The 72089-nt window shown below is 37.0% G+C and overlaps 2 protein-coding genes and 2 long non-coding RNA genes across 14 annotated transcripts; 2 read left to right on the top strand and 2 right to left on the bottom strand.

The window, feature by feature from the left end:
• Positions 1-7057: 7057 nt before the first annotated feature.
• On the bottom strand, positions 7058-12925 carry LOC111906991 (uncharacterized). Of its 3 annotated transcripts, none has more exons than XM_023902772.3 (2): positions 12104-12925; positions 7058-8289 (listed from the first exon to the last, which is right to left on the bottom strand). In XM_023902772.3, the coding sequence occupies exon 2, from the start codon at positions 8266-8268 to the stop codon at positions 7207-7209; it is 1062 nt and encodes a 353-aa protein (XP_023758540.1). In that variant the 5' UTR covers positions 8269-8289; positions 12104-12925; the 3' UTR covers positions 7058-7206. The 3 variants fall into 3 exon arrangements, 1 of the variants encoding a protein (XP_023758540.1); XR_006190407.2 differs by lacking the exon at positions 7058-8289 and adding an exon at positions 11424-11897; XR_006190406.2 differs by lacking the exon at positions 7058-8289 and adding an exon at positions 11424-11893.
• Positions 12926-32176: 19251 nt separating this feature from the next.
• On the bottom strand, positions 32177-36841 carry LOC111906988 (uncharacterized). 4 transcript variants are annotated; one of them, XR_006190405.2, is made up of 10 exons: positions 35794-36841; positions 35220-35317; positions 34757-34810; positions 34250-34296; positions 34106-34170; positions 33795-33897; positions 33620-33677; positions 32815-33108; positions 32559-32636; positions 32177-32421 (listed from the first exon to the last, which is right to left on the bottom strand). It is a non-coding gene; the product is annotated as an uncharacterized LOC111906988 (long non-coding RNA). The 4 variants fall into 4 exon arrangements; XR_006190403.2 differs by having other exon boundaries at positions 32815-33677; XR_008231566.1 differs by having other exon boundaries at positions 32815-33897; positions 35794-35881; positions 36160-36841.
• A 4-nt stretch (positions 36842-36845) lies between these two features.
• On the top strand, positions 36846-45480 carry LOC128133205 (uncharacterized). Of its 2 annotated transcripts, XR_008231568.1 has the most exons (4): positions 37079-37218; positions 37715-37843; positions 37937-38002; positions 44887-45480. It is a non-coding gene; the product is annotated as an uncharacterized LOC128133205 (long non-coding RNA). The 2 variants fall into 2 exon arrangements; XR_008231567.1 differs by lacking the exon at positions 44887-45480 and having other exon boundaries at positions 36846-37218; positions 37937-38689.
• LOC128125905 (uncharacterized) lies at positions 39503-43735 on the top strand. 5 transcript variants are annotated; one of them, XM_052770308.1, is made up of 11 exons: positions 39503-39769; positions 40193-40281; positions 40384-40531; positions 40800-40944; positions 41079-41319; positions 41463-41654; positions 41719-41958; positions 42032-42626; positions 42731-42993; positions 43380-43524; positions 43623-43734. In XM_052770308.1, the coding sequence occupies exons 4-8, from the start codon at positions 40835-40837 to the stop codon at positions 42380-42382; spliced, it is 1134 nt and encodes a 377-aa protein (XP_052626268.1). In that variant the 5' UTR covers positions 39503-39769; positions 40193-40281; positions 40384-40531; positions 40800-40834; the 3' UTR covers positions 42383-42626; positions 42731-42993; positions 43380-43524; positions 43623-43734. The 5 variants fall into 5 exon arrangements, with proteins under 5 accessions (XP_052626268.1, XP_052626267.1, XP_052626266.1 ...); XM_052770307.1 differs by having other exon boundaries at positions 40379-40531; XM_052770305.1 differs by lacking the exons at positions 39503-39769; positions 40193-40281; positions 40384-40531 and having other exon boundaries at positions 40581-40944; positions 42032-42658; positions 43623-43735.
• Positions 45481-72089: the final 26609 nt, after the last annotated feature.

Raw genomic sequence — 72089 nt, 5'->3', positions numbered from 1 at the left:
ATTCAAACAAGGTTCGGTTGACCCCACCTTCTTTCGCAAAAAGGAAGGTAACCACCTTATGATAGTTCAAATTTATGTCGATGACATCATCTTTGGCTCTACGAATCCCAGCTTAACAGCTGAATTCAGAAAGTTGATGGAGACTAAGTTTGAAATGAGCTCAATGGGTCCTATTAATTTTTTCCTTGGTTTAAATATAAGACAGGGACCCGAAGGCATCTTTATCAATCAGGAAGCTTACACGAAGACTCTCCTAGCAAAGTTTGGCATGATGGGAGACTCAAAAGTCAAAGTCCCTATGGCATTCGGCACCAAACTTACCCCTTCACTAGATAAACCGGCCGTCGACATCACGCTCTATCGTCAAATGATAGGCTCACTGATGTATCTAACTGCTAGCAGGCCTGATATCATGTTTTCTGTATGTTATTGTGCTCGATTTCAGGCTAACCCACGCGAACCTCACCTGCTGGCAGTGAAGAACATCCTACGCTATCTCAAGCGAACCGCCTCCTTGGGTCTATGGTATCCATCCAACTCTGGCTTCTTCGTTCAAGCCTATTCTGATGCAGACCTTGGAGGATGTGGACTCGACCGCAAAAGCACAACTGGTGGCTGTCAATTTCTTGATGGGAAGTTGGTCAGCTGGCAATCCAAGAAACAAACATGTGTGTCGCTGTCTACTGCTGAAGCGGAATACATTGCCGCTGCATCCTGCACATCACAAGTGATTTGGATCCAGAGTCAACTTCGAGACTATGGACTCAATATGAAGAAGATCCCTCTATATTGTGACTCTGAAAGTGCAATTAGGATCTGTCATAACCCGGTGCAACACTCTAAAACCAAACACATAGCACTGAGGTATCACTTCATCAAAGATCATGTGGAAGATGGAAATGTCGAAGTTCACTTCGTAAGAACCACTGATCAACTGGCTGACGTCTTCACCAAAGCTCTTCCAGAAGCCTCATTCAATAAAATTTTGCAAGGACTAGGTATGATGGAATCAGAATCAGTACCTCACACTACCTCTCAATCTCAAACGTAAGAAGCGAAACCAACCGAACGTTCGGGTTCGGTTCAACCATTTCACTCGCTCATTACTTCAAAGGTAGTTTTTCTCTGTTGTATCTTTCTTGTGCAAATTTGATTTTCTTTATGTAAAAAGTTTTTTTTTATTGCATATCTAAACTCCTTGGTCTCTTAAAATTTTCAAGAACCGACACCTCCAGAAGGTTCGGGTTCGGTTTTTCAAAATTTTCAAGAACCGAAACCAACCGAAGGTTCGGGTTCGGTTTTTCAAAATTTCCCTGAACCGAAATCAACCGAAGGTTCGGGTTCGGTTTTTCAACTTTTTCCAACCGAAACCAACCGAACGCTCGGGTTCGGTTTTTCAATCTTTTTCCAAGTTTTTTTTAATTGTGTTTTTTTTTACTCTTCTATAATTTTTTTTTTATTATTTTTAATTTTTTATATATATAAATTTCAAAAAAAAAAAAAAACTACAAACATATTTTCTTTTATTTTTCTTTGTGTGCTCATTTGTTTATGGGAATATATTCCATGCCTTACTTAAGTGTCCCTAGAAGCATGCTGTTGTATGTGTCCCAAGCCTCATAAGATTTTGAATAATAGCCTTCATGACCTGGTAAACACAAACCTTGTCTTCCCAATAAGGCTAACTTATTTATTCTAATCGTGAGCTACCTCACTCTATTCTCACACGAGTTCAGAGTCTCCTGCTTGGTCCTTATGTTCGCAGCAGAGGTACTATGTCTTCTTCCACCATCTCCATTACCATTCTCCATAACATTCGTTTCATCACTGTAACCCTTGAGACTCTCAGCAACTTCCACTGGGGTTTATGGTTACACAACCTCTGTGTTTATGATCTTAGTTTCGTGCCACTACGAACTGAGTGAAACCCAAAATTCAACACCAACGAATTGACGGTGACCAATTAACTTGATCAAGTTTTCACCAATGAATTGACGAATGTACCTTCATGAAATCTCAATTTCTTTTCTTCTTGCGTGGTTCCAATGAAATTGTTACACACCATAACATTTCTTCCCATGGGATCCAGTTTTAAATTTTTATCTGAGATTTCATATTCATCCAAGCCACTACAGAATCAACTCAACCCTACTTGTTCAACAGACTACACTGGTCTCACAAGTACTTTGTTCACATTCGTTCTTATATCAAGAATTGAATTGATGAATCAAAGCGAAACCACCCTTAATTTGCCTTATTAAAAGAAGCCTTTCAACATTTATTAATGAATGTTTGATCGTAATTTAACGGGATTCCACACTAACACTTTGCGGTCTCTCTTGACCATGAAGGAAGAGATTCGTGCCCGGGATCATCAGTTTTGTGTCATCATTGACATCACAGATTATCCTAAAAAGAGTTGTTTTATTTCTTTATTCATTTTACACTCTTTGCACGAAAATCCCAGATTTTCAAAAATTTCGTTACTAATTATTTTACAGGCTGGAAAATTAATGGATGGTTCATAATGAAGCTGTGGTTACCAATAATCCACGTGGGCGTTTTATTCAAAAGACAGCAGATTAAAAAGGGGAAGAGACAAAAGATGCTGACGCGGCGGAAGTTCAAAGGATAGAAATTCAAACGACGGTAAAAGGCGGGCGCGTGAATTTGAAGAGGCCGCGCTTTTTCTGACACTATTGGACGCGTGTGCATTATTGAAGCGTCATCCATCTGGCATTAATGGCGCGTGTGGAAATGGAAACGGTTCCTCTCTCTGAACCGGCGCTTATTGGGCGGCGTGATCCTAGGAATCTGACACTCTCTCTCCTACGTGATCATCGCACGTCTCAACTGTCACCAATCAGTCACCCAAAAACCCTTCCGTATTTCCATAAGAGATTTGAAACGATTTTTCTCTCTCCTATCACCTACTATAAAAACCCATCAACACCACCTTTTACCTCTTTACTGCCCCCATAATTCCTAAAGCGAAATTACTCCCAAAATTCTCTCCCGGACATCTTCTTCTCCACACCTGCAACAATGGCTGAATCTTCATCCGTTCATGCCACTTCTCAAATTCTTCCCATCAGACCTCAACAATGCCTTGTCATTGATCTGAACCCACTAGCCTATGATCCCTACATGTCGCCGGTTATTGAATGCCTCAAGTACTCCCAACTTGCTCCGGCATTGTCCAGAATTGAAACGGTGCCAATGGTGGCTCTATCTCAGGTCTATGCGACGGCCTACTACGACAAGGGCGTCGACAGGATCTTTTTTGAAGTGGCGGAACACAAAACGTCGATTTCTCGTCCCCGCTTCTGCAACATGCTTGGGTTTGCTGCAGACCCATCGCGCATTAACCCGGAGACGATTCCGGTTGGAATGTTATACAGCATGTTCTACAACATGGGCTACACGGAAGTTCTTACCTCCGTCGCCAGGTTCAAGAAGTCATGCCTACCGCCCCTGTGGAATGGGTTATTTACAGTTCTCTTCAAGGGACTGTCTGAACGGAGCTCAGGCTCGGACGGGGCTAGTCGTCTTTTCCTGTCAATCATGTATGGGGTGTACAACGGGATCAACCTCGACTACGGGTCTGTCCTTTGGCAACAACTGATTCAGAGCCTTTCTTCCACTTCTCGACACTCTGAAGTGTCGCTGGCCCGGTTCTGGATCTTGATTACAAGATGGGCCATGGACAGGTTTGACGTCCCAACTGCTGACGGTGCACCGATGTCTTCTGTTGGTACGTTCCATACCAAGAAGATCATCGTATCCGATGCATCAAAATTCTCCTTCATTGGCTCTATCCCGGAGTCGATGTATGGCAGTGTGCCATCAGACAGAAGTATGATCAAGGCGATCAAGGAGTTAGGGCCATCTGGTCCGAGGGAACTGACACCGGACATGCTGCGATCAATTCATGATGCCGACAAACCGGTGGCAAGGGGTAAGAGGGCAGACAAGGGGAAGAAACCATCAAAAGCCCCAAAACCTACTCCCAAGAAACGCAAACAACCAAAGCCTGCTTCCTCCCCAAAACCGAAAAGGAGGAAGACCCAACCGAAACGGACGCTCGTCCTTTCATCAACCTCCAGTGAATCCGAAGGTGGGAGTTCGGACTCTGAGGAGTCACAAGGAGACGAATCTCCACAAAGAGGCAACACACCACCTCGGTCCCCAACCCCGGAGATGGAACTTCACCAATCCCCAGTTCCTTCCCCACCACCCACAATTCCTATTTCCATTCCCACCATAAACCCTACTATACCACCAACCTCATTCCCTATACCACCACCCATATTCACCACATCAACCGAAACCCCACCTGTAACCGAACCTCCACAAACCGAAACCCATACACAATCACCACCCGAAACTACCCCCCCCCCCCCCCCACCCACTCAACCTGCACCAACCAAACCCATAACACCCCCAACTTCCCCACCACCTCCATCTCCAGAAGACGCCTCCGATGGCGATGATCAATACCTCGGTGGTGACCATCTGAACTTTGATTCGGTCTACTATAGTCCGTTTCAAGTTCAAAGTGATGAGGAGGATGATGCTCCTGTGACAAAGAAGCATCTCCGCGCACTGAACGAGAAGGTTGATCAACTTCTCGCCTCCTCTTCCAATCAGCAGTCATCCTTATCTGAAGCTGCCCTTCAGAGAATAGTTGATGCCTTCTCTAGGGCTCAACATGACTCAGTAGCCTCTGCTACTGCTGCAATAGACGCCTCCACCCGAGCTTGTGAGGCAGCGACCGAAAAAGTCGATAAACTATTCCATGACGCTACAATCCTAATGCAGTCTATGCAGGAAAGCGCCGAAGCCACCAAAACAACACTGGAACCACTTGTTAATCAATTGGCCCAGTTTGTAAAGACGGAGTTATCCTCGTTCGCTACCCTCAGACAAAACCTTAGCGACGACAACTCGGCACTCCGTGCCTCCATTGAAGCCCGCTTGGCAAAGCTACAAGAGGATCTTGCGGCTGAAAATAAACTGATGGACGTCCTGGCGAGTAAGACTACTGCCCTCAAGGTCAAGAGCACCCAACTTTCCAACTCTGAACAACAATTGGAGGCTCTTCGATCCGAAAGGGAAATCATCAAGACGTGTGTTTCGGATGTCCACGCCGCTCTATCCAACATCCTGGAAGCACACGACCCCATCCTCAACCACTCGGTGAGGCGTACCCTCGCTGAGAAACTCTCTCCGGCCATGGCTCTCTTGAGTAAAATTGAAGGCCTACCCAGTTTCGTGTCCATTCCGAAACAAGGGGGAGATGAGAAGAAAGGATCGAAACCACCTCCTTCCTCAAAAGCAACTCACACAACCGAACCACCCCCAACTAGTCATGCCTCGGGTTCGGGTGTGAAGGACAAGGGCAAAAACATTGCAGAGGGAGGAGATGAAGATGAAGATGAAGATGAAGACAAGGAGACTATTGCGGACATGTTAAAGAGAAAGAACAGTCGCAATACTGATGACGATGTCAGTCGTGTGGCACGTGAAGCTGAAGAAGCCGAACGTAAACAAAAAGAAGCCAACGATCTCCTTGAGAGCCGAAAGCTGCTCTTCCCTGCCTGGACCAGGGATCGACTGATAAAAGAGGTCATAGAGACTCCAAGTATACTATGGCTCGAGCCGGTGATATCATTCGACTGCATCAACTCGGTCGATTCGCAATTTGATATGCCGCTGACTCGAAAGGCGTTCATCTTCCACGCCTTCTCCAACATTTTCGAAGTCCCGCATCCGAACGATGAGCTTGACAGGGAGCTCATTGACTTTTATCTGGAGGCCGCTCGCCCTCAATTCCTTACATGGAGCGCCCAGAAGATTGTCAATGTTCGGGTGATGAAGCCATTTGCTGTGGGGAGATTCACAAACGTCAAGTTCAAGCTTATCCGAGGATCTGCAAGAACTGCTCACATGATCTCTCTGGCGGATCTGCCCAATCTGAACCCTCATGATTGGATAGTCTTGTACAACATCTTGCTGACAAACGAAGCCGAATATGGTCCCATCTTAGACCATGTCAAAAGGATGCTGGCATGCTATATCATGGAGGTGGCCCTAATGGATCAGGAGGTTGCCACAGTGTTTAAGAAGAAACCGAAAGTCAAGCCTGTGGGATCGGCCAGTGATCTAAACACGATGAAAATGGGCAAGATAGATTCGAGGCGAAACTCTGTGATGTTCACCAGAGCCGAAGGACAGAAATGTCTGTTCGCGTTAGCTGACAAGCACCTCTACACCACTACCTGCTTGGAACACGTCCTATCTATCGTCAAGCGGTGTAAGGACAATTCGGCTGATGACATCAAATATTTTGAAGATATGATCAATTGGTACATCCGGTTTAGACAGACCATCCTTTCCATAACCAAGTGTCTGTTTAGTACCGTGAAGAAGAAGGTACCAGCTTCAGCCGCCGGCCCAAGTAAGAAGTGATGGTCTCGCTCCAAATTGACGCAAAGGGGGAGATTGTTGGGCTGAAGTTCTGTTTTGTATTGCGTCTTTTGGGCTCGTAGATTAGCCTTGTATTCTCCGGTTTGGACCTGTCCTACCGAGAGCCTTTTATGTATTGTATATAAGTTATCGCTTGCATGCATATTAGGTTAAGATTCAAGATTTCTGTTTTAGCGTTCCAGAGTTTACGATATTGCTCTCTTGTAATCTTCCAATCCTTTACAGTTGATGTTCTTAATCGAGCTCTTCTAAGGATTTTATTTAATCATTCGACACGTTTGATTCAAGCTGTTTGTTCTTATTATTGCGTTCTGCCTTGTTATTTATATTGTGTTCTTGCAGTTTCATATTCATATACTTGTTCACGATCTAATCGATCTTTATAGATTAAAAGTTATTATTTTAATCTCATCAATACCAAAAGACCAACAAAAGGTCCTTCATCCACAAAACAATATGTCAATGTGTTACACATGATGCATTAGCTAGCTAGGCACATGAAAAGTACATCAAATAGAATAATCTAGAATTAGATATAACTGATTTCTACCAGCATGAAGCAAAAAAGTTGAGCAAGAACCAAACTGTTTAAAAAATAAACTGCAGGGTGCAAATCCATCAATGGTGGTTGCCAACGTTTTGAAATTGTTCTAATATATGACAATTTTGATCAACTACCATAGTCTACAAAAACAAGATAAGAGTGCTAAGAGGTCATCATTCATATATGTGATTAACAGTCAAACAATCATGGGGGAAGTACCATGTCGCTGCAATAAAGAACCTGGGTTTTTGACGTTTATCAGAAGTGTCAACGAAGTCGGCATGTCTTTTGTATTTTGACCATTGTGACCCAAGCTCTGGTTTAATAAGAGCACTATGTTTCAAGAAGCTAAGAAAGATCGCATAGTCTCCCATCGCCGCCTTTTCTTGTAACACCCATTTCATTTCGCCAAAATCTAGTTCCTGAAGCTTGTATAAACATTTTGACAAGCGATTCGTCACATAAAGGTTTTCACCTGATGTTAGAAATTCCAGATGCAAACCATATGTCTTCAAAATATCCTTGGTTTTGAGTAATGTCCATTTGGGCTCTGGAATGAGTCTCAATTGAAATGAACAACAATTGGTGTGTAAGGTGTATATCTTCCCCTTGAAAGCATGCAAATCAATGATGGGGATAGTGGAGGAGACATGATTCCATGCTCGTGTACCCACTACAGAAAACCATATTGTATCGGCAAATCTATGTGACACTACCAACACCCACCCAGATATTGTAGGTGAAAAGACGAGGATAGCCCTGATAACTGTTAGATCTCTAATACTTCCTAGAAAATGGACAGCAGGGAAGTAAAATTGATACCTTGTGATAGGATTCACAAGCCAGAAGTCGTGGGTTTCCTTCCCAAATAAGATCAGGTAACCACAGGTTAATCCAACACAGAATCTGCCAAAATAATGGGGAAGGATGGTTTTAAATTCCCTGAATTTAAAGTCCACTAGGCAGCAGTAATATTCTTCCCTGTTACCAGAGGGAGATATATGTAAAAACATGGGTGGTTTAGACGCCATAAATTTGTTTCTGTTGGTGCGTGCAAATGACCTCCATGTTTTGCAAACTCCACTAAATGCAAGAAAGTCGATAAGTCCCAGTTGCATCATTACTAAAAAAAGCACATCATCGTTAAGATTTGACCAACGTGCTTCACCACTGTTGTCAAAAGTCTTTAACTTCGTCCTGCTAGATTCACCACGATTCTTGTTTATAGTGATCATATTCCTTGTCTTGGCAAATTCCTACAGATTAATTAGAAAAACAAGTATTCAGGCACTTAATTGGTAAATTCAAATTCCTTAGAAGATACAAAGAGTTGTAAACAGGGAGTAAGCATGCACATAAATAGAAACTACAATTGGACTACAGTAATAAAGAACAATTCCGGGTGATGAGCCATGGAAGAATTCACCACGGTATATAGATAATCTGAGGGATCTTAGGCTAAAAGTGAAAAGGAAATTAGTGGATACCAAAAGGAATGAATGACTATAATACCACATAAAATGATTACTTGATATCACTTATACTAGATCCTGTTTCAAATAGATGGATGATAGAATATGTGAGCCTCAATCAGATTATGAAAAAACAAGAGGCATGCATAGATATGATATTTTGTTGTATATCTAAACAAGAAGCAAACCAAGAGAAAATAAACCTGTTTTTTGTTGAGAATATAATATATGGGTGTAATTGGAAAATGATTGCTAGTTGATTCAGAAAATGGTCTAAATCACCCCATATGAATGGATTAAAATTAGAAGTTCTAGAAGAGATGCATTCTCTCAACAATAATAGTACTTTGAAACTGTAGATCAGGCTCATGGCAATATGTTGTTGTAAATGGGTATTTACAAATTTTAAGTGCAATGATGATGGTAGCACTGGGAGATATAATGCAACACTTGTAGCACTTGATTGATATAAATATACGGGGATTGATTAGTTTGAGACATTTTCCCTGGTGGAAAAAGTAAATCTGCATTCAAATCTTGCCATCTATAGCTGTGAACTTTGATAGGAGATTACATAGTTACATTCATGAAGTGTTTTTGTAAATGGAAAGTTGGAGACAGAGGTCTATGAATCTACCACTTGCTTTTGAAGAGAAACCCCTAGACCAATGTTTGAGTGTTTTTGGAAAACAAACCAGGCCATATTTTACAAACATTTCCCTAACCAAAGAAATCCATTTTAATTGTTTATGTGCACGAAATGATTTGAGCATGTTTATGAGAAATCAGAGATCAATTTAATTTCTTAAAATGTACACTTGCCAAGGTCTTAGAAATATGCTATTGGAAGAATTGAACATCTCAATCTCTTGGTGAATGACATTGTATTGTGACAAAAAGGCAGTAATTTCAATAAGCATGTTTAAGCAAGATTGAAATGAAATGGAGATACAAGTTATACATCCCTGATCATTATCAATACACACACTAAATGATAACCAAAGAATCCCTTTGATAAATTGATTGACAAGCAGGCAGTTGAAGTTATCTACAAACCCACACATAGAAGGTCAAACCCAACTGAATGGGAACAAAAATATCAACAAAAGATTTTAGATCCATGCATCCTTTTTAGCTAAAAAAAAAGATGTAAATTGTAATATTCGGGGACATGATATATAGAATTTTTAATCCATTTAGTTATCAAAAAACAAGCAATAAGTAACAAGAACCATGAGTACTAACTTTTAACCACCCCTAAAAGGTAAGAACGTAAATTAAAAGCCCTTTTCAATGGTTGTTAGCAGCACTTAATTACCCTACACGAAAACTCAATTTTTTATGTGAAAATCCAAGTATTAAAAGCTTCAACTCATCATATAGAGATCCAACAGCTTGTTTTGCAAACTGAATTGCAACTATATTAACTATAAAATGCTAATAGTGCTAATTATCCAAAGTAAACTAACTAGACATTGAATCACTGAAGGGAAAAAACACAAATGAGGTCATAACTGGTCAAAACAAAATCAAGACAAAATAAACAGGCGAGGGCAAAATGATCGGCTTTGTCGACTGAAATCCTAAATGAATTATATCAGATTTGTTAACAGTTAAATCAGATTTCATACCATAAACTTCAAATCAGATTAGGGAAAAATGTTTTATTGATGAGATCTAAGGAAGAGCTAATGAGTAGAGAGTAAAAAAATATGAAGATCGAACACAAAAAACAACTCGAGAGGAGGAAAATATACCTGTGTAATGGTAGATTCACGGCGTTGAAGGTAGAGTTTTAGGGGTTCGGTCAACACAATTGTCATGTGAGGAGGCAAAGCATATATATATTAGAGACGAGATGGGAACTGAAGGCCAACATTAGGGTTCGATCTGAAAGTGAAATTACAATAATACCCCTTAACAAAATATTGTGAATGCATCTGCTTTACATGTGATCATTTTTCCTCGCCACTGCCGTACGCATAAATTTATTGTCCGCATGTGTATAAGAAACTCCATTTGAATCAAACGGACATACATAAAATGTACTTACCATGTATCCTAATGTGAATATACACATAAAGAAAACAATGTGTCATATAAATAAGGTTCTCGATCCTGATTAAAACCGATGTGCATATAAGACCATATCAATTATATCAGACAACATGATTGCAACTGGAAAATCAGAAATGAGATACTTAGTCAACTACACATGATAACGCAACATACCAGGTACCTAATGCAATTCACTGCAGGAAACAAATAGACGAAAACATTAAAAGAAAAATATCCAAACACACACACACACACAAAATCATATAAAAGCCAGACAAATCAGAAATGGAAAACATAAAACAAATGAATTGTTTCATGGATTCTTATGGGGAAATAAGCTAAAATGGGCACCACAGATTACGAAATTATCGTAACTTGCAGAAATAGAAAGTACGACCAAATCACAATCTTTATAATACAGGTTCTTTCACAAGCAATAAATTTGAACAAATGTTTTGAGAGCAAATATTGTTTGCTTAGAAATTTTAAGCAATGACCATTAATATCTTCCTTTTCTATGACAATTGGCATAACTACAAATTATAATTGCATGTTGAATCTTTTAGCCGACTAAATCTAGGTTCCCAATCCATGTTTTATATATGGTACAGATGATATTAATAACCAATCACTTCAAAAGAGTATAGAAACAAATATGGAACAAAACATTCCAGAACTAAGGGTCAATGTAGGAGACGATATAGGGTGAATGACAAACATTAAATATTTTTTTACTGCTATTCCAACACACAAATCAAAATGAAACAGATTATTCCAAATTCTAAAGGTGTCAAAAGCAATCTCATCCAATGAAAACCCCACCCTTATGGTCTATTAAAGTTTCAAACAAGAGATCGCAATGGATAAAAAATTATAAATATAATTTAAACGAGGCATAAAACAGAACATACAGAAAAGGTAATCATGATCCAGGATGACAAAAATACAACCTCCACAATCATTATCAGGTTGACACTTCACACCACTATTCTCTCAATAACATTTTCAACTGACACTAAAAGAACAATAAAAGGACCTCCATCAGCAATACAACAACATGCCAATGTGCTACAGATAATGCATTAGCAGCATATATGAATGCAAAAGACACCAAATCACATAAAAGGGAGATAAATATTGATACTTGAGCCACCTTCAGCATCAGTAGAACTCATGGTTTACAGAGTGCGAGTGACATCCATTATTACTTGCAAACTCCATTGAATCCAAAAAAAAAAAATCATGGACATCATGGTTAAGATCTGACCAATCTATTCCGATGGTCCTGATTAGGTAGGATTTGCCTCAATGTTAGCTTCTCATCGATGTCCTGACTCCATTTCGAACCATAGAAACAGAAAATTTTCACAATTCAGGATAGATATTTATCCGTTTCATGGAACTATTAATCATCAAATCTCAAACATATGAACGAGTTGAAAATGAAATCAAATGCGAAAACTAGATGTGCTGAACTTGCAATTTTTCACAATTGAACAATACAGACACGAAAACCAGAAGACCAAAGAGTCAAGCGTACCTCCGTTTTCCTCAGGCGATATTGACATCGGAACGCCTAGGGCTTCTGGCAGCAGGAAGCGACGAAAGCAGTAACAGAAAACGTTCTGGATCACGTAGCCGGTTATTTACTCGACATACCTCCCAGAAGCCGTTCTTAGAGCGCCTCTAAAACAAGAATCCTTTTTCGAGGATGAAGGCGGCAGGAGGGGTTTTCATGGTGGTTGTGACTTGTGAGAGAAGAGCGGATTAATTTTTTAAAGAAAATCTCCACGTCAGCTTATTTTTCGGTTGACACTTGAGAGAATGTCCACATGTTGGTCCATGTCAAACTTCTTTTTGCGACCTAAGCAAACATGAGAATATCATTATAAAAAAAAATTAAAATGGCTTTTTTTTTGGTCCCTTTCTAACTTCCATTCCCTACAAGTTTTCAAACGATATTTTTTTGGTCCCTTTCTAATGCCGCCGGTAATTACAGAAAACAACCAAAAATTTTACAATCTAACAAGTAGCAAAACATGACAACAAGTGTAATATGCAAATAAAACTCATCTCTACATACCATCATCTTTATTTCCATCGTTTCATCGATTATTTTGGGATTGAAAAAACGAGTAAAGCTCATCCCTACATGTCGGGTCGTTGAGCATTGCACGAAGATTTTCCAACTGCATAATTAATAACAACATATATAAACTTATAAGTTAAATTATCAAACATAAACAAAAACTATCAAAGTATATTGTTATTTTTAAATTAAGACAAAAGGCCAAAGTACATTGTTATTTCTTGCACTTGGGACAAAAACCCAATTATCAAAGTTTTTAGCAAATAATCACCACAAACCAAAATTACCAAATTAACATGCATTTTATGATGCTAAAGTAGATTGCTATTTTTAAACTAAGACAAAAAAAAACCAAAGTATGTTGTTATTTTTTTCACTTGGGACAAAAACCTAATTACCAAAGTTTTTAACAAATAATCACCACAAAACAAAAATTATCAAATCAACATGCATTTTATGATGTCAAAGTAGACTGTTATTTTTAAACTAAGACAAAAGGCCAAAGTACATTGCTATTTCTTGCACTTTGGACAAAAACCCAATTATCAAACTTTTTAGCAAATAATCACCACAAACCAAAATTACCAAATCAACATGAATTTTATGATGTTAAAGTAGACTGCTATTTTTAAACTAAGACAAAAAAAAAAAAAAAAAAAAAAAAAAAACCAAAGTACGTTGTTATTTTTTGCACTTGGGACAAAAACCAAATTACCAAAGTTTTTAGCAAATAATCACCACAAAACCAAAATTACCAAATCAACATGCATTTTATGATGCCAAAGTAGACTGCTATTTTTAAACTAAGACAAAAACCTAAAGTACATTGCTATTTCTTGCACTTGGGGCAAAAACCCAATTATCAAACTTTTTAACAAATAATCACCACAAAACCAAAATTACGAAATCAACATGCATTTTATGATCCAAAAGTAGATTGCTATTTTTAAACTAAGACAAAAAAAAAACAAACTACATTGCTATTTCTTGCACTTGGGACAAAATCCTAATTACCAAAGCTTTTTGCAAATAATCACCACAAAAAATCAAAGTAGATTGTTTTACTTGTGATGGTTGTGATGGCTGTGGAATCGGCGGGAGACCAGAAGGTTTACGACCGATGCCTCTGATATGGCCACGTCGCTCTCCTGATACTTTCTTAAAAGCAGCTCTTTCTTGAGCGGGTGTTAACTCACTTTCACCTTGGGTTTGTTCTAAAAGCTCTTCGACTAACTGTTTTTGTAACTCCCAAAAGTGAGTAACAATTAAGTATAAATAAACATTTAATTATATGATAAAATTATAATTAAATACTTACATATTGTTGTTCCGCCTCAACAGTAACAAATACAACATCCCTATCGGTATGAGCTTTGCAAAACGTTTCCACCATCTTAAGATTCTGTTTAACTTTAAAAATAAGATTATATTTTAAATAAATAATTACATGTATCGTATGTTACCTTCTTATAGCAAGTACTGTTATACGAGCTCGACCCCCCACGATTCATATTTGTTTGCTTTTCATGGACTTTTTTTGTTCCTTTCTGAAGCAATTATATGTTCGTCCGTTTGGAAATACTCAATTGCTTTCTTCCAGTTATCAACTTCCATACCCTCTGGAGGGTTGACTAATGCTCCTGGGATATCTTCATACCCTCCGACTAACATAAAATATTCTTTTGCGTCAGCTTTATGTTCTCGATAACCTTTTAACAAAGTTACTTGAAAACTCTCTATCAACATATTAGCTTGTACATCCTGGTACATCTGATCCAAATCAAACTATGTCTACAAAAAAAAGTTAACCAAGTAAAAAACCAGTTATAGTTAACCATATAAAATATTATTAAATAAATAATTACCCCTAAATGTTGTATTACTATATCCTGTATTGCAGGGGAAACTTTTTTCCAAGTTCATTTATCAAAAGGGACCATTTGCCACATTGTTTTTCCAACTTCTCGTGAAAGCATGTCTTTCGGATCTCCTAGGGGATCAGATGCTATATCCTTATCATATTTCATGCTAATCGGTTTGCCCTGATTCCATAAGATCTCTCTTTCAAGCTTTATATTTTTGGCTTTGCCTCGAACTTTCCTACGTGCATGTTGCTCAACTACAAATGTAATTAAAAATTATTAGAAACTTTATTTAATTTATAATAACTGAATAAATAATAGTAAATAAAAAATCTTAATAAGACTTACAGTCCTGCTCATGATGACCAACACCTCTACCACCTGAGAGAGGTGGGTCCTCAGCTCCATCACCCCCGTGTCCACTACCCATAACAGCAGCCATGGTATGCACAAGCGAATGCCATATTGACATCATTTCCTAAAAAATTATAAGCTATAAAAATACATTTTTTATTACAAATACACATTACATAGAAATAAACATTTACATATGAATGAACATTTCTATTTAACTAGAAATCCAAATAAAGTTCATATTACAAACACGTATTACATAAGAACTATTCTAATCAGAATCTTCCTCATATCCTTCAGTGTCTTCTTCAGTATCATAATCAGAATCGGTCTCATCGTAATTAGTCTCGCAATTAGAAACATCATTGACTCTACCAGTTGGCGGAGGAACTTCAGTTGCACTTTCTACATCAACAATGACTCTAGGAATTTTTTGAAACTACATGCTGAAATCGATAAAAATTGGAGCATCAGATGAAGATATATTTTGAAGTACATCGACATTGTCTACATTTTCGTGTGAGCCATTGTCAACATTTTGGACACGATCATCGTTCGATGGTAGATCCCAAATACTTCGATGATTAACATGCTCGACAACACACCGATGGTTATTGTTTAGCTCTCTGATGTAGAACACTTGTTTGGCTTCTGAAGCATATATGAGTTGATCATCTTTGTATGTTTCGCGTCGTGTGTCGATACTGGTGAAATTATCACTAGAAATAACTCGTGTTCAAGTATCAAACCAATTACAATGAAATAGTACATTTGAATAATCATGTGTATACCTCAACTCTATAATCTCTTCAATATTTCTCGCCTTTCTCACCCACCGCTAAAACCCAAAGTTTTGTGTTGTGCGTTGTGCGTCACGACTAAGTACCATAAACCTAACACCATTGACTATGCATGCGGTATAAGAATAAGCATTCATTTGCGGACCCATTGTAAGAGTCGACAACTCTTTGTGGAATTCTGGTGAGTTTTCTATTTTCATTTGATGAACCTAGCAATTATAAAGTAATATGTATTATGTATTCATTAGATCAATGAAACAAATTTGTTTATTAATTTATATTACCTTTTCACGAAACCAATTACGAAATTCTTGCTTTTCATCACTTTGGGGATGTTCAGATTTTAATTTCCTATGTTGATGACGAAAAGATATAGATTTAAAAAGATAAAAAAAATTAAGGATGAAAGTTAGAGATAAGATTAGTTACTTGATATATTGTGTGACTTCTTCACAGCTATTCAATACAAACCATTCCATATGCATTTCCGTTAAATTAAGAGTTTTGATTTGAGTTGTGCTGGTCGGTCAACATTTAGACTCAAACATCCAAAACTTTGTTTTTTCAGTGACAACATCTTCATTTCTTTCTGGACAATTGAATTGATTCTTTACATCTCAAAGGTACATCGAACAAAATGATAAAGCTTCTTCTGTAACATAACCCTTAGCTATAGAACCTTCCGGCATCGCTTGTTTCTGACATAGTTTTTTAGTTTTTTCATATATCTTTCGAACAGATACATCCATCTCATACATACCGGGCCTCCGACAATCGTTTCATCAGGTAAATGCAAAAGTAAATGAACCATAATGTCAAAAAACGTTGGAGGATAAATCAATTCTAACTTGCACAAGATTGCAATGATGTCTACTTTTGCTTTCCTCATATCCTCCATCTTCAATGTTATGGAACAAAGTTGCTTGAAAAACGTACAAAGGTCTATAATAGGTGTATAAGTGTCTTTGTCTAACAACCCTCTTACTCCAATCTGTATCAAACGTTGCATAAGAATGTGGTGGTCATGCGCTTTCAACCCAATAATGTTAGTATTGGTATCGTTCACTTTCTTACTAATGTTAGAACCAAACCCATCCAGCAGTTTAACATCTTTTATAAATTGACAAAAGAGTTGTCGACTAGATTTCGTGAAAGAGCATCTTGCATGGGGTCTATGAAACTTGTCACCATTTTTTTGCAACCATTCATTTCTCCGAATGTTTAGAATTCTCAAGTCCTCTCGTGCATTTGATGTGTCTTTACTTTTATCGTTCATTAGAAGAGTACCTAAAAAACTCTCATCCACATTTTTCTGGACATGCATGAGATCTATGTTCTGCTTCAACTGTAGAGAAAACCAATACTCGAGTTCGAAGAAAATGCTTCGTTTTGACCAATTCAACTCGTAATATTGCCGCTTTGGCTCTCTACCTCTATGCTCAGGATGTTTACCCGGTTTATGAGTTAGTAGACGACCTAGTTGCTCTTATATGTCGTCATTACTAAAGTGTCTCGGAGCGGGTCTTGTCTCTTTCATCCCTTTAAAGTCCAACCTCTTTCTTAACGGATCATTAGCATCTAGGAAATGATGACGACCGATATATACGACTTTATTTGTTGCACGGTACGAAGGAGTATCTTCATTGCAAGTAGCACATGCTCTATACCCTTGCCCACTCCAACTGAAAGACTACTATGAGCTGGTCAGTCGCTTATTGTCCACAACAACAAAGCTCTCATCGTGAAGAATGTGTTTGTCGCCGCATCTTTAATATGTACGCCTGAGTTCCACAAATATTTAAGCTCTTCCACCAATGGCCTAAGGAAAACATCCATATCTTTACCAGGAGATTTCGGGCTGGGAATCAACAAAGTCAACATGAATGTTGACTCTTTCATACAAAGCCAGGGTGGCAGATTGTATGTAGTGAGTATGACCGGCCATGTGCTATGTGGATTACACATGTTTTCAAATGGATTGAAATTGTAAGCTGAAAGACGTAGGCGTATGTTACAGGGTTCACTCGAGAAGTCGAGGTATTTTTTATCAAAATCTTGTCAGTGTTCCCCATCAACAGGATGAAGCATCACACCATCTTCTGAACGTCCGGTACTATGCCAAATCATATTTTTGGCAGTGCGCCTCGAAAAATATAAGCGTCGTAGTCTAGGGGTCACAGGAAAGTACATAACACTTTATGAGGTACTTTCTTACCCTTGGTGTTTTTATCGATCCATCGGTTCTCTTTATAAATGGGACAAAGTTGCAATGAATCGTGTTATTTCCAAAAGAGACAACAATTGTTTTTGCACACATGTATCAACTCATACCCCAAGCCAATAGACTTTAGTTTCTTTTTGTCTAGATAATGTGATAGGGGAACCTTGTTACCTTTGGGAAATGCTAATTTCAACAACTCAAGGAGTTGATCAAATGAACTATCAGTCGATTTGTTGTTCACCTTGATATACATTAACTTTGGTAGAAACTCAAGGGAAGAAAAGATGCAACCAATATACAATTTAGTTTCCACTTCTTCCAACAACTGTGCAAAATCATCATCCACACCGCTACCCCTTGTATTCGAGGTTCCTTCATCAAGGTTGGTATAATTTTCTCTCTACTCCCACATCACATCGTCGATTAAATCGGCCATTTCGTTAGTTGGCAAGACGACTGGAGGAATATAAGATTCACCATGATAGATCCAAATTTTGTACGAATTACTAACACCATTTATAAATATATGGCATTCCACTGCAGTCAGGTACTTGAATTAACGGTTATCACATTTTTCACACGCACATCTGATTTTACCATTACTATCAAGGTGTGACTTGGACTTCTCAATAAAAGGTTTGAGTCCTGCTTGGAACTCGGGATGGTTTCGATATAGATTACTAGTCTAGCTTTTATCAATAAACATGATGTTGCTGAAACATAATTTTGGTTTAGAGTTTAGTATATAGAATTATAATTATATTTTTTTTTACAATCCACATTTTTTTACAATTAGAAAAATAAAAAAATAAAAAAATTAAAATTTAAAAATTTAGCAATTAGTATATCCATAAAAAAACATTTCTTACTATTGTATCTTTTTATATTTTTTTATTTATAACATTATACTTTAAACAATTATATTATGTTGTTGTGTTGTTCTTTTTTACCGTCGAGATTATATATATATATATATATATATATATATATATATATATATATATATATATATATATATATATTACATTGTATAAATATGTTGGAAGATTATAAGTTAATTTGAAGATTATAAATTAACTATAAAACTTATTGGGTATTTTGGGGTTAGCTTATGAACAAATTAAAAACTTTCTAGTATTCGTATATAAGTTTTTAAAAAATTTTATAACATATTTTGTGTTTTTTTTTCAAATATAACAATGATTTATTTTTATATGTTTAGCAATTAGTTTTTAATGAATAAAATATTAAATAAAGAAAAATTAATAATTTGGTATATCCATAAAAGAATATTTCTTACTATTGTATCTGTTTATATATATATATATATATATATATATATATATATATATATATATATATATATATATATATATATATTTATAACATTTTTTTTCAATTATAGCGTTGTACTTTAAACAATTATATTATATTGTTGTGTTGTTGTTTTTTACCGTCGAGATTAAAAAATATATATTTTTAACTTTAAAAAATTGTATAAATATGTTGCAAAATTATAAGTTAAGTTGAAGATTATAAGTTAACTATATAAATTATTGGTTAATTTGGGGTTAGTTTGGGAACAAACTATAAACTTTGTAGTATTCGTATATAAGTTTTTAAACAATTTTATAACATTTTTTTGTGTTTTTTTTCATTTATAACAATAATTTATTTATATTTTTTTCAATTATAGCATCATACTTATACCAAAACCACATACTTTTTCACATAATACATAAGAGCATGAAATTCACATACATATACCACATATACACCAAATACAAGTACATTCACATACACACATAATAACATCCTACTTAAACCAAATACACATACTTTCACATAAATAAAACCATAACATCCTACTTATACAAAATAAATAAATTTTACATTCATGTACCCCATATACAACAAACATACATACATTCACATACACACATAATAACATCCTACTTATAACAAATACATATAATTTCACATATATAGATACATATGGCAATTTTCACATAATTTTCACACCAAATTTACATAGATACACACACCAAATACATATAATTTCACATATATAGATACATATGGCAATTTTCGCAAAATTGATACAACTACACATAACTTGCAATTAAACTCAAATTTTACAAGGGATTGAAGTAAATAGAACCTGTAGTGGCGGAAATCAACGAATATGTCACCGGAAAAATTGTTCTTCAGCTGGAAATACCCTCACCAACCCAAATACAAAACTACCAAAAACAATGAAATTGAAATATAATTTCCAATCAATCATTAGATGGAGCTAGAAATAGAAGTTAAAAGTGAAAGACAATGAGATATAACAACTTAGAGTTACCTTTTTTCCTGACATTGAGGTAGAAATCATGAGGTAACCCGTTTAATTGAACCCCTAAACACCTTTGATCCCTAATCTCACAATGTGGTGAGATTTGATGTTGAAATCGACGGAAACAACGCAGAGAATGGGGGAAGAAGAAGCAACAATGTTTGATGGAAGAGAGGAAGCAGAAGAATAGACGGCGTCCGTTTTTCTACATTAAATCTGCAATAGCCTTTAGCAGCGACTATTTGGCTTTCAGCGGCGACAAAGGTTAACAGCGGCGACTATCTGGAGGGAAGGGTACCGCGTCATTTTTTAGACCACTATTAGCGGCGACAAAATGTCGTCGGTATTAGGTATATGCGGATAAGACGCCCCAACCGTTGGATGAGATACTCGATCGAACGGCTGAGGTGTGTCAGAAGGGGAAAACGTGGATTCGGATGGAATACCTTTAGCGGCGACACAACTACCGGTAACAGTGGGTTTTAGCGGCGACAAACGGTAGTGTCACCACTAAAACCTTATGTCACTGGTAATAGTGTCGCCGCTAAAGGCATGATTTCTTGTAGTGATTTGACCCGTAAAAATGTTTAATCCACAATTGTAAACATAAAGCTTATTGAGTTTCCCAATATATCATATATTCCATCATCCATACAAAAGTTTGACTCTCTAGCATCAAACAGTCAATTCTCCTATCCACATAAACATATGTAACAATCATACATGAAATAACGGGTCTGCTTCAACCCCCAAGTGAATGCTATGGGTCGAACCATAGTCTTACATCCTGGTATGGGTTACCCTTATAGTCTTTCCCTATAATGTCATGGGCTGCCCCCATGGTTTTTCCCTACAATGTCATGGGCGACCCTCATGGTCTTTCCCTGAAATTTCACGTGCTACCCCCATGGTCTTTCCTACAATGATATTGGCTACCCCCATGATCTTTCCCTACAATGTCATGGGCTACCCCCATGGTATTTTCCTACAATGTCATTGGATGCCCCTATGGTCTTTCTCTGCAACTTCATGGGCTACCCCCATGGTCTTACAAACAAGTGTCATAGGCTACCCACATGGTCTTATAAGCAAGTGACATAGGCCACCTCTATGGCATTTCCCTGCAACGAACAAAATTATATGTAGTTAGAGATTAGATAGACATTCGAATAGATGATCTGCCAAAGAGCGAATAATCATACGAGAACATCACAATCTGAAATTAGACCAGGAGTTCTCAGGCTATCTAATTTAGACTACGTAGAACCCAATTTATCACTACCACATAACCATATAGCATAAACTCATATCATAACTAACATAGTACATTACCTTGGCAACTAGCCTTCCGTAGTTACACTACCCTTGACCACTTCTCAATTAAATCATTCGCGGGTCAGTCATACATAAACCTGATAACTGGCCTACCCTAGTTACCCTAACCAAACATAACTCCTAACAGTATTATACGATCAACATGAAAGACCCTACCAATCAAGCATACCAAGACACCAAGTGTCCTAACTACACATGCATACAAACGAGTTACCCTAGCCACTAACATACATGTATTTTAACAATACTTCTACCCTAACATGCAAAGGATATACAATTGGATACATGGCATTGCGAGAAACTCACCTAAATCGAAGAACCAGAGAAACACAACAACACTCTAATTCCTTGCACTAATCAATTTCTCAAACCAACTAACACCAAGATAGATAAATCCTCAGTTAACACCCAAATCCTCCTAGTTTGACCCAAAGTCAAATTGTTCAAAAGTCAATGGTCAAAGGTCCACAAATTCAACGGTTAACCCAGTTAAAGTTAACTACACGTTGTGACCATTCATTGGTCACGTCGTAGAGAAACAAAGACAAATGGTCATGATGTTGGGTTTTTGTCACGTCGGGACCATTCCTTGGTTACGTCGTGAGGACTGCCAGAAGCTTCATTTTGCATTAAGGACTTAATCTGCTAAGTTCTTTACTCCAACTTTCCAGAAAGCTTCCTTTCCTTCTAAGGAGCCGTAAAAATACTTAATTTATGGATATGCATTTCCAATGCATGTCCTTCCCCAAAACTAGGCCAAAAAGGGTGAAAAATGGAGTCAAAACTCCATGCATTGCACCAAACAACAAGAGAATCTAGACTTGGAGAATATGATAATCAAGGGACTTAAAGGAGTAATAATGTTTCCAAATTTATCCAAACCAACCAATCATAATCACAAACCATGAAGGAAAATACTAAAAACCTAGATCTATAAGAGATGAACCAAAAAGATCGGAACTTAAAGACTTACCCAAGTCTAGAAGGTGCACCAATAGATGTAGATAAACTTTCTATATGATCCTTTGTGTAACATCCTGTTTCCTGCCATTTTCTGGGCAATGGGTCAAAATATATTGTGTAAGGCTTGAGCCTTAAGGAGGAAAAGTTTCGTCCTTATGGAAGAAGGTAATGATAGTTAAGAGATTTAACCCTTGAATTGTGTTGGGCCGAAGGGTAAAAAGGGAAAAGTCATAGGTCGGGTTCTTGCATGGAATATGGATTTTTGTTCAAGAAGTTTTTAGTCCAATATATTTATATAATGTCGTGGGGCTCTTCAACACCTTTCTGTGGATATAAAGAACGTCAAAAATGGAGTTGGAACAAAGAAATTACAACCGTTTGAAGTTAGGATGACTTTGGGTTAAGTTACGTACGTTGGGTGTATGAGAGTACGCTACGCGGATCGAGGGGGATCAACCTAGTACGTTGGGCGTACGTGGTCACACCCCAAACCCTAATTTGAGGGTTTTGAGCCCTATTAAATCTCCTTAACTTCTCCAAACCCTTTCCATTCTCAGCCTCCACCCTTCAACATCCTCCCTTGAAACCCTAACCCTAGTTTGAGCCTTGTAAGCAAAAAAAGAAGGTATTTTTAAGTACTTTGGAGTTTTATTTGTGCATATTGGAGAAGAAGGAGCTCATTGGAGAAGTTTTGGTTGCATTGGAGCTTGTAGATCCATACCTTGTTCACCTTGATCTTTCTTCTAGAGGTATAAAGTTTGAATCCTAACGAGGCATTTGTTAGATTTAGCTAGTATTGGGTGTTATGAGCTTTTGGTCACTTTAAGTGCATAAAGTTTAGATCTTGAAAGTTTGTGACCGTGTCATGGATAAAGTTGGAAATGTTATCCATCAAAACATCATTTTGATTTAGACTTGAAGGTTGGAGACTTCAACTTAATGGATTAAGTTGAAAGAGATGCATTTTTGGTCACTTGGAGACTTAATGTAACATTCCAAAAATCAATGCAAAAATTTTCATTTTTAAATCAATAAAAATCATTGTTTTTAGATACCATCCAAATCAAAACCATTCGTTTACAAAACATTGCTCTCAAGTAGAAATCATATATCAGAGTGTCCCCAAATAAGTATCATCAAAACCAAGATGATGTGCTCGCTCACGCCTTCACCTTCCCGCGGTCATCTAAAGTAACTGAAAAAATAACTAACACTATAAGCACGGAGTTTCGTGAGTTCCCCCAAAGTACCAACACACAAAACATAAAACAACATATATTGGGTCCACAACTAAAAGACTGGATTATCCCTGAGCCCACAATATGAGTGTGACATGCCTATCGGGCTCTCAGCTCATATATGGATTGATCTTGAGCCCACAGTATGAGTCTGACATGCCTATCGGGCCCTCACACTACTAGAAACAGACCTTTAATGATACGCAAACAACGACACACACGGATCTACGATACAAATTTTTTGCGTGTCCTAAAAATAATGTCAGTTTTCTGAAAATTTTAAGGGTAGAGGACACATATTTGTGTGTGCCCTAAAATTAGTGTCAGAAAATAAAAATAAAAACACGGAGGGCGCCTATTATAGAATGTGTGTCGTGTAGACATGTCTTTTAATATTTCTTTTAACAAAACGTCTTCTATATATTCCTGAGCACAAAATCGCAATCCTAGGGTTTTTTCACACATATGGTTCGAGATCAATTTATCCATTACCCTTCTCTCTCTCTCTCTCTCTCAAAACATCAAAAAATTTCTCAATTTCTCATAGGTTTCCGTCTTTCATGTTGATTTCATCAGTGACTCCTTAATCGCCTCCTTCTCTCCTCAGCATTTCATCTGCCGCCATCTCTTGCTGTCTCCTTCCATATCAGGTCTTGTCTTCACAAAACCAACGAAATAACTAGAGCTTTGAACTACACCTTACAAAATTGTTCAGTGAGTCTTCACAAAACCGACGAAATAACTAGGGTTTTGTCATCACAAAACCGACAAAATAACTATGGCTTTGAACTAAATGGCATCCCAAGGCCAAATATGGCCCAACTTCCTAATTGGGACCAAGATATCTCATAATGTATCCATGGCCCAAAGTCAGAAGTCCACTGGCCAAACAAGGCCCAAACACTAAAAGCCCAAAATACAGCCTAAACTCGTCAAAGCCAACCGATGGTCAAACTGTTGAGTACGAAGGGCGTACTTAGACTTACGCTTAGTGTACCCTTCCGGGGCTAGTACGCGCAACATATGAGCTAGGTACGCTCCGCGTACTCCTCAGACGAACAAACCAACTTATTAAGCACTTAATCGGTTAAGCCATGATGCCCAACTCTCATATCTAATCCTAAATAGTGACTTAACATGTAAAGTTTACAACTTTACTATCTTGAATGTCTTAATAAGACCCAAAACTCAAAGAGGACCATAACAAGGAACCTAACACATGCATGGACCAAAATAACTCATAAAGGTTGCATTTTTATGGACAAGGGACCTCAAATGTGTTAAGATCTAGCAACCATGGCTTTTTGAGCAGCCCATAATCTCAAACATCGCTTAAAAGACCCAAAAATTCACAAATAACATCCTAAGTTAGATCAAGCATAAAGAACCATCAAAATGAGAGATTTTTACCTTAAATGGCTTGCTAAGATGAAGATGACTCTGCGTCTACAAGCTCAATCCACTCCCAAGCAACCTCCGAGTGTTCTTCTTCTACTACTTCACCAAAAACACCACCAAAACTCACTTTCAAGCTCAAATCTCACAAATGACACTTAGGGTTGCGATATTAGGGTAAGGAGAGATGGAGGTTGTTCAATAGAAGGTCTAAGGGTGTCTTAAGTTATTTATATAGGGCACAAACCCTAAAAATTAGGGTTTTCCCTTTCATTACGTAAGGCCATGCGTACTCCCACGTATGTCTCACATACTTGGGTGAACCCGCGATCCATCGATGAGCTAGTACGCTAAGCGTACGCCCCACGTACTAGCTAGGGACTTAAATGATATTAATTTTTGCATTAAGTGTTAAAAAGGAAACATACCAAAACTCAAATGTTACAAAAACCTTAAATACACAATTAACCTTCTGACAAATCATCACCAACCCACTATTCCCACGAGCATAACGATGGTTCATCCAACAATTTCATGTTGCATTCAAAACCCTTATCAGTCCAGGTCTACCTCCACATGACAGATCACTCGAGACATATGCAATAGACTTCGTGACTCGAGATTTCAGAACCAATAGCTAACACTGGCAACCGAGCTTCTAATAAACAACCTACAAGGAAACGAGATCCACCAATGCAAACATTCATTGAGAGACTTCCGATGCACAACCAATACATTAACCAAACAACTTTTACTGACCACATGATCCAAACTAATTGCTCCCCAAGTCTATCGAATCATAACAATGCACTAACATCCAAAGAATTTCATGTGGAATTTAAACAAACATGATCACTAGGCCCACAATCTATGTATGGAATACCCCTAAAAAGTCCTCAACATAAGTTTGGATTCCCTCCGAGCCCACATCATGAGTCTGGAATGCCCTTCTTGGCCCTTAACCCATGACTGGAATACTCCCGGTATCTTGGCCATCCAAATGACTACCGATCCCAAACAGGCCAATATGACCAATGATCTTGAGACCTATGAGTCTCATCTAATTGACTATCAGGTTCTACCCACATGGAACATATAGCCACTAGTTCACGATACATCATGACAACTTCTAACCACTAAAATGTTAAGCTTATGGTGCCACATAGATCATTCCGTCATTCTATTACTTGCCTAAAAAACTCACGACCAGCACTACGGGCCTAAATATACTCAACCTGAATCCACCATACTTTAGGAACCCAATCAATATCTCTATTAACATTAACCGATCATAACACTGCCATACTCTTTTACCACGCTGAATTCCTTTCATAGTACAAGCTTCCTCAAATGCAAATCTGACAAAAACATAGTCGCACATGACTCGAGAATAGGATAGATCGTCGCACTCTTCCTCCGATTCAAAGGCTATAACCCAAATAAGAACCATGCATATAATTCGAACCAATTACTCCATTACTATCATGTCCAGGCCACACACACCCCTAACGACAATATCCAACAAACTTACCAAAATACACACCATTAAGGGAACCCACAACTTTACCCAAAGTTGAAGTACCAAAAGATTGAACGAGATGACGAACCTCAATCATTAGCATAAAACATTATCATGAACGATCAAAACAAGATTCCATACCTAGATTGAGACTGAACAAACCCCATCAATATGTAAATATCTCGATAATACTTTTAAAGTTATCCATAAATGATGCTAAAACTCTGGTCGGATCCATCCAAACACCAACCCTGCCAGCATGACATGCCAAAAATTAGATTTTATGAATATCTAATGTCCCGTCTGCAAAAATATGAACAACATTGTCCCAAATTCTAGGCTCCCAATAACCAAGGACATCTTCCCAAAATCGAGCCGAACTTGGCGATAGGTTGACGCATCCATTGCACTTCAACTAATATATCCCAAAACTTCCAAAGAATATATGCTATTGTTGACGAACGAAATGAACAATGATCGAGGATGCATTAACCATTAATCCAATGAACCAAAAACCACATGGAGCTGAACATACCCATCTCTGAAACTGATTTACCAATCGAAAACTAGCCAAACTATACTATATATAGCAATCTATACAACAAGCTGACAAATCCCTCAACAACCGATACTCAACCTGAGTGATCCTAGCGCTTCCTCATCTGTTTATTGGCATCACAAAGGAACCAATGGCTACAATGAGCTCCTTGACCAACTAGTTCCTGCTGCGAGGTGACTTGTGTATTTCCTAAACACATACATCTGATAACTACTTGCTCCACACCCCTGACTTAACCAAATCTTTGATCGAAATCCCGCATACCCGTTCCGTAGATCCCTATGAACCATTCTTCCAACACCACAAACTTGAACAGATCGATGGTATTCTGGGAAGGCAACCTAGTTCTCCCCTACTTAGGGTTCGAACTACTACTCACTGGTCTTGCAATCAAACCATATTTCAAACCGAATTAACCAAATATAAACCATCCCTGACCTTTGGAATGTATGACACACAAGATGATCTTCCAGATGAGGAACAAACAAACGTAAAGAGATTTTGAATCTTAGATGAAGAACTCAGGAGTTCCCAATCATAACCACCTTTAACATTAAGGATTTCATATAAAAGCATAAGCAAAACACCAACTTACTATCCAAAAACATACACTCCTCGCCTGCAATCCTAACAGTTCATCTAATACCTAACCTAACTATATTCAAAGAAGTAGACCCCTGGCCTCATTGCATGGCATACAAACTACAATAGTCCTCCTGTGCATTCCCATACTGTTGTATTTCTACTAAAAACCGTAGCTAACTAGTCTCCTGCTGGTTTACTTCCCAACTCTGAAAGTCACATGCCTGCTCACTCCTTCCTCTGAACTGAGAAACCTGGATGGACATAACCCTTGCCATGGATAGTAACATCCCAATCCATCTGCTAATCGCTCATCCTTTGTCCGAAACCCTAGATCCGATCATGTAATGCCTTGTTTTGAAATTATTTTTATTTTTTTTCGAATTAGAGGTTTAAGAAATAAATTAAATAACTACATAAATAGAATTATATTTCTAAATTGGGATAAACGAATTAAATGAATAAAATTCAATATATTGATTTTAAAATATGAGTTAATAATAAAAATAAAATGGCACGATTAGTTATCGTGATTAGTCGAATGGCTTAAAAAAGATAATAAAATATTTTAAAAGGAATTAAAACTAAATTAAATAAAAAGGACTAAAACATAATAATAATAATAATAATAATAATAATAATAATAATAATAATAATAATAATAATGATGATGATGATGATGATGACGACAACATTAATAAGAGGAAATATAGGTCCAACGGGTATTTTGTTATTCATGGAAATCTTTTTTTTGTAGAAAGAGATTAAGTTAGGGAAGATTTCGTCAAAAGACCAAACTTCGGGGGTTGTTTCTGCCAAATTCAGAGACTTTGTCTCCTGGTTTCCTACATCGCAATATCAGAGATGCATAGGGGGGGGGACCTCCTTCGTTTTTATTTTGTTGAAATCATATTCCCTTCAATTGAAAAGGGCTTCTAGCCCAACGGTATCGGTATCCGGTGTTATCCTCCCTCATTGTGGTTGAGGGTTCAAGTCCCACCGTAAACATAGGTGGATTTAAAGTGTAGTTTAGGAGTAGGTTAGATTTGTCGTTTAAAAAAATAGCAAACCCTAAGCATCTTTTAGGAGTGTTTTCTAGGGCTAGACAGAGAAAGAAGGAGCGTGAGATCGAGAGAGGGCTGCTGCCACCGGAAAACGAAAGGGAGAAGGAGCTTTGACTGCCATTGCCAGAGTTTTCCTAGTTCCGCCAGTTAACGCCAGAGAGAGAAGGAAGGAAAGAGTGGTGTATTTGTTTCCTTTCTATAGCTTTACAGTGGTAAAATAGTTTCCTTCTTGCTTGCTTTCTTTCTTTTTTCTCTTCAAACACCACATAACCACCAACCACTAGCACCGACTATGGTGGTGGCAGTCGCCAGGAAACACTCCACCACCACCATGATATCAATTGGTTGGTAGTGAGGTCACCTATGTGATGATTTCGTTGGCTAAAATGGTATGTATTACAAGTATTTTATTCAAGTTTCTAGTTCTTTTACTTGTTGAAGATTGATTAGTGTAAAGATGTGTGTACACCTAATGACCACCATATCACCACCAACCAATGGGGGCTGATGTAAACCTCTATTTCCAGTCATGTTTTGTGCCATTAAGTGCTTAATGATGTTGTTGATGTTGTCATATCATTGGCTAGAGTTCATTGCAAATATGCTTTCTTTTTTCTTTGGGTTTGCTCTTGGTGTGAGGGTTTTGACCACCCAAGGACCACCATTACTCCACCATGTCACCACCACTTAATGGTGATTGAATGGTATTGTTTCATTTCAACTAATTATATATGTTATGTACTTAATGGGTGTGGTTTGAAAACCAAACTCATAAATCTCTTCTTGTTATACTTTTAAGGGTAAATATCATTGTAGCCCAACCAACTATCAGGTTTTATTTTAAAAGGTCCCTCATCTTTTTTTTCTTGCATTATAGGTGTATAAACTTCGCTTTTTAATTTTAAAAGGTCACTATTTTTGAAATCCTTGACTTACTATCGGCTAACAGTCTAGTCAGCACAAGTTAGAAGCATAGTCAGCACAAATTAAAAAGCCATGTCATTAAATCACAAATCCACCTCATGAAGTAAGATGCCACATCCCCATCATCAGTTAAGATGTCACTCTTTTCCTCCGGTTAAATTGTCGCTCTAGAAGTGCAGTTCCAGAAGTGCAAGAGCCAAATCCTCCTTCGTTGCCCCTTACTCGCTCGCTAGTACGTTGACCATCATCGATGATCACCTAGTCAACACCGATGAAAAGCACAAATTCACAACTATTTTCCGCCAATGACCACCATGGAAGGCCTTACCATCAATCTCCAATGTCATCACACACACACACACACATACACACACACACACACTCTCTCTCTCTCTCTTGATTTCTCATCATCTCTACCACCTCTCTTGTTCGTGAATGTGAAATGAACACGACGATTTGGCAGGGACAATCCCAAAATAAATCGACGTTTTCACAACCACCTGTGTATCCTTTGTGTAGGCCCCAAAAGAAATTGAAAATCGAAATAGATAGGTTTAGGTGGTCTTTTCCTCTTCGAGTCAAGAACAAGGCTATTTCTTGTTGGTGTGTGTGTCTCTCACCCCCCTTTCTTCAATTGATGGTAAGGAATTAAGAACGGAGACATCTGGAGCAAAAAAAAATTCTAGGTTTGGTCTAAACGATTCCATATGGTTTCCAAGCAAGATTGTCAACGAACAAAAACAAAAACAAGTGAAATATGCACTTGTATTCATCTTCGATGCAGGTTAACTATTTTGCCCCTTCCACGAACATGTGCCAAGTCGATGCAGGTTTTAATTTTCGGTTTTAGTTGGTGACTCTACAATTTTGTTCATCTTCCTCCCAACTCCCACAACAATCACATGTAGCTCAAACTCATGCCTTCCAACTTGTAGAACCGTGAAACTCAAAATGAAGAAGAGATTCAAACCAAGGAAATCGAATGAAGAAGAAACCGAATAAACATCCTTGTTGGGCTATTGTGCTGCTTCACAGACTTGTATATCCATGGAAATCGAAATGAAGAAGAGATTCTAACCAAAGATACTGAGCAGAGAGTGAAACCTGATTGGAATAAGGTGAAATCTTGGAGAGACGAGAAATTTATGTGAAGGTCTATGATTGAGAATAGGGAAGGTGGGTGTTCTTGAAGATGAACATAATTTTGTGGTGGGTAAGGACGCGAGTAACATAATGAGGTGTATTTTAATTTGATTTTTCTTTTTAGTGAAAAAAGTCAAAACATGAAGGAAACCGATAATTACAAGTCAAGGTCCCTTTTTGCTAGGTAAAAATTAATTTTATGCCTCTAAACTACAAAAATAATATTAGAGATCTTTTAAAACAAAACTCGATAGTTAGTTGGGTTTAGTTTCAAATTGTGATCGAGAGAAAACATTTTTTTACAGATATCAACTACTTAATTTCACTCTCGAACATAGACAATAATTTTTGACACTACTAGAAAATTGGTAATAGAATACACCGTAATCTAATACGGTTGTCATAAAATACGTATTATAAATGTAAGAGATGTAAATAAGCACTTTAGGGCATGTTTGGCTTAGCTTTTAAAAGCTCAAAAGTTCTTTTCCAAAAAGTTACAAAAAGTCAGAAAATCCTGACTTTTCCAAAAAGATGTTTTTCCTTGTATTAAAACTCCAAAAGTTACTAGTTTGCCAAACATGCTTTTGTTTTTTTTCTTTTACAAAAAGGACTTTTGGCTGTGAAAAGCTAAGCCAAACACCCCCCTTAATATCCTTGTCCATTTTTTTTTTTTGATGTGATCAAAGAGGGCAAAAGGAACATAGCCCTCTCTTTTCATCTCACCTTCGTTACTCTCTCCAAGCATCCAGTCCTTCTCTCCTCCTCCACACCACCATCTCTCCTCCTCCCGACGTTCACTACACTACTAGAAACATGGTTTTTAGCGACAGACTAATCCGTCGCTATTCTGTCACTAAAGAACATTTGTGACAGATCAAAGACAGACTTACTCCATAGCCAATTTAAACGTGGCTAATGACTAAGCGAGGGATTTAGCGATGGACTAAATTTTTCTTGCGACGGCCTCAGCGACGGAATATCCATCGCAAATTGATCACTTAATATATAATTATTTATGATAATGGCGACAAAATTTAATGACAATATACCGTCGCTAATCCCTAGCAAGCCACTATATCTGTTTTCTAACCCGGTAGCTAATCCCTCGCAAAAAATTAAGATGTGACTGTTTTCCTTTCCATCGCTAATCCCACACAAATAAATGATATCAGTTTTTTTTTTAATGAATCTAAAACAAAAAAGACCATAAACATCAAATAATTATACAAACATAAACCAAACATTAACATTTAAATACCAAAAGCATCCAATAATTTTACAATCTAAAACCAAACATTAACATTAAAATACCAAAAAATCAACTATCAAAAGTTTACCAAAAACACTTAATATCAAAGTTTAACATTGCTTGATAACTTGCATCCGATTAAGGATCGGAATGGAATTGGATTCCAATTCACGTTTAATCCCATGGAATTAGGCGAACCAAGTTCCACTTACTTTTCCTGCAATGGAAGGAAAGAAAATATTGTGATTGAATTGGTCTTCAGAAATTAATAGTCACACCAAAATTAACAGCTCATTTAGCATTTATAAAAAAAGATGCAATATTTTTAATTAAAAAGGAAATTAAAGAACTAACCTTGGTCTCTAGGTCTTTCATTGTGCCCTTCTCTGATTGCCTATAACTACCTTTATCAAGACATGTACCACAAGAACTCTGAAAGTGACATCAATTAAAATTATGCACATGTTATTTAAAGGTTTTATCCATGAAATATTATTTAATAAAACTAAAAATATGCTTGAAATCAATCATTTCGAGGAACTTGTTTTGGTATTTGCTGTCTAAAACCTACATGTAAATAGTCATAGAAGAAAGAACAGAGAACTTGTACCTTGTTTGGTGTGAATTGGATTGATGTCAATCTGACAAAATTTGCAATTTTTGTCCCATCTGGAAAAGTGAAAAAGACAGAAATGTCCTTATACTCATCATCAAAAGTTCCACCTGAACAAAAAGGTCCTAAAGATGAAGCATCATCTAATCAATGTCAACCATGCAATTTGAAAGAACAGCAATGAGAACATTCCCCTAATAAAAATACAAAAGTGGGAAATCAGAAAACTTATCATTCCAGCTTGTTGTTAAGGGAATCATCTAATCGAAAGTTCCACCTGAACAAAAATACCTAAAGATGAAGGGAAAACTTATCACTAAACCTCATAATAACAAAAAAAAAAAAAAAAAAAAAAAAAAAAAAAAAAACAACTCCACATGATTTAATGATTCTTGACCAAAAATCCATTGGACATAGCTTAAAAGATCAAGGATGGCTCATAAGCTGACAATTGTCAATATATATTTTTTGGGAAAGAAATTTCGATATATTTGAAAAGAATACCTTAATTACATCTTCAATTGATACAAAACTAGTATTAGCCCGAACTTGAAATTGTGGATTGCCTCAAAGTTCTTTGTATATTGGGTATCTTCATTCAGTTCAGTTTGTATGTAAAAGAGGAATACATAATTCATATAAATGCAATAAAATGACCGTTTTACCCTTCTTAGTTATGTCTGGAGTAAGTGCTGATAGACAAAGATTGTTTCTTTTCTGGTCCCAAACATTCCTTGTCAACTCAACCATTTTTTACAAAAATGCAATTATTTTTTAGGTAAAAAAATTGGAAATAACTTACATGAATCTTGGTAGTAGTCTTTAGATCAAGGAAGGATTTGACTGTGTTCCACCTAAGCCTAAACCCGGAACATAAATGATTCAGCATACGAGAAAATGGAAGTGAAATAAAAAAAAAAGTTGTGTAAAGAAGCAGACTACAAGTCTCCCAAGCATGTGAATTGTGATGCACTGACCTGAAGTTTTTTGCAGACATCCAAAATTTCCAATTAATGGAAACCACTGACCTGAATTGTGATTGATTATATTGATTCACTGAAGAGATCGCATACCTTCCACCTATAAAAGAAATACAAGATTGTTGGCCAAATTACAATAATACCCTTCAAATTTATAACTAGTTTACTACCACCAATGTTTCTGTAAAGTACAAATTGATAAAGAGTAATTGCAACCAAGAAAAGGACCCTTATGTTATCTCCAAGTGAAAAGAACTTGAAAAAATATATTATTAAAAAAACAAGACATTCAATGGAGAACTTCTAACCAGATGTCCCATTTCCGTCCTTCCTCTAGTAGTGATGTAAGAGAAAATCTATTTGTTTCATATCCCTATAAAGTATGTAGATTATATAAGAATGGTGTTATATATCTACTCATAAACATTATTATGAGAAATTTGATTTCATACCATCACTATTTTTAATCACACTGTCCTTCTGAAAACAGAAGTCCTATCTGCAAGAATAAGAGAATTGACACTTTAAAGTGCTTAAGGAAATTCCAAATCATAAAAAAAGTAAACTTTATCCTTAATGTGATCTTGAAGAACCAAGGACACAAGTATATGAAAAATTACAAGTATGTCTACCTCTCTAGATTATAGAAAAACACCCATAACATGGAAGGGAAATATCATAAAATGAACATGATATAAAATTACCAATATTATGATTATCTTCTTGACATCTTGCTTGTTTAAATAGCCTAATCCTTGAAGCAAGAAACATAATTTAAGCATGTAATTTGGCTTAATGATTACTATTGTGACAACCAAAGATTGTCTAGTATGATGGTTTGTATATGTCATGGATTCTAGGATCCATGATTGAGTCTAAGGAGAGGGTATCAGCAATTAATTACAATGTATGATTCAGAGAAACTAAATTTACTTTCATTAGGAGAAATGAATATGTACCTTCATATGGGAATCGTAGTTTGAAGTATCAGAAAGCATGAAAACAAAGAAGACCTGAATTAGGCATAATAATGCAGTTTGTAAGAAGTAACAAACTAATGACAAGACATCTTTTAGCAATCTAGTTGGGGTAGGTTAAGATGAAATTGATAATAAATTACCAAAGAGGCATATACTATGAGTGTTTGGAACATCAATATATAGCTTTATTTAACAATGATTTCCTAAAATACATAAGTATTTGATACTAAAGTTTATTGGTAAAAGATTGGAAGTGGCTTCTTTTTCTTGATCGGGTGTAAGGATGACCACGGTTTTTGCTTCCAGAGAACTTATATATAATTACATATTACCATCATATTATGAAATGAAAAACCTTGTATATAAGGAATTATCAACTTCACAAGTGAGTGAAATTCACAGGGATAGTTTTTCATTCTTTTGGTGCAGGAAAAAAACTTACAACACGTAGTTTTTTCAAGCTCTTGATAGCCATTTTAAGATTTTCCAATGTCTCTTGATGAAATTCAATGTCACCTTATTGAAAATCAAACCGTGCAACTACACATACAAAAAGAGAGAAATAAGAAAGTATCAGTTAATTAAGTGTCTTATAAGACACTTAAGATAGTACATGAAGCAATACATCAGCAAGTTCATTATAGAAAACTTGTCAAATTAATGAATGCAATTTTGGTTCATCTATACAAGTTCAATCAGTTTCCCTAACATAAACATGATAAACAAAAAGCAAAACCTTCCAAAACCAAAGATGTATTTCCACTTGTGTTGTCAAATGACGAGCAACTGAGTGAGATGCTTAGATATTTGAATGAATATAATGGAAATGTGTTAAATTGTAAGAAAACGAAGTTCTATTAGAGAATTGAATCTTCAAAGTTACCATAAAATTCGGATAAAGTCAAAATTCAAATTTTTGACACATTTGACCCTAAAGTTAAAATGCATCTCCTATAAACCCGAGGTAGTTCTAAATCCTAAATTAAACAATAGAAAGTGAAGATCACATGACATACCAACTTGAAGGCAGCTCGAAATGATTTCAACAGCTCGCGATTTCGGGCCCAAGGTCCCGACAATCTTCGTCATGGCTAGAAAGAAGCTCTGGACAACAGTAATAAAACAGGCGTCTCATTTAGATTTACAAAAAACTTGAAAAGGAAAATAACTAGACAAAACAGTCTCAACTTTTCCAATAACGTCTAATCTAATACCGAAAATTATCACATAAAACCTCTGGCAATCTCACAAGTTCGAAATTCAAGCAATCAGAGACACGATTACTAAAATATACCGAAAATATTTTGACCTGGGAGCTTACAATAATAAAAAGAAAAAATAATAATAAATTGTAATTGTAGTGGTTTGAATTTGATCCTTACATGTTTAGAAGCCTCTTATACACCAGTAGAAACCAAAATTAGGAGCTGATGAAGACTACTTGAGATTTTCTCGTGTTTACGATCGAGGATAAAGGAATGGCGTTGGCAGGGGAAAAAGTGGGTCAACAGGGGACGATGCAAGTGGACGGTGGTGGAGGTGATTTTCTGGGCAGAGGAGGGATTTCAGTGGACAGAGATTCGATTAGGGATTTGGGATGAAATTGTTCAGAGCTTTGGGAAAAAGGTAGAGGGAATTAAAATAAAATGGGGGATTGAAAAAAAAAAAAAAGAGAAGCAGGAATGGAAATAAAAGGAGGGAACGGAAAAACAAAGAAAAGCGGGGAATGAAAAACAGGAGTTGCCCATTTTCTGCGAGAGATTGGCGAAGGCCAAAAAAAAGGTGTGTGATTTTAGTAATCCGTCGTTGTTCTCTCGTTAGGATGTTTTAATTTGCGACGGATTAGCGAGCAAACATTTTTTTGTCAATAAATCCTTACAAATCTGTCATTGATCCATCGCTAATACCTCTCTGAAATTCTATAAGTATTTTGTTCGAAATATTTGTGAGTTCGGTCGCTGTTCCCTCAATAATCCGTCTCTGATTTGCTACAGATAGATTCCGTCTCTAATTCCATCGCTGAAAGTCATGTTTCTAGTAGTGGAGCTAGAGCACCGTCTCTTTCCTTTTTTTTGACAAGATAGAAACTACCAGAACTTTCGCCTTAATACCGAGGCTTTCATTTTTCGGATATGAGATCTGATGTATGATAGATTATTGGAATACGATGGAATATGTAAGGCGAAAAGGATCATATGTGGCAAATCGGATCGGAGATAGGGTTGTTGTTTCATCACTACCCACACTCATAAGCGTGATGTGCCGATGATGACGAGGGTTGAGAATACACAGAAGGAAGGTGGCAATTTGAGCGAAAAAAGAAGAAGTCGGCATGCTTATTGTGGGGAAATGCAACTCGCAAGTTGCACGCCTAATTTCGAGGAGTCGGGAACGAAGAAGACGAGAAAGACGGGGATCAAATGAACAATTTATCAGCAGCCGTAATTCTCTATCTAATTCAAATTTCTAGTTCTCCGATAAACCTTCGTCTCTCATATCTCTCCATTCTAACTAAGTCGATAACGCGTTTTGCAATCGAAATTGTCTATGTTGATGGTAATAACATTGAATTGCGTTTATTTTTGTATCATTATAGTTGTCTAAATCAAATATTTGCTGTGTATTTATACTTATATGATGTCTAATGAACTAGGTCTACTGTTCATGAGCTATGATTTCATGATCGGTGAAGAAAAATATTACCAAAGTTAGAAATTTGATAAATTAATCTCTATTTTTCTACAATCTGTTGCAATTTTTTGTTGGCCCTTAATATTGACTTGGTTAACTTTTTTTTGATCTTTTTGTTTGAATTGTATCACCATTACAGAATGCAGACTTGTATTAAATATTTAAATTAATGACTATGGTTTGATTGCAATTTATTTGAGCATAAATTGTCATTCACTCACACATTTGTTATATGTTATACAATAGGTTGTTGTTACCAGATTTTACCAAATGAGCCAGGTGATCATCCGATGGTAACACTAAAAGTACAGATCTTAATATGGCATAGTATGTCAGTAGGTTGAGTTAATTTTAGTGTTACCAGATTGTATACTAGTATGCTCCTGTTAGTTTTTTGTGCTGAGTTTCTTTCCTTTGTATGCGTGTACTTCAGCTAATTATAATTTATTTATCTTTCCCCTTTTTCAGGTAAATAGTACTTCCATGCTCATCATTTCAGCCAGATATCTGGTTTGGTGAACATTTCCATTTACCGTAAGAATCCGACATCTTTACTTACAAAGTATTTCATTCGCTTCATCAGTAGATACTTGCCTGACACTACTGGAAAATTGGTAATAGAGTACACCCCCATCTAATACGGTTGTAAAAAAACCCGTATTATAAAGGGATAAATAAATATAATACACACAATTGCAGCATCTAATACGGTCAATGAGATGTACTAGAAACAAAATCAAATAACTAAAAAAATACGCCCCCATTTTGATTAAGTACGACTAATACATAAACATGATCAACTTCCTCTTTAGTTAGAAATCCAACTTTAATGCCTTTATCCTTGCTGCTACAACTTTGATCCTGTTTTCAACTATTAAAGTATTTGTCCCTAGAAAACCTCCTGTTGACTACCAAGGAGCTAGAGAAGCAAAACCAATCACAGAATTTGCACTCAAACAAGTGAAGACACTCCTTAAAGACAGATTAAGTTGAAAAACTACAATTACTGAAACAAGTGTACAGGTTTGTATGATGATATAAAAGCATTATTCTCAAAGGAATGGAATTGATAGGGGAATGGAATGACTGATTCCATTCTTATCATAGAAAAGAAAAGAGAGGTACATAACAGAAATATATAGAGACGTGCATCAAAAAAGTGTACAAGTTTGTATGATGATATAAAAGTACAATTTTACCCTTGGGGTAATATATTTTTAATTTGACCATTTTGCCCCTTTATAGGCCATGAAAGCACAAATGGGCGATCTTGGACAGAGCTTAGGAATGACCCAAGGTTTGGGCAACCAGTTCAAGCAATAATCGAATTCCCATTTTGCCCTCATCCTTCAGAAAGCTGCAGTTTTGTAGACTAACTGTGCCAAAAGGTCAATATTACCCCTCAATTTTTAATAATAATAATTGTAGCAGTTCTTGTTCAGTTTATTGATTCAGCCACTTGACTATTTTCTGTATTTTATCGTTTTTATTTTCTGTATTTTCATCCTTTTTTGTAAGAAGAATTGTGGGGTAACACAAGTGACTTTTTTTATTTTTATTTTTTATTATTTTAGGTTTGTTATCGGTTTATTTTAAAAAATTACCAAACATCAAAAACCAATAACCAGATGAGGGTCAAGTTTCAATAGATTACATGCAAAGTTTGGACCATAAAAATGGTCAAATGGAATGAACAGATTACATTCAAATGATTTTTCTTTAAAATTTTTGTTTTATTTTCTGTATTAAACATAATGAAAGCTTGTTATAACCAAAGGTCATAAACAAAATAACTTTTCCAATTTAATTAGAATAAGAAATTTTAGATTATTATTGTAAAAAGGATGAATCTTTTGTAGTTTATATTTTACAGTGTACTCTATAGATTATTTTTAAATACAATTAATGAACTTTTATTCCATGTCGAGTACAAGGGAAGAAAATACCATGAGGCAACTAAATTCAATAGGATATTTTTATGAGTAAAAATACTTGAAATAAAAAATTAAATAAGTTCATTTGATTAAGCCCCGCAGCAGAATTCATTCTTTGAGACGCTTTCTCCCTTTGAGACGCTTCCGGCATATGACCAAACAAATTCATCGCCATTTTCGCTCTATTACTTAGAGTTGTTTATACGAAACCTTAGCCTTCGGTCGACGACGCCTCCGCCTCTGGCCAACGACGCCTCCGCCTCCGGTTGACGACGCCTCCACCTCCGGTCTCCAGTCGACGAGACTGACGAAGTCTCCTACTCCGGCCTACAGCCGCTTCTGCCTCCTTCTTTCACGTTGTTTACAGGTACGCTCGGACTTTGGGTGTAGTTGATTTATTCGTTGATTAATGTTGTGTTTATGACAATGTCTTCTCTGTGTACGAAATATTACTTCATATTTCTGGTTGATAACCCTAGAAAGCATCATCGACTCTGTTTTGAACTTCATCTGCTGTTGCTCCAAAAAGAAAAAATTGTCCTCTCCAACTTCCTTCCTGATTTCAATATTAGCCCCATCTAATGTTCCTATAATCAGGCATCCATTGAGTGCAGATTTCATATTAAGAATATTTCAAAACCACTCAATGATCACACATCCTCCTCTATAACTATTCGATTTTGACATTATAATTTTGTTAAAGTTCACATTTATTGCTTAATTATATAGAAACCAATATTTAGAAAAGTAAGATTTTTCATCAAATGTTGACCAAGATATATGCGTATAGCTGTGAGAGCTGCAGTATCAGCATTTCGTAGGGAAGAAGAATCACAAGTTCACCATTCATCTAAAAGAAGAAGAGAGAGATCAGATCAGGTTTGTCCATTTTTCTTTATGGAACTCCATGTTAAAGAGGTAATTTGGTAATTTAGTTTCAGACATAATAGTAGTAACCTGTATTGTATGGAATCAGGACAGGGTTAATTATGGTGATTCAATGTTCATGGAGACACCACAAGGCAAAGGTCTTCAATTCCCATTTTTTGTTGCTGATCGTGTTATTATAAAGTCCAATATCGCTCATTAGCTAAGGTTTCTGATACTTCATCATCACAGCAAACTTCAAGTAAGATAACACCCAATTGGCTCTAAACCCATGTGGCATCTTTAAATGTATCATGTTTCAAATGTATGTGTGTGTGTGTTCTAAAGATAATTGTGTAGCAAGTTTTGCATATGTGACTGATTCAATTTCACTTCAAGTGCCTTTAGCTGTGGGGTATCGATTATTATTTCATCATCTTCTCATTAGTTAGATTAAGTCATAATCTTTAACATATCTTTACCCTCATTATTTTCTATGATCATTTTTATGCTCATTTTCTTATCAACAGGTCTGAGGTTATACATTGGAAATTTACCATCACATATGGATGAGGTACTAGTGCAAACAACCAAGAGCAGGAGGATCCGTATGGTAGAAAGAAAAACCAGAAAAAGAAGTGTTGATAAACCCAAAACGAAACATCTTGAAGCAAGGTATAAAGCATTGAATTTGTTTTGAAAAGAGCATAAACTTACCTTGGGCATCTTCAATTTTATATAAAATTTTGGTTTTTTTTTGGTGTTCGAAACTCTTAGAATTAATTATACGAGTGTTTATGCTTTTGTAGGCATACAATGGACAGTAAAGAAAAGAAAAAGAGAAGTGTGACATTGATCAGAGATCATTCCAAAGAATATCTATCAAATTTAACAGTTGAGTTTGATCAATTCGGTAGAGCTATTGGACCTAACCGCTTTAAGTTCACCAGTTATCGTGGAGTGACTACGAGGAAGATGATTTCTATCCTTATAGATAGTTGGGATTTAATGGATCAATGTGACAAGGATCAATTGTGGTTGAACATAAAGGTAAAACTCATTTCAACACACTTTTGATATCATTTAATAGTAGCAATCACAATTTCCTGCCATGTTATTCTCTTCTATCATACAAGTTGTATCATATCATTTACCTAATAATTATTATCTTCATTTTTTATTTAAAAAAGCAGAATTATTGGCATATACGAGATGATAATCATAAAGCACAAGTACTTAGAGATTGCAACACGCAATGGAAGGCCTACAAGTCGGCGCTTCTTAAGTTGTGGGAAAAAGGTGTCAATCCAGTAAAAGAATACTCGTACCTTGACAAAGCAATGTGGAAAAAGTTTATTGTTGTAAAATCCACGGAAGAATTTGAGGTCTGTTTGAGTTTATAATATTATTATGTTTTACTATTTCTAATTGGACAATTCATTTGTAAAGGAATTAAGAAGAAAAGGAAGGGAGGCAGCAAATAAAAACAAGAACCATCCTCGGTTGGGCCCAAGCAGGTATCGTGGTAATGAAAGCAAATGGGATGAAGAGGCAACATCTGGTGTAACAATAAAAGGCCACAATATATCAAGCAAGCGGGCAAGGAATTTTCTCTATGCCAGGAGAAAATGCAATGCATCGGGGCAGTTGTTTATAACGCCAGAGACCGAACCTCTAGCAGATAAGATTGTAAGATAGTGGCCTTTGAAAGTTCTTTATTAAATAAACTGCTCTTACAGTTGTATTGTTTGCATTTTTATAGATCCAAAAAGATATTCTGTTATCTCAAGGAGTGTTGGAGCTTGGACCTCGGTCTGATCTACTGGCGGAGGTACTAGGACGGGAACATTCCGGTCGCACGAGGGCAGTTGGTCATAATATCGGATTAAAGCAATCAATGATTTATAAAAGAAAAAAGAAAGAACATGAGTTACCCGATGTTGAACAGATGCAAGAAAAGCTAGAGACGAGGATGTTGAATAGCAACTTTTATGACAAGATCAAAGATAGGTTGATGACTGAGATGTCGGAACAATTAGTACCGATAGTGGTTGCTGCGTTGAAGCAAGATAAGACAACTGATATGGCGGAAGACACAAATTTTTCTCTATAACAGTTGAAACCCAATACCCTTTGTAAGCTCAGGATGTTGATCTAAATCAACTCTTTTTCCGGTGGCATCCAAATGGGCAAAATAGTCATTTTGCACTGTACATTATGATACAAATTGATTAGCATGACCACATTAGGAACCTCAGATAACAAAAGGGAACTTGTTAGTCTCGCTATTATGATGTTAGATTTGATGATGCCATGTTGGTAGTTTAGGCTGTCAGTTTGAGCAGCATTGCAACCAGGTTGGCACTTCAGGTTTCCTTTATTAAATCGGGTATGAAATTATCACATTTTTTATTCCCTTGTGAAATGATTTTGTTTGTGTTGTGATTCAAATCATTCCCAGGTTGAACATCATCAATTCCAATTGAGAATCTACCGAGCACTGCATCAAAATAATCTCATCATACACTTTCACCAAACATCTATTCAGAGCTCACAACTTCTCCTATAGCAGCAGCCTCACTTGGGAAGGTGTATAAGGGTAGATTAAAGGAAAATGGGGATTTGGTTGCTGTTAAGGTACAAAGGCCTTATGTACTTGAAATAGTAACTGTTGATTTATTCATCATAAGGAACTTAGGATTGGCTCTTCGACGTTTTCCTCAGGTAATATTTGTCAAAATTCAGTTCCACATAACATGCATTGTTTTTCTTGATTATCTGAGGCTAGAAAACAAGTGGTTAATGTTATTTGTAAATTAGTAAACTCTTTCTATCTGTTTTTCATATCTTCTTTGCATGACATGATTTCTCCTTAATGTCTCTTCAGATATCATTCTTTCAGAAAAATATTCAAGTAACCGATTCACAAATACAAGATATAATCATATAATATCAACTTTCTTTATGTGAGTAAATGAGTAAATGACCATTTTACCCTTCTGTAAATAAAAAAGAAAAGTGAATAGGAGAAAAGATTTCTAGATCCCAAATTCAATTCATCTTCTGTGTAATCTTCAATCACATTGATCCTTTTGAAATTTTCTGTCCAGGACCAAAAGATTCAGAGACTATTCCAATCTCATACGTATATAATCGTTTTAGTGCAATCAACAATTGTCCGATTGGGAGTATGGTTACTACGTTATGAACTGGATGCATGAGTTTGTACTTTTTCGACAACATGGATTTCCGAATGTAAGTATATTGTTAGATATTTTTTTTGCATTTTTGTTTATTGTACTAAAAGCTCACCTTTGTTAAATAACAAATTTTTTATCTTAATTTGTTTGTAGAACATTTGGAAGGACAAAAAACCATTTTCTAGTGAGGAATTGGACGAACGAATTAAAACATGGCTGAGAACTTTTGGAGATAAAGTGAAGTCTTTTCAAGTTAACGGTTAGTTGTTCTATATACATTGTTATAATTGGTTATGTTTTTCAAAAACCATTTTCTAGTGAGGAATTGGACGAAAGTTTTTTTATGGAAAATGAGATATATAAAAGTAGGATGCTATATTTTGTGTTTTATTGTGGAAGTTTGCAGATTTCAAGTTAGGGAGGTTGTTGTTATGGAGGTACACAAACATCCCTTGTATTTCATGTTGTATTTGCTCATATTTTTTATGTTGTGGAGAAGTTTTCACCCTTCCATTGCTATAGATGAAGTTGTTAAAGGCATGAATGTCCAATAATTTGAGTTTTCTTCATTAAAAGTTATTTGAGATTTTGAATCCTAAGTTTTCTTGTTTTTGTAGGCATACACTGAATTAGCCACAAAGGGTAAATAAAGGTCAGAGGTGTGACATTAATAAATTTAAGAATGTTTTTATGTTTAATGAACTAGGTATACAACTTTTAGATTGTATAGACTGTAGTCTGAAATCTGAAAGAATATTAATGTTTTTATGTTTAATGAACTAAATGGTTATTGTAATTTTTTTTTTCTGTTTCTTAAAATGAAAACATGATCAATGATGTCCCACTTCTTATGATTGGAATGGAATCATATAGTAGGTTTGTATTTTATAGAGATTGATCAATTGGTTACAATTCACATGGTAAAAGCTTTGCAGAAATTAAAGAGTTTGTTTCAGTTGGAATAGTTGGAATGGTGATCCATGTGTTCCGCAGCATCCATGGAGTGGAATTGGCTGATTAATAAGGCTGGAATGCAAAGCCAGAATGGGCTGGAAAGGCTGCTTGAAAGGCTGGAATAAGGCTGGAATGCAAAGCCAGGAATAGGAATGAATAAGACATCAAGTACGGTTGTTTATTGGTGTATTAGATGTGTATATATGGCGTATTAAATGATACTTGAGACATCAAGTACGGTTGTTTTGGTGTATTAGAAGTTTATATATGGCATACTAGATAATTGTATGGGATGGTATAGGATACATATAATACGGTTAAATAGCCGTACTTTATTATGCATGTAATCTAATACACCCCTCTACTAGTACGCCTGCTATGTACGTACTATATTCATAATTTCAACCGTACTCTATTAACCTTTTTCTAGTAGTGTGATCTCAAAGTTGTGTCTTTTATGGAGGATTCAACATAAGGACCCATAAGGAGCTGCTAAAGAACGAATATCCCCATATTGTTGTTGGAACACCTGGGAGAGTGCTAGGTCTTGTTAGAGATAAGGATCTTTGATTGAAGATGTAATAGAAATTTAATGGCCTCGAGATTCAATTACTCTTATTAAGGTACATTAATATCCAATCACATGCATCTGTATCTAAAAGCGAAAACAGGATATTAAACAAATTTAAGAATGTTTTTTATGTTTAATGAAATAAGTGGTTCATTGTAATATTTTTTGTCTGTTTCTAAAAATGAAAACATGATCAATGCTGTCTTATTTTAATTTTCTTCTGGTTTGGAATGGATCCATATTTATCTACATATAGTAGGGAGGGAATGGAATCATATGGTAGGTAAGCTGGAATGGCCTAGAATGTGATCGGAATCAATCATATATGTGTATATAGTCTGTTTGTCTTAGTGATACAGGTACGGTTATATACATGTATTGTATTTTTCTATGATTGTATTAGGTTCACTGATATTCACATATAGTATGTTTGTATTAGTTACAAGTAATGTTATATGCATGTATTGTAATGATTTATGACTGTATTAGCTTGTATTTGATTGTATTTTGATTGAGATATTATGGGGTATAGAGTACGGTTAAATAGTCGTACTCTATTATGTAGTTTAATCTAATACTCCCCTCTATTAATACGGTTCATTATATGTACTATATTCGAACTTTCAACCGTATTAGATCACTATTTTTCTAGTAGTGTGAGTTGCTACAAAAATAGAGCTTCGTCAGATGCATTGATGACAGAAGACCTTGGTAAGTCGGATGTAGCATGTTGCTACTGCAGAATTAGCTAAAAGCCCTAGTTTCATAAATGGAGCTAGATTCATGAATTCACTTAAACAGGAATTCAAAAATTACTTATAAGACAAGCCATGGAACCTCAATTTACGGGGTGAACCAACAACCTGTCTATATAGCTTGGGGTTAGAAAACGGATCAACATGTGTGTCAAAATATTATTAATGTACCCAACTTGACTCATGGTGCGGGTGTAGCATTTCGTGTGATCTGAATGCCAAAGAAGAAGTGTAGTACGTTGCCCAAATCTTTCATTGCAAAGTTATGATGTAGTTGTGCAATGAAGTGTTGAAGGAGACTTGCGTTTGTACATGTGACAATGAGATCATCATCCACATAGACTAGAACATAAATTATCACCAAGGAGGAATGGTGAACAAATAATGATGTATCTGACTGGAAAGCTTTGAACCCTTGAGTGATGAGATATGTTTTAAGTTTGGCGAACCAGAACCTTGGTGCCCGCTTAAGACCATACAATGCTTTATTTAGACGAGACGCATGGGAGGGTTTGGTGGGATTGATAAACCATTGTGGTTGCTTCATATAAACAACCTCTTGTAAATCTCCATTAAGAAAAGTGTTGTTCACCATCCTTTGGAAATAGCTAGAGACAGAACGAGGCAAATTGTTGTAGGCTTGATAACTAGAATAAAAGTGTCGAAGTAGTCGATTCCCTCCTCGACTATACCCATGATCCACAAGACGTGTTTTATGTCTCTCAATGTTATCGTTAGAGTTACGTTTGATCCTATAAATCCATTTGCTTCTAACAAGATTAAAATTAGTGGGACAAGGTAACATTAATGAGACAAGGCACAAGGGACAAAGTATTATTTTTCACAAGGGCTTGATTTAGGTTTGAGAGAGCTTGTGTGTGCTCTGGTTTGCATGGAGTGAGTGTTGTTGGGTACCAGTCGATAATAAGATGGAGTTGGTCGCGTTTTTTTAGCTCTTAAACTAATGGTAGAGTATTGTTGGGGAGGAGTTGTAGAGGAGGAAGGAGGAGAGGAGGTGGTATTATTAGTCACATGGATAATGGGGGCGTGAGGTGGAGAGGAAGATTGTAAGTTAGCCACGTGTTGAAGAAGGTAGATGTAGAAAATGAAGCAGGCTGGTTGGAAGGAGATATGGAAGAGTCAGGAATGGAAGGGAAGACGTCCTCATTAAATACAACATGACGGGCTATATAAATATGGGATGATGGGTGATGATAAAACAAATAGCCTTTGTGAGAGGCACTATAACCAATGAATATGCATGGAAAGATAAATTCCATTTTATGGTGGTTATAGGGCCAAAGGAACGAGTAGCAAAGACATCCAAATGTCTTGAGAAGCTCATAATCTGGGATTTTGGAATAGAGTTTCTGATAGGGCAAATTATAGGCGAGAGTTGGGGTTATGGTTCGATTATATAGGTATGTGTCTGTTTTAAAGGCATGTTCCCAGAAGGTATGTGCAAGAGAAGAGTGAGAAAGGAATGTGAGTCCTTTCTCCATAATGACCGTGTTTCATTGAGAAGTTTCGTCTCTCAACAACCCTGTTTTGCTCATGGGTGTGGGGACAGGTAATTCGATGAGAGATCCCATGGTTGGTGAGATCGGAGGAAAAAATTCGATATTCTCCTCCCAGACTGATTACAAACTCTTGATGGTTGTATTGAATTGTGCTTGGACCATTTGATGAAATTGTATAAATGAGGAAAGAACCTGCGATTTGTGTGACAAAAAGTAAATCCATACAAACTTTGTATGATCATTAATAAACAAAAGAAAGTAATGGTTTCCATTGATAGAGAAATAAGAGGAACGACTCGATACATATGAGTATACAATATCAAAGGGTTTAGCAGAATCAACATGTCAATTGGTAAATGGAAGCCTATGGCTTTTTCCTAGCTGACAAGAATAAAAAACAATTGGAAGATTATTTGAGGAAGCTAAAAGCTTAAAATAATGCAGAAGTCTTTTGAGAAGGGAGTCATAAGGATGTGTCAAACGCTTTTGTCAACCATGGAGGGTGGTTCTCTAAGACTAGTGAGAGCCATGGGTGGAAAAGGCTGATGCAAGGATTTACTTGGTGAAGATGGAACACGGTAGAGACCATTTCTAACTTGCCCTTGGAGGAGGGTTTTTCCTTGCAAAGACTTAACAGAGCAATGATTACGCCAAAATTCTAAACACATATCATTATCAAAATTAATTTTAGAGACACTTAAAAGATGTTTAGTGATATGAGGAACCACAAGAACAGATGGTAATTTGAGAGACTATAAGGAGGAAGATCCAATGTGAGACATAGGAATATTGGTACCATTTCCAACTTGGAGTTTATCAGAACCATGATACTCATCGGCAAGGTGAAGTTCTTGTAGGTCCGGGGTGATGCGATCGGTTGCCCCTATATCAAAATACAACTTTCGATGGGCAATGTTGAGCGAAATGAGCTTGACGTGATTGAGGCTGTCGAGGATTTGGCCAACATGAAGGGTAGTCAATTTGATTTGACCATTGCAAGCAATCCACCGCCTCATGGTCATGGCCAGGCTTCTTACAGAATTGACATTAAGGGTGTCGACGACTATTATCAGTTAAACGAGAGGTAGCAGAAGTGCCACTAGGACCCCCAAGGTGCGAGAGGAGTTGTAGTGGTCGAAGGCACGATTGACATTGAGCGGTAAAGGCACATTGGGGGTGGGAGAACGACCCGTTGACGAAGATGTTCTTGCTCCAATCGAGCCTTTTTGTGAAAAAGAAGCTCAATGTGATCTTTATGATGGAGGCCTCGTCTTTGACCATAAGGGCATCCACAATGCATTGAACTCTATAGAGTTCAATGGAGTGCCACATCATCATTCACTATTCTATACAACTCTTTTCATTTTTATCCTATAACTCTACAAGTTCAATAGAACATATTAAAATATATTTATTTAAAGATTTAAAGACTTTCCTTTTCCCATTGAAGAGTTCAATGGCCATTGAACTCCAAATTCATTGAATGCCAAGGTGGCATTTCACAATGGTGGAGTTGTATCCATTGAATGACAAGTAGGCATGACACCTCATTCAACTCTTCCATTAAACTCTCCATTGTGGATGCTCTAAAGACTGATGTAAATGGACCATATGAAGCATCAACCCCATTTAGAATATAGGCAATTAGGTCTTCGGTGGAGGTTGGATTTGGGTCATCAGCAAGTGATTTGGCAATAGCTCTTTTGTGTTCAACGTACTCAAGCATTGTAAGAGACCATTTGTCGAGGGTTTGTAGCCGAGTCTTCAGAGACTTCTCACAGGCACGAGTATATATAAGTGTGGAAGGTTTTATCGATGGTTGTCCAAGCCATGTGAGATGAGGTTGCACGGGCAACAATAGCCAAAGAACGTTCGGTTAGGATTTCAGCCAAAGCAAGTCAAACTGATCTCGTTTCTTCCATAGGACATAATTGGGATTGGGTTCCGTGGTAGGTGGAGCAACGGGTCAAGTAGCATCAGCGGGATTTGGGGATAGAACAAATGATTCCAGGCCAAGGGTTTCATGTGCAAAAATTTTGGTGGTGCGCAATATATAGTAGTTTTCATGGTCAAGTTTGATGTTGATGGAGGGGATTTGGAAGGAAGAACCGGTGGTGAGACCTAGAATTAATGAATTGTTAGCCATTGTTGTAGCGAGAGTGAAAGGAGAAAAGGATAGGCTGCTCTGGATACCATAAAGACAAAGATATACCCGGAAGAACTTTTGTATTTCACTGGTGTATTTGCAATTACATAGGAAGGTATACATAAAATAAACTACAACTGAATCCTAATTACATGCGTAAGCGTAACACCAGGTATACATATTGACTGTAGCTATTTCTACACATGTGTTTGAATACGTGTGAAAGTGATAATATGACCGTTATTAATGCCCAACCGTGCACTGTTTTTGAACGCTTCATACAAACATTGTGCGTTTGTTCTCAACACCGATTTAAGCCCCGAGAAACATTTTCCTTTTGGCTTTTGCACCGAGCTTCCGATCATCACATACGACAGGCAATCTTCCATGTTCAATATCACTGACCCGAGGAGTCATGGGTACATCTCCACCGCATAGATGCATAGAATCAGAACGATGATTGTTGTTTCCATTTTTGCCGGAAAATTGTGCTTGTTTGCATTCGTGTGTGTATGAGCGAGAGATGGAGGAAAAAGAAAGAGTTTAAAAACGATGGATTTTGATGAGATTATTTTTATGGGCCTTCATCATACTGAAATGGCACAATTGCCCCCCTCACTATTATAATTTGTACTTTTAGTTCTTCATTGCAAACGTGTCCACGCAAGGCAAGCCAGTGACCACTATTTTTTGGTCTCTAAGCCTTTTAACAGCAGTGACCATTATTTTTTTTCATTTGGCTAGTGACTAGTATTTTTAGTCATTAATATTTGTTGTGATATTAAAAAAATATTTTATTTTTATTTTTTAATTTAGTGACCGGTGAGTGACAACTATCATCGAATTGGTCACTAAATTTATAGCATTACCAAAATTTAGTGACGAATTATTATATGGTGACTAAATGATACTGTTAGTGAGATTTTTGGTTGTCACTAAATAATTGGTCACTAATAAAGACTTTTCATGTAGTGACTTTACACAAAGGCTCGCCATTCTCCACTGCCCCAATCCCTTTTCCTAACTTTCAGCTATTTCCTAAAAGTTGTGTGGACATCAAAAAGAAGTAATATAAGACATTAGAAACAAATCCTTGACTTTGCAAACACAGATCAAACAACTCAGAATTTTCGAAAAAGAAAAGCAAAGAAACAAAGAACAAAAGAAATTGCCTACATCTTGAACAAGTGTTCCAGCTTGAGTTCGATTGCCAGATGCTTCAAGAAACAGGTGTAGCTAGACAAGATGAGCATGGAGTAAACAAAAGCAATGAGCTTCAATTGAAACTCATCTACATTGAATCTAAGTAACTCTGAATACATCAATGTTGATGTTTATAATGTGATTTAAGTGGGTTATCTCAATAAATGCGACTTATTACCAACCATGCTGTGTACTATCTTCCGTCCAATTAATGCATCGTTATGACCGACCAAAAGAAGACGTACAAGGTGGCAGAAAATTCAAATCCAAAGTATGGAAAAGGACTACCTAATCTATCGAGATCACAAACCTTAGGATAGATATAGCTTCTGAAAAGATAGGTACTGGAGATCACAAAATGAAAATGATAGGACCTAATCTATCGATCTTAAATGCATTTTTTTCTTATCATCCCAATCAATGTAAGAGTTAGTCACTAGAATGGTTATATTTGGGCCCCAATATCACCAAGGATTCAAGCAATCAACATTTGGAAAAAAAACATATCACAAAATTCACTTAACTTGCAAATTTGTGAAGTTACTTTTTCTAACATCATACACTGCAAATTTTATTTATTTTGCTATCACAACATTATTTATGCGAACTTGATTTCAGCTCGTGAAAATAATTTTGTTTCGTGGAATATAAAACCGAGAAGCCGGTTTAAGATATGTATTTTCTTTAAAATTTAAGCCAAACAAACACCCTCTTCTCAAATTTTTAAAAGGGAAAAATGTGTTATCGGCATGTAAACCAAACTAACACCCTACTCATTTTGAAAATCATCCGCCGAGTTTTGGTCTGATTACAAGAGAAAGGAGAAGAAATTCACTTTTATTTCATTTCCTTCCAACTCGAGAACACAACTAATTAATTATATGTCATACCCTTTCCTTCTCTTTCTTTCCCTTCCCTTTCCCTAATTTTAAACCTCAAGAAGAGGCTGTAAATGTAGCACAAATGGTTCCTAATGAGAGTCAAACACCTTAACATCCACACCCCCCAACCACTTTAGCTAAATGTAACTATGTTTATATTTGTAGAAAACATATATATTGGACAAACAATTGAAAATATTATTCTTCACAATAAAAAACTTAAAAATAATTGAAAACAATTTTGCAATCTAAATTATTTAAAAAAAAAATTAAGAACAGAGATCATTGAAATAGTAATGTCATGTATTTGTGAGATTTTTAGCAAAAATTATGGTCATTTTGTAATGTCTTCATAATAATAGGTTGTTGGGTGATATGAGAAGTCCAAATATTGTATCATATCATGGAAGAAATAATTTAGCGAAATTAAATATTTTCTTACATTTTACATATCCTTCTATTCGTCTTAAATGGTGACATGTGGCACACAATTGCGTTAAAATATTATTATTTTCATTAAATATGATACATGTTATCAATTAGGATGGATAGAAATATATGTATGAAGAAAATATGAGACAATATTTAATTTCTCAAAAATTTATTATTAATAAATAATATTACATTGTTTTTCATTTTCTTTGATGAACACCAAAATGGAGTATTATAGAACGAATGCTTATTCAATAAAAACAGGTTAGCTAATTTAGTTATAGTTGGATATGAATTTACCTAGACATAACTATATTAATTACAAAGTATAACAATTTGACTTGTAAGATATATGAAAAATATGGTGGATAAACTATTGACTAATGTTCAAATTCTGTCACTACTCAGCCCATATAGTCATAGATGTTCGCCTGTAGTGACTCCAGGCTATGCCTCATGTTTGTAACGAAGGATTAGTGGAAGCCAAATTTGGTCCGGCAATCCTCATTAGGGAAGTTCCCTTAAAAAAAAAAAAAAAAAAAAAAAAAAAAAAAAAAAAAAAAAAAAACCCGAACAAAATTGGTATGTTTAACATTTTGTATTTTAGATATGCGTTATTTTCTTACAGATTTAGATTAAAGCATTAAAACTTTTGATATTGCAAAGATGGTATAGTTATCTATACGGCTAATTAAAACAGGTCCATTTCAGTTTAACACAAAGCCCAGATGTGGGGTCTAGAAGCTGGGGCGCCAATGTTTTTAGTTCAAGTAGAGTTTGGGACTATTAGGGATGTATAAATTAACCCAAACGATTGAATCCGAACAAGAACCTAAACCAATTGGAACAATACACGGTATTCGGTTTGGTTTTTTATTCCTTAGAATTTTAATTTTTCTGTTCCATTTTTTTTAACCAATTAGGGTCTACGTATTACTTACTACCAATTAACAGGCAGCGAACTATCTCGTCGGATTAGACTTTAGAGATACGAATTACCAAAATTTGCAATAATAATGGCAGCGAACTATGGTCATCGGATTAATTCCTAAACGTATAAAGTATAGCCGATTCTTCTACAGAATTCGTCTGCCGCCTTCAATCAAGGTATTTTTTTTTTGTCAAATATTTTTACTTTTCGTTCTATATTTCAATTTCGCTTGGTTGATTACTTTTAATATCTAGGGTTTAATGGCCTATATCTACGAAATTCCAGTACTTGTTCATAGCTTTTCTTGAAATAATGATTTAAATAGCTTTTTAATCGAGTAAACCAGAGCTTTAACTATTTTAAAGATTTCTTGAATATGTTAATATAAAAATCCAAACCTTTGATGGTTTTATGTTTCTGATTTCTTCTATGTTTTTTATTACATTTTTTTTTTCATTAGATTGTTTAGTGTTGGGTAAGCTTGGTTCTTTTGAATTTTTTTCTTTCATGTTAGGTTTTAATGCTTTAGATTGGACATCATATACAAATCTACATGAAATCATGAAATAGTTATCTATTACAATCATTCTTATCTTCTAATATTGCTAATATTCACTCTGCGTCATGTAGGACTTCCAAAATATTTATATTTTATAGGCAATTATTTGAGATGTGTAGGTTTGTATATGTACATGTATGTTTGTCTTGTGTATATAACTCTTATATCTTATGTGGAACTTGCATTTACTAATATCTTGGATATAATATATTTTTGCAAGTGTAGGAATACCTAAGGAAAAAAGTACGACTAGAAACCGGAATCATGATGACGCATCTAGCAAGTACAGGTTCAATACTTGGGACAACAGATCTAGTTGCAGTACCTTGGTCAGACCTTAACCATGATGTGTTGCTTTTAATCATGATGAAATTCGGTGTCACTGATTTTATTTCATTTAGTGGAGTTTGCAAGTCATGGAGGTCATTTGCACTTGATAACAAAAGCATGTTTATGGCATCCATACAACCCATGTCGATGTCAATCTCTAATCGTGCATATGAGAAAGAGTGCTACTGCATCCTAGAGGACTTTAAAGAAAGAAAGTTCAAAACCCTCCTTCCCCATTCCGTTGGAAGAATTTGTGTCGGATTAACTTGTGGTTACTTGGTCTTGTTCGGGAGGAAAACTCGTGACTTCTGGCTTGTGAATCCTATCACAGGGCAAGAACTTCATTTCCCTGATGTCCCCAACTATCTACATGGTGATGACGTACCAATAATCAAGGCTATTCTTGTCTTTTCGCGTTCCATATCTGAATTCGTGCTTGTGGTAGTGCATAAATTCACCAATATAATATGGTTTTCTATATCGGGTAAAGGAGCATGGAATCATGTCCACTCCACTTACCCCGTCCATGATTTACATGCTTTCAAGGGGAAGGTATACACCTTAACCAACGGTTGTCGTTTATTTGAAATGAGACTCAATCCAGAGCCCGAATTGACATTACTTGACATCGAGAACTTTTGGAAGCCAAGTTTCTTATATCCTGAGTTTGTTGTGAATTCAGGTGAAAACCTTTATGTGATGGATCACAACGTACTCAATCCATACAAGTTCGAAGAACTAGATTTTGGCAAAATGATGTGGGTAACACTAGAAAAGACACTTACATTCTTTATTAGCAACTCGAATTGTTATTCTGCTGCTATTAACCCAGAGTCGTGGGCAGACCATCCGTCACAATACAAAACATTTTCTTTCTGCCTTGTCGACAGTACTGATAAAGATCGAAAATACAAGCTTTTTACTGACATCATGTGGTATTTCCCCCATCGTTGTTTGGATGTTGATCTCATAGACTAGTGATAGACATTTTAGAATTCTTATCTTTCTTTCTTTTTTTTTTTCATTTTTTTAATCTTTGCGTATGTTGAATATTATTTTTGACATTGGGAAATTAAGTATCATTGATGGATTCGCAGCTTTCAACTTAAGTGTTTCAACAGCTCAGTTTTAGTTCCATGTTTGCTTTTGGTGGGGACTACTATCATTTATATCTCCCTTTTAAGGGTGTGAGAAGGGACCATAAAAACTTGTAAAATTATAACTTCACGATTACATGAAATTGAAATTATACCCTTTTAAATTGTAACTATACCAAGTGACAGATGAACAGGAACATATTTGTCATTGAACAAAATTTTGACAACAAAGATAACTTGCATATTTAATTATACCAATTTAGTTTTGCTTATCATGATCTTATAAGTATTGACGTGTACTTCTATTCTTTTTTAATGTTCGGTAGTTGTGAGAAAATTATTTGAGGTTAAAAAGAAATGGTAAACCAAACCACTTAAGTGGCCCGTGGAACCCACTCTATAGCTCATCAAATGGGGGATCAATCGTGGAACAAGAACAATATTTAGGACATGTCAAGGTTTGAACATTATATTGGGAATACTGCACCTCAATCATTAGACTCTATCGTGGGGTCAAAATTTGTTTGAGGTTATATATATATAAACATTTGTCTCCTTTTTGTATATCAACAATTGTATTCACATGAACATCTCAATCTTAGCATTACTTAAGCATGGTTCATTATAAAAACACATCTATCCTTATCACTAATAAAAGATGCTTAGTTCGAGTTAAGTTAAAAGAGTGTTTAGTTATACCATGTATTGTAAAGATATTATATAAACAGGAAATGTGAATTGGAAGTTGGGTACGAGTATTATAATCTTGCTAGTCATAAACTAAGAATTATAAGGGATGTTTAGCAAAATTAAGTTGGATGTGGAGTAGTCTCATTCTAGGGTAAGGTATGAGATTATAGAGGAGTGTACTAGTCTTCTTCCTTCTAGACAGCCAGAAATGGTGGGTCTATATTAGACCACCAGTGGTATGTTTGGTCATATACCAGAGTAAGATGACAATATTTGATCATTCTAGACAATCTTTTGAATTACGTTGTTGTAACGCCCGATTCCTGGTATTTATTTTAAACCAATTTATTCATTTTTGTATAGGAACTCGACGAGTTAGAGGCCCCAAACTCGTCGAGTAGGAACGGATTTTGGACACGGAACTTAAAGTCTACTCGACGAGTTGAGGGACTCAAATTGACGATTAGGGTTGCCAGAATGAAACCCTAATTTTCAGGGTTTAGCACCCTATTTAAACACCTTAAACTCCAAAGGCTAGCCTCATTTATAGCCTACATCATCTGAAACCCTAGCCACGAAACCCTAATCCATTTTTGAGTGTTTTGAGCCATTTTTGTGCATTTTTTTGTGAAATTGAAGAAGAGGATTCTTAAAGAAAGAGCAAGGACGTGAAGGAGAAGAGTAGATCCAAAAGTTGAGCTCCATTTCTGGTTCATTGGAGGTATAAAGCTCCTATCTTGTCTATTCAATGTTTAGATCTAGTTTTAGAGTGATTGCTCCATGTTTTGGTCTAAGAACACTAGTCTTTGGGACTTGGACGTCCAATGTGGGGAAAACCCTTCAGATCTAGGGTCTTTAGGGGACTTCATGGCATAAAGGTGCAAAATTTATTGCCATGAAGGTCTCACCCAACTTATGAACCATCCTTTTGGCTTTTTGAGACAAGCAGTCCATGCATGCAAGGAAAGATAGGAACTTTACATGATATATCAAACCTAGGGGACCAGATCTATGGTTTGGAAGCATTGAACTCGATTGGAAGTGACTGAATGGATTTAGTCTAAGAGAACTCGACGAGCTGTTCATCCAACTCGGCGAGTTGGATTGCGGTCCCCAACCTTTTCTGTTTTTGAGCAAACTCGCCGAGTCTAGGAAATGACTCAGCGAGTTGTCCATGGTTTTTGGGTTGTGAAGACTGAAGAACTCGACGATTTCAAGGAGGAACTCGACGAGTTGTGTTGAAAAGTCCTGACTCTATTATAGGGAGGAACTCGACGAGTTCATGAAAGAACTCGATGAGTTCATGAAAGAACTCGACGAGTTCATGAAAGAACTCGATGAGATGGATCGCAATTTCAAGGTTTTATGATTCATGGAACTCGATGAGTTGATCGACCAACTCTGCGAGTTGAGTCAACCAGGATGTTGACTTTAACCAGGATGTTGACTTTGCCTTTAACTTTGACCAAAGTTGACCCTTAAAAGGGGTTCATGAGTATGGAAGGATAATTAAAGGAAATGTTTATATGTAGGAGTCTGAGAGGGGTTGATTTTAGAGCAGGAGTTTTTGTAGCTATTTCTAGTTATCAAGGTGAGTTACCTTCCAGTAGGAGTGGGTCAAAGGCACCAATGATGGACCACTAGTATTGATTATAGTTGAGATGATTGTCTTTGTGATACTTTTCTGGTATGTCACTATCTGTTATGCTTTATGTGCTAGTATGTTATGTTATTATGTGATAGTGGTAGGGGTGAAATAGTCCCCCGTTACCGGTTGAAAGAGACCGAAGGGGAGGCCAGCACCCAGATATGTTAGGCAATATGTGATTTATATGTATATGCTAGGGTGTTATGTGGTAGTGGTAGGGGTGAAATAGTCCCCGGTTACCGGTTGAAAGAGCCAAAGGGGTAAGCCAACACCCAGATATGCTAGATAGTTACCGGTTGAAAGAGACCGAAGGGGTAGGCCAACACCCAGATATGCTAGACAGTTATCGGTTGAAAGAGACCGACTGAAAGGCCAACACCCATATATGCTAGGCATTATGTTATTATATGGTATGTGGTATGATGGGGGAACTCGCTAAGCTTCATGCTTACGCTTTACAGTTTTGATTTCAGGTACTTCTTCTTCGAAGGGAAAGGAGCTGACATGACTACAACGCATCATATCATGATTTTCCGCACTTGTTTTGAGACATATGACTTATGGGATTTTATGATATGAGATAACTTAATGATGTTTTCAATAATCTTTTTAAGTAATTATTAAATTAAAAATGAAATTTTTGTTCTTGGATTTTTGGATGTTACAGTTGCTAGTGTGGACTTATAATCCACAGACGTAGATGAGATGAGATTCCATATTCATCAAATACTCTAAAGGCTTGAATTCCTTTATGACTTACACTAGCTAAGGACTCCCCTAGCTGTGTAGTCAACCATTGTTCTAAACGACTCATCGGGTAAGTTGTTTCTTCCAAATGATCATGGAATAGGATTTATGAGAATCAGTTGGGATGGGTATGTATGGGTGTAATGTTTTATAGATATCTAAGTTATGGGATATATCTATATTGTTTGTAATAATTTATTTTTGCATGTTTGGTAATTATAAATTATTATCATAATGATATTTTGGGATTGAAAACCTATGTGTCTCACCAGGTTTCCGAACCTGACCCACTCAAATTATATGCATCACAGGTAACAGGGCTAAAGCTATTGGAACTTGATTAGGATGTCAGGCGATTAAGAGACAACTTGCAATAGTGTTCAGGACCATTATGTCTTTACGCTATATCATATATTGTGTATTGATTATGATATCCTTAATATTTTGTATTTTAAAACATCTTTACTCAAGATATTTTAATAAAAAAAAGACAATTTCCGCAAAATGTTTTATTATATTGGGATTTTCTGCAAAATAAAGATATTACAATTTTAAAAGCATAAAGAAAAGTTTTTTTTACAGTACTGAAAAATAGGGGATGTCACAGTTGTTTGACATGTTAATTTTGTTGATTTGGATCATTGAGACATCTCCCAATAGTAGTATAGATGGTTCTCCTGTACCAGGTGTTATCCCTCGGGTAGTTGCATACCCTGTGATGAGGTGTTTACACGCCACTAATTGCGAACATATTATTGATGTTAAAAATGTATGTAGCTTAGTTCACTTTATAATCTATAAGTTGCTATGAGAAAATAACATAACATTAACCTTTATATATTGCTTTATGCAACATTCCCCATCGAATTGTAGCAGCCTACTTAACAGAAGCATGCTGCTTTGTGGTGGATTGAGAGTGGCCCATGGATAGATGCTGCAGATTACCTTGAAAATTGACTTATGAGTTTTTTCTTAAGTGTGTTTTAAACAATTTCCTTATAATGATGTAGCAAATAGTAGTTTATTAAACCGAACAACAATTTCTATAATATTCTAATTTCATACAAACATCACCACGAGTTTTTTAGATCAACAATATCATACCATTGACTAATTTTTTTACTACTTTTGACATTAGATCTACTCTTAGGCTTAACATTACTTTCAAAACTTGACTTGGTCTTACTTGAAGATTCAGTTTGTGTTGAACCTGCGGGAAACTGAGCGGTATAGTGTTTGCTTGTGTGACTGATGCTTTGGCAATGGTTGCATTTCTTCTTAATCGGGCCTTCACCTTGGGAAGGGATATAGTTATGGTTATGTGGTCTTCCGGCTCGTCGTTTTTCCATCAATGATGGTAATACAACAATGACTTCATCCGGTTCTTCGTATTCAGATGGAATTGGCACAGGAAACATAACAACTATATATGTTGATCAACATGTTTCCATTGTGAAGTACGATGACACAAATGTACTGCAGTGTTGATATCTCAATTCCGTGAATATCATTATAGCATGAGAACAAGGTATACCTGACAATTGCCATTCCCCACATGTGTAGCAACGAGATTCCAAGTTTACTATATCATTTTTCATTTGGGCAGTCACCTCGTATCTGCTTTGATATCTGTTATACCCAATAATATCGATAACCTTCTTATCATACTCAATAATATATATTTTTCTTTCAACTATAAAACACATTTACGTATATTATCATGCATAGTAAATTATAGTACAATTATCATGGAATTATTATAATATAAATAAGTATCTCCAACATTACATCATTGATACCACCATTATTGCATAGTTGCTCAAAAGAAATCAATCAACATTGTTATTGGTTTTTTTGTGCGTCTTTTTCTAATGTATTGTTGGAATCAATGTTGTTTGATGCCAAAATATTATACCGAACCACAGGGAAATACGACCTTACCCATTTCTCGTAACTGATTCTGTCTATCCAAGTGCGAAAGTCTTTGTTTAGGGCATGACGTATTCTACCCAATCTTTCTTTGAAATAAAACTCTTGGTAAGCTTTTGCAGCCTCCATAACAAAATCACGATTCTCTGTTGTTTGCCGATCTTTGTTTTCATATTCATCAGTAAATGTGTGACAATAGAATCCATGATCTGTGTTCGGAAACACAACTTGAATGGCCATTTCAATTGAATTGGCTATATTAGATATGATAGCCAAATAAGGCATATCCCCAATACATTCTTTAACTCTTGGTAAAAACCATATCCATGACTCCCCACTTTCAGTTTTCCCAAAACCAAATGCTGGTAGGATTTAGTTATTACCATCCATGCCTACTAATAGGAACATCATGCCCAAGTATTTCCCTTTAGAGTGTGTTCCGTTAGTGATAATAATAGGACGGAAACATGTTTGAAACACTTGAACCTACAAAATAATTATTCATTAAAACAAACACATGTGTAACAAAATAAATTTAAAGAACTTATTATATAAGATATATTACCGCGTAACCGATAGCCATTAAAAACTATTCAATTTTGTTGTCAATACTTGTCTTTATATATGTAACCGTCTCTGAATTCTTCTCCTCCAAATTATAAAAATATAATGGAAGTATTTGCAATCTTTCTTCAAGGGTTTCCCTTAACAGATTCAAAGCATACATTTTAGCACTCCATGCCTGCCAGTATAAAATATGGATACTAAGACGGTCATTTAATGAAACAACCCAAAAATACAACCCAAAAATTTCGTTTTTCAACATAACCAAGAACCATAATCTGAGTGTCATATCATAAAACCATACATGATGTATCTCAAAATAATAATAAAACATTGTGCGGAAAAACTGTATCATATCCATGTCATATAAAAGTCAAGAACTAAATCAACTCCCAGGATAAAAGCTGAAGCTGTGGGGTGTGCGATGCCATCATCCCGAGCTCTTCCCTCTACTAGCGGAAGTACCTGAAACCAAAACTAAAACTGTAAGCACGAAGCTTAGTGAGCTCCCCCAAACTACCACATACCATACAATACAAATAAAGCACATACTGGGCCTTGTCCACTGCATCAGACCGAAGTCTGGAACTAGCTGCATCGGACCGAAGTCCGGAACTGACTGGGACCTTGTCCCCTGCATCGGACCAGAGTCTGGAACTAACTGCATTGGACCGAAGTCCGGAACTAACTGCATCGGACCGAAATCCGGAACTAACTGCATCGGACCGAGGCATCGGACCGAAGTCCGGAACTAACTGCATCAGACCGAAGTCCGGAACTGACTGATCATGGCATAGCATAACACATAACAACTATTTTATTCACACATACTGCATACTGCATCGGACCGAAGTCCGGAACACATAACACAAATATGCTTGAATCACAAAGACGCCAAGCAATCTAGCTACTACATCAAACTAAAGACCGGAACTACTGATAATTACACAGGCCGGCATTGTGGCCGTAGACCCGTTCCTACTGAAGGGAAACTCACCTCGTGAACCGGCTGCTGAGTGTATGGCTCTGGAAGCTAACTGCTGCTGCTCCGGTATCTCCCCGGCTACAAGTCCATAAACACACTCAATCAAATACTAAACACTGCACTGGGTAAAATGACTCTTTTACCCTTGGTCAAAGTCAACTCTCGGTCAAAGTCAACCCACAGTTGACCTGACTCGCCGAGTTGGGCCGCCAACTCGCCGAGTCCTTATTCTCACTCCTCGACCCTACTCGCTACTACTCGTCGAGTATGGCATCGACTCGACGAGTACTCATTCGATCCAAGAACTCAGACAATCTTCATCCGACTCGCCGAGTCATATGAACAACTCGATGAGTTGTTCTAGAGCTTAAGAAGATTGCCTTGGACTCGCCGAGTTGTATGAACAACTCACCGAGTCCCTTCATTATTGAGTCTACCCTCAAACTCGCTGAGTCCACTCCACTACTCACTGGTCCCACTCGACACCGCTCGAAAGGAAGAAATCGGGGACTCGCGACTCAACTCGCCGAGTCACCGCCATGCAACTATTCTACACTCGATTCTGCTCGAATCCAAAACATACAAATGATAGATCTGAGTCCAATAAGCTGATTTACCACGTAAAGTTTCCAACTTTACGTGTACAAACGCGTGAACAGAGGAATAAAGGCTAAAAGATGCTTAAAAGGGGTAGATCTAGGGTTAATATGCAAAATAGCTCCATCAAGGCAATAGATCTGGGCTCTACAACTCCTAAATGAACAGACCTAAGGTTATCTCGGCATAAGAGAGCTTCCATATCAATATAAGGCTTTAAGAAGGCATTAATAAGATCTAGAAAAGGGTTTTAAGGCATAAAAGAGAAGGAAAACTGAAGAATACCTCAAAGATCTCTTGCTTTCTCTTGAATCTATGCTCTACAATCCTTTTCCTTGCTCCTTTCTTCTTCTCCTTCTTCAAGCCTTCACAATAGCACACAAAAATCACTTAGAATCACTCAAGAACGAATTAGGGTTTTCTCACAGCTTTTGAGGGTGAAGGAGGCGAGATTGGGGGCTATAAGGTGGCTTAAATAGTGGGCAACCCGGGGATTTAGGGTTTCTCCCAGACGGACAGACTCGCCGAGTCCAGAATCTGGACTCGCCGAGTCGCCAGCTAACACGTGCTCGAAATCCCGACCCTACTCGGCGAGTCAGGCTATGAACTCGCTGAGTCCCTCTTGCAAAAATTCAAAATAAATACCAAGGAATTATCATACCGGAGACGGGTCGTTACAATTCTCCCCCACTTATTTCAGACTTCGTCCTCGAAGTCTGCTACGGCTGAATCTGCAAATATCTCTGGGTAGTGCTCTCTCATCTCCTCCTCAGCCTCCCACGTCCACTCAGACCCCTTCCGGTGCTGCCACTGCACCTTCACTAACTGAATTACCTTGTTCCTCAAGGTCTTGGTCTTCCGGTCCAGAATCGCGACCGGCCTCTCAATATAATTCAGGCTACTATCAACCTGAATATCCTCTAGGGGAACGACTGCTGACTCATCCACCAAACACTTCCTCAAATGAGACACATGGAAGGTGTTATGGATCCGACTAAGCTCCTCAGGAAGATCTAACCGATAAGCAACCCGACCCACCCGGGCCAAAACCCTGAAAGGACCAATAAATCTGGGGCCCAACTTGCCCCTCTTCCGGAACCTGATGACACCCTTCCAAGGTGAGACCTTCAGAAGGACCATATCTCCCACCTGGAACTCCAAGTCCGAATGCCTCCTATCGGCGTAGCTCTTCTGCCGACTCTGAGCAGTCTGCAGTCTACTACGGACCTGCTGGATCAACTCAGTCGTCTTGAGCACCACCTCCGTGCTCCCGATGACCCGCTGACCGACCTCGCCCCAACAAATCGGGGTCCTACACTTCCTCCCATACAGCATCTCAAAGGGAGGTCGATCAATGCTAGCATGATAACTGTTGTTATACGAGAATTCCGCTAACGGAAGATACGTATCCCAACTGCCACCGAAATCTAGGACACATGCCCTAAGCATGTCCTCGAGAGTCTGAATCGTCCTCTCGCTCTGCCCGTCTGTCTGAGGGTGGAAAGCGATGCTGAAATGGAGACGAGTACCCATCTCGTCGTGGAACCGCTTCCAAAATCTGGATGTGAAACGGACATCTCGGTCTGACACCACCGATACCGGCACTCCATGACGTGCCACAATCTCTCGCACATAGATATCGGCTAACTTCTCTGCCGATATACTCTCCTGGATCGGGATAAAATGAGCACTCTTCGTCAACCGATCCACTACTACCTATATCGAATCCACTCCACGTGCGGTCCGGGGAAGCTTGGTGACAAAATCCATGGTAATGTCCTCCTATTTCCACACGGGAATGCCTAACGGCTGCATCCTACCGTGAGGTCTCTGGTGCTCCGCCTTGACCTTCCGGCAGGTCAGGCATCTCTCGACGTACCAAGCGACGTCCCGCTTCATGCAGGGCCACCAATAATCAGGTCGAAGATCTCGATACATCTTCGTCACCCCTGGGTGGATAGAAAACCGAGACTTATGAGCCTCATCCATCAACACTTGCCGTACTCCACCCCAGTACGGTACCCACACTCTCCCATGAAGCGTCAGCAAACCACGACTATCATAATCAAACGAGGCTACTCGGCCCACGATCCACTCACACTTCTGTCTCTCCTCCTTGAGGCCCTCCACCTGAGCCTCCTTGATCCGCTCCAACAACGGAGTGATCACTGTCATCCTCAAACATAGATCTCTGATAGGGGCCGCCGACACTTTGCGGCTCAGGGCATCGGCCACCACGTTGGCCTTCCCTGGATGGTAAAGGATCTCACAGTCGTAATCCTTTAGCACATCCAACCACCTCCTCTGCCTCATGTTCAGACTCGGCTGATCCATAAGGTACCTCAAACTCTTGTGATCCGTGTAAATAGTACAACGGACCCCATAAAGGTAATGCCTCCAAATCTTGAGGGCAAACACAACTGCCCCCAGCTCCAAATCATGGGTAGGATAATTAGCCTCGTGAGGCTTCAACTGTCTCGAGGCATAAGCTATCACATGGCCTCGCTGCATCAAAACTGCTCCCAAACCTGTGATCGAGGCATCACAATAGACTACGAAGTCCTCTACTCCCTCTGGCAAGGTAAGGATCGGAGCCTCACACAATCTCTGCCTGAGGGTCTCGAATGCTGTCTGCTGCTCCGGACCCCAACGAAATACCACTGACTTCTTGGTCAGTCGGGTGAGCGGTACTGCTATCTTGGAGAAATCCTGAATAAATCTCCGACAATACCCTGCCAACCCTAGGAAGCTCCGAATCTCAGATGGAGACTTCGGGACCTCCCACCGCATCACGGCCTCTACCTTGGCCGGATCTACTAAGATACCCTTCTGGTTGACGAGATGACCAAGGAACTGCACCTCGCGCAACCAGAACTCACATTTGGAGAACTTTGCGAAAAGTCTCTCTCTCCTCAAAGCCTCCAGCACCTCCCGCAGGTGCTCCTCGTGCTGCTCCTGCGTCTTGGAATATACCAAGATATCATCAATGAACACTATCACTGACCGATCCAGCATCGGCCTACACACGCGGTTCATGGGATCCATGAACGCGGCTGGAGCATTGGTGAGCCCGAATGGCATCACCACAAACTCATAATGACCATACCTGGTCCTGAAAGCAGTCTTCTGTACATCCTCCTCTCTAACCCTCATCTGATGATAACCGGAGCGTAGATCGATCTTGGAGAACCAAGACGCTCCCTGAAGCTGATCAAACAAATCATCTATTCTCGGAAGTGGGTAACGGTTCTTCACCGTTACCTTATTCAACTCCCGATAATCTATACACATACGATGCGACCCATCCTTCTTCCTCACAAACAGGATCGGCGCTCCCCAAGGCGAACTGCTCGGCTGAATGAAACCCTTGTCCAACAGCTCCTACAGCTGTGTAGACAACTCCTGCATCTCAGGGGGAGCTAGTCGATACGGTGCTTTGGCTATCGGAGCCGCACCAGGAATTAGGTCGATCCTGAACTCGACCTGTCTCTCAGGAGGTATCCCCGGCAAATCCTCTGGAAACACATCCGGGTAGTCTCGAACAATAGGAACATCATCAACTGTCGCCTTGCCCTTCTCCCGGGCATCCAAAACGTAAGCTACAAAACCGGCGCAACCCTGCTGAACATAGCGCCTCGCCCTTGCGGCGGAACAAAAGGTCGGTCCCCGCTGTGGCCTCTCGCCTTGAATCACTAACTCTCCCCCACCGTGAGTGCGAACCCTCACTAGCTGAAGCTCACAATCAATCACCGCCCCATTGGGGCTTAGCCAATCCATACCCACAATAACCTTATTCCCTCGCAGGGGAATAGGTACCAGATCCACTGAAAACTGCTCGTCAAATATCTGAAGAGAACACCCTCTATGCACTCTGCCGACCCTCACGGTCCTATCATCTGCTATATCAACCTCTAATGGACAATCAAGCTTCTGTCCAATTGAAACTTGGGCGATGAGAATCTTTCCTTACTTAGAAAATTACGACACTACCATAAATAACATAACTAAGAATCACATCCACTTAATATTGCTTATAATAGAAACACACAAACATCAATTTTCACAAATGACATTGCAAGGAGATATAAATAAGACAAAACTCAAAATTTATTTTATTGACATATGATTAGGGTTAGAAACATTACCTCGATTGTTATGTAGCAATAACAATCCCAATTCTTCTTGATCTTGACTTCTATAAGCCTAGTGCCCCAAGTGTTGCACCTCTAATGGAGTCACAAACACCATTAGCAACAAGGATGACTAAATGAGAGAGGAGAGGCAACAAAAACGTTGAAGATACTCTTAGGAATGCTTAGCCACATTTTGGGAGCCTTAGGGGTCCTTATATAGTTGAGGCTACTAGGGTTTTCAACTTGGAAACCCTAATCCAGTTGTTTAGTCTTTAAGTAGCCCAAAGATCCTTCCAGAAGGCCCCTTGGACGATTTCTATATGGACTCCCATATAGAATTCGTCCATTGCATCCTTACGGATCTTAAGCCCAACTCTGTAACTATCTTATAATTATAGTATCAGCCCCCTTAATTTAATTAATCTCTTTTGACCACAAAATTAATTCTAAATTAATTTTTGATCAATATTAATTAAACAATATGATTTCTCTTTTAATATATTATTCCTATAATGTATTAATAAATCATAATTAATCATCTTTCTCCGTAATTCATCCTATCAGTTGCTATGGTAAAGGCAACCCAAAAGGACCATGCTCATAATCGGGTCAAGTACATACCAAAATAGTTATGGGCTTAGACACCTAATCCAACACTAACAATATTAGTTTTTACTGATCATTTGTAGATTCATCAACATCAACTATTGGAAAAACATCATCAACAACTGTACCTTAATACCTATAATCACCCCATCTATAGGGCCATTGTAATAAGGAACATAGTTGGTTGTCATAGGTAATAAATTATAAATTTGGTTACCTCCGGCATCAGGAGACCCATATCCACCATAACGAGTTCCCTAACAAATCGATGAATACCACTTTCCATAACAATATTAACACCACACAATTATACTGTGTTAGGAGGCATACTACTAACAAAACTAAGAATATATCTGACATCACTATCGTCAAGAATCTGCATAACTATATTTGATCAAGGACATTGAAAAGATAAACGTATTTGATTAGTGTGTAACCTAGACTAGTAAGCAACCAACATAATTAACCCAATGAAGTTGATATCATTTCTTATATCCACACCAAAGCATGTGGAGTCTGGAGAAATATATTGCGTAAATCATTCGATACACTGCCATTACCCTCCACTAGAAACTAGCAATCGAAAAAAATATGTATACATACTCATTCTTCTAGATTATGAAAGCTATCAAAGAACACTGATAGAGATGCATACAAATATAATGCATATAGGTAACAAATAACACAAAAATACCCTAATTATACCTCTTTGGAATGCCGATACATTTCAGAGTACGTTACGGAATACACTTTTCAGTCCACAGCATAAGGTGTGTCAGATTCCGGACCCAAATCCTACCTACCAAAACCAACTCCAGAATGAACATAATTACACTGGGATATTGTATTTTGGCATCCATAGCCCAAAATACATTTGGTCAATCTGGAATGTATGATTGTCAACCCGGAACGTACGATTAACTCTGAAATGACCGTACCTACTCCAGAATATGGTATTATGAAGAAAATGATTAATTTTCTAAAAAAAAAAGTTATGTTGATTACTTTTATTGTAATACTCGTTTATGAAGGTTACTCAATTTCCTTTAATTTATTTTCATATTCTAACAATTTTAATTTTTAAGCATCACTTTAATAAAAAGCCCGAAATACTGTAGCGCGGCCCCGAAGATGGGCCCTAATGTTTTTTACTCGGTAGAAATTGAGCCGACTGTATATTGATACTTTGATACTTTGATAATCGATAGTGTCGTCTATATGATATGATACAATTGGCAATTTAAACTCAGGACAGGCAGGAGATACGGATTGTTATATAATGGAAGCAATGGCTATCTTGAAGTTCTAATTCTACTGATTAATTCGTCTACCGCAGTCAAACAAGGTAATGTTTTTTCTCAAAGTTTTCTACTTTCCGTTTTATTATTTCAATTTCTTTTGTTTGATAGCTTAAATATTTAGGGTTTAATGCTTTATACTACGCCATTCAGTACTCGTTCATAGCAGTTTTTGAAGTAATGATTCTATTAGCTTCTGTAATCGAGTAAACCAGAGCGTAAAATGTTTAAGATTTCTTGAATATGTTAATATACAAATTCAGCATAGATAGTTGTATGTTTCCTGAGTTTCTTCTATGTATTTAATCTCACTTTTTTTTATTAGATCACTTAGGTTTGGTAAATTTGGTATTTTGATCCGTTTGAATTGGGATTTTTGGGTGATTCTTGATTTTTTTTTTGAGAGAGAGAGTTGCTGCCGATAAAAGAATTTGGTATAGTTTTTTTGGTTCAGAGGTTAACTGCTCCTTTAATTGTTGCTTATTTAAACTTTCACGACTTTTTGCTTTTGAGTAATTGACTTAGCCTCTTGTATATTGAGAACGGAAACTTCTTCAAGTCAAAAGCAACTATGTTTTTCATTTACATCTTTTGTAATAGAGTAATTGTCTTCTTGTTCTCTTTTCTAATATTGTCAAATAAAAAAAGTAGAATCGCTTTCATCCCATGTAATGTCTTCATCAATGTCATAAGAAAGGTTGAATGGTTTGGCCATATTATTTGTGAGGAAGGACATGTTATGTTGATCTTTGTAGTATTATGTTTCCATTAATTCAGCTTAGTTTCTTCTGATTTTTTTATCTCATCTAAAGGTTTTAGTAATTTTTATTGGATATGTATTGATATACAAATACATATATGATTACCGATGAAATTGTGAAATAGCATCCTAGATTAGTTTCTTTCTTATGATTAGTATGATAGGTTTGTAACTCATAAATTGTATAACGATATTAAATTGATTATGTTCATAATAGCAATAGAAAAAGTGATTATAGTTGGTTTGTTGGATTATCTAGAAATTTGTTCGAGTTTGGTATCTTGGTTTCATGTAAGGTTTTGATTACAAGAAGCATGGCAGTAGCCAAAAGTGTAAAGGTAAAGATAGATACTGTGGTAAATGTAATCTTGTAGAGAAGGTGTAACCCTTTTTAGCTTATAATGAAAATTTTTACATTTTTCAAGCACTACTTTTTAAGAGCATTCATATATCTTAGAACTACTGATTCCCACTCTGTGTAATTTAGACTGTTTATCAAATATACATTTTGTGTTTCTATTCTCTTTTTCTTGCAAACGTATTGTAAAATTTGATTAGTTGATCAATATAGCTTTTGTATGTACATGGATGCTTTTCCCTTGATTTCAACTTTTGTATCTTATGTGGAATTTGGATTTACCAAGATCGCGTAAACCTTTTTTTTACGCCTAGTTCCCGAGTTTAACAAAAGAAAAGAAGAGAAGAGAAAAGAAAGTCACGAGAGAAAAGAAGAGAAAGGAAAGGAAACCAAAATTTTCTTTTGTGTTCCCGAGTTAGAGAGAAGCGGAAGGAAAATGAATCATTTTGTTCTTTCTTTCCAAATCCTCCCAAATTGGAAGGAAAGTTAGGAGAGAAAGTGATCCTCCCATTTCCCTCCACTTCCTTTCAATTTTCTCCTTTAATGAAACTCGGGAACACCAATTTCTTTTATTTTCTTCTCATTTCCACCCATTTCTTTTCCTTTCTCTCGTTAAGTTGAACTCGGGAACGGGGTGTTAGTGTAGGAATGACTAAGACAAGGACTATGACTAGAAACAAGAATCATGATGATGATGCATCATCATCTAGCAGGAAGAAGAGGTTCAAGACTTATGAGTTATGACCACGGTGGAGTGGCACCTTGGTTAGAACTTAACCATGATTTGCTTTATTTAGTTATGATGCAACTGGGAGTTGTTGATTTTCTTTCATTCAGTGGAGTTTACAAGTCATGGAGGTCACTTGCACTCTTGAACAAAAGCAGGTATGGCTTCCAGACCACCCATGTCCATGTGGATTTCTAATTATGGTAACGAGAAAGAGTGCTACTGTGTTCTAGATGACCTTAAAGGAAGGAAGTTTAAAACCCTCCTTCCCCATTCCACTGACACTAAATATATCGGATTAACTTGTGGTTACTTGGTGATGTTATGTTTGAAAACCAACAACTACCGGCTTGTGAATCCTATCACGAGGCATCAACTTCATTTCCCTGTTGTCTCCTGTTCACCGAATCTTAATCCATTCAAGGCTATCCTAGTCTTTTCACCTTCGGTATCTGGGTGGTTGTTTGTTCTTTTAGAGAGATTCTCCGGTAAAATATGGTTATCAATAGTGGGTACAGGTGCATGGAATCATGTCTCCTCGGCTTTCTTCACCTTTGATTTACATGCTTTCCAGGGGAAGATATATATACCCTAAATGAGCGATGTGGTTTGTGTGAAATGAGTCTCAGTCCAGAGCCCAAGTTAACATTACTTGAAATCAGGAATTTTCCAAAGCGGTGTTCCTTCAGTTTGTTAGCGTAAGTTCGGATGAAAACCTTTATGTGATTGATCACGATTTAGAAGATCCGATTCAAGAACTTGATTTTGGTGAAATGAGATGGGTGTCACCAAAAGAAAAGGCAATAAGAGAATACACTTTCATTCGTAGCTACTTGATGTGTTGGACTGTTATAAAACTAGAGTCATGGGATGGCCCTCATCCACAATACAACAGATATGATTGCTTCCTTGACACTACTATGAAATGTGAAAACGACAAGTTCTTTTCTTCAAGCATGTGGTACTTTCCCCATGATTGTTTGAATGTTGATCTCATAAATAAGTGATAGACATGTTAGAGGACTATTTATCTCTGTGTACGTTGAGTATTTCAAGACATTCATCTTGCAACTTATTTGTTTAATCAGTTTGGTTCTTGCCATTGTGGTCTTAAAATTGATGGAGTTGAGTAATCTTATTATAGATACTAGTTCTACCCATATTTTGCATACATGAGTTTATGACCTTTATATATTTGTAATGTCTATTTTTTTTTTCTTCTTTTTTTTTTCTTCTTTTTTTTTTTCTATTAATATAGTATATATAGAATGTCCATTTTATAATGTTATATTATAAAAGCCCCACTACTTGCGAAAGGAACAAAATAATTGAGAACCTTGAGAATTGAATAGATGGCTAAAGAGAAGTCAGAATAAGGTCAATGTGGGAGACAATATCAGTGATATTGATATTCAATCATTATTTCAGTACATAATGTAAACAAAAATAAAAAATCCCATTTTTTCATTTATTGAAATTATTAACAAATGATTGTAATATGTTAAAAGTATCAAGTATATATTAAATGAGTCATCAAATAAAACTACAAACAAATACTAATCACGTTGATTCAAACTGGCAAAAATACAACCCTCACTCGTCACGATCTCCTATTGCCACAACCATTCTTAAATATTCTACACATGTGAGCTTGTGTGTATTCAAGACGTTTCCAATTCACATCAAAAGACCAATGCCACATATATTTTTATAGCAAAGTCTAAGACACCAAATCATATATAAACACATCAAAGAATACAATTCTTGAATATTTGAAGTTATATCAATCTTGATTTGAAAAGTAGTACCCTTATTGTTAGAAATGTGGAAATCTAATAGTGAGAACAGTCAGACCTGGATCCAAGGTCCTAAACATCATCGATTATGTTGGAAAATTGTAGAGTCATTGTATAGTTACCACATACTAAGCAACGACCATTGTAGGTGTTGAAGGCGAAGTCAAAGAAAAATATGACATGGCTTAGGGTAAAGTTGAGAGTCATATATAGCCGACTATATCTCAACTGATGTATTTATATTCATTATCAATGACTCTTAACTTTACACAGTCTATCAATTGCTATATATGGTCATTGCTTAGTAAATGGAAACAGTAGTTACGTATTTCACTCTGGGATGTTGTTGCCCGATTGGGATTTCAACTGCACCCGTTGAGACTAAAGTTCCAGTCTCTTTTCC

This window comes from Lactuca sativa, chromosome 4 (assembly GCF_002870075.4).
Source record: "Lactuca sativa cultivar Salinas chromosome 4, Lsat_Salinas_v11, whole genome shotgun sequence".
Taxonomy (NCBI): Eukaryota; Viridiplantae; Streptophyta; class Magnoliopsida; order Asterales; family Asteraceae; genus Lactuca; species Lactuca sativa.
The sequence above is the reverse complement of the archived record's forward strand: the minus strand, read 5'-3'. Positions and strand labels throughout refer to the sequence as shown.

What these genes read in the sequence shown, in the direction of transcription:
- LOC111906991 (XM_023902772.3), bottom strand. Translation starts at nt 8,268, where the DNA reads ATGATCACTATAAACAAGAATCGTGGTGAATCTAGCAGGACGAAGTTA.
- LOC128125905 (XM_052770305.1), top strand. Translation starts at nt 40,766, where the DNA reads ATGATCATTTTTATGCTCATTTTCTTATCAACAGGTCTGAGGTTATAC. An exon ending in AATTGTGGTTGAACATAAAG is followed by an intron (nt 41,320 to 41,462) that starts GTAAAACTCATT and finishes TTAAAAAAGCAG; the next exon opens with AATTATTGGCATATACGAGA. An exon ending in AATCCACGGAAGAATTTGAG is followed by an intron (nt 41,655 to 41,718) that starts GTCTGTTTGAGT and finishes TCATTTGTAAAG; the next exon opens with GAATTAAGAAGAAAAGGAAG.